The 72,089-nt window shown below is 38.4% G+C and overlaps 1 protein-coding gene across 1 annotated transcript; it reads right to left on the bottom strand.

Annotated features, from left to right (window-relative positions):
- Positions 1-3,775: 3,775 nt before the first annotated feature.
- Positions 3,776-50,917, bottom strand: LOC128636247 (mucin-2-like). The gene is made up of 6 exons (XM_053689285.1): positions 50,849-50,917; positions 40,491-40,670; positions 33,215-33,454; positions 27,627-27,783; positions 5,927-6,052; positions 3,776-3,915 (listed from the first exon to the last, which is right to left on the bottom strand). The coding sequence occupies exons 1-6, from the start codon at positions 50,915-50,917 to the stop codon at positions 3,776-3,778; spliced, it is 912 nt and encodes a 303-aa protein (XP_053545260.1).
- Between the last annotated feature and the right edge of the window lie 21,172 nt (positions 50,918-72,089).

Below are 72,089 nucleotides of genomic sequence, written 5' to 3' on the forward strand. Positions count from 1 at the left end.
TATGCTCTAGGCCTGGACAGGGGATTCCCGGGGGGAGGGGACGTGGTGTTAAAAGGGATGCTAGAGGAAAGGGGAAAGGAAAGAGGGGGCGGGGGGCTTAGGGGAAGAGGGGTCGGACGGATCAGGGCAGGGCTAATGTGTCATCTTTATTTCCAGCAGGTGATGAGGAGGAGTTGGAGGGGCAGAGGGGTTGTGGGGCAGAACACTCTGCTGAGCATGCGGGACTGGAGCTGGAAGGGGACGCACTGTGGATAGACTATTCCTACAGTGACTTGGAATCTGATGATCCTGGTGAGGGCACTTCATCTGGACCAATGGGACCACGGCGGGTAGGGGACCTGGCCGCCTTAGAGCAGTTAATTAGGTCCTTGGGGTTAGGGCGCCTTGTGTGGGATGGCAGAGGGGGGAGAATGGAAGGTAGGCAAGGGATGGGATCGAGGGAAGGAAGTATTAGGAGTGTAGGGCAAGATAGGGATTTCACTGTCTCCTCTTTGCAGATACGGCCACGGGGGGAGGACCCCCTGGCACGCCACAGCCCAAGAAGGTCGGGATCGGAACGGCGTCGGACAAATCCCGCTCGCCCAGGGAAAGGACGCAGCAGCGGAGAAGAGGGCGATCTCCTATGTGGGGGAGGCTCAACAGGTCCCAGGAAAGGAGCAGCTGGAGGAGGAGATCTCGGTCTCCATCCCAGAGGAGGAGGATGCAAAGACCCAGAGGGAGGGAGCCTAGGAGGCAGTCAGAGACTGGGACAGGGATAGCGGCAGCAACAGTGGAAGTGGCCGGAGCTGTGACGGCGCCCAGGAGTAGAGGTGAGGGTGCTATCACTAACACAGGCGTGGCTGGAGGAGAGCATGGCTTAGGTGTGCAGAGTGTGATGAGAGGTTTAAGGGACAGCAGCGGAGCGTTGCAGCAGCTTGGGGCGTGGGGTCCGGGGCACCAGTGGGGGGGGCAAGTCAGGGGGCTGGGAACACAGGCCAGGGACAAGGGGGGGCTGTACCAATGGCAGGGGGGGTAGCTAGTGCTGGTGAAGTGCTGAAGGTGCCGGAAAGGGCTATGAGAAAACCCTGCCTGTGCTCGATTGGGCCGCTAGGGATTCATCTTACTCAGGAGCTTAAGGAGAAAATATGGAAGAGAGAGTTCTTGGAAATATTTTCTTTGCTGCCGTTGGAACAGGTGCTGGAGATTAAAGAAGGCACTAAAGGTGACAAGGAGAAGAAAGAAGAAGATGAAATGAAGAAGAGGTATCGTAAATTGCCAAAAACTCTATCTAATTGGTCGAAGGCATTCTGTATTTTGGCGGCGATGGTGTCTCCATTGGGGGTGGTGCCGAAAAAAGCAGCAGGACAGTTCCGCATGATCCACCATTTATCCTATCCTAAAGGGACATCGGTTAACAATGGGATCGACCCCGCAGTAGCGGCCGTGAGGTATGCATCATTCGATAAGGTGGTGGGGTTGGTAAGGGATGCTGGCATTGGTGCGTTAATGGTTAAGGTAGATGTGGAGGCTGCATTTCGGCTGTTGCCTGTGCACCCAGTGTGTCATCATTTACTGGGTTGTTTTTTCCGAGGTTCCTTCTACGTGGACCTTTGCCTCCCGATGGGTTGCTCCATATCGTGTGTATACTTTGAGAAGTTTAGCACCTTTGTGGAGTGGGTGGTGAGGCAGCGGTCGGGGTTGGCAATCGGTCGTCCATTATTTGGACAACTTCCTATTTGTGGGGGACGCCGAAAGATCGGATTGTGTACGGCTAATGGACCAATTTTTTACGGTAGCTGAGGAATTCGGAATCCCGGTTGCCCATGAGAAAACCGAAGGTCCATCCACAACACTGAGTTCCTTGGGGATTGAAATTGATTCCATTCTTATGGAGTGCCAACTGCCGTTGGACAAGCTGGCTGACCTAAAAGGGGTCATAAAGGGAGCGCTCGGGAGACACAGGCTTCGCCTGTGCGAGGTCCAGTCATTGGTGGGCAAGCTAAACTTTGCTTGTAGAATTATCCCGGTGGGGAGGGTTTTCTGTAGGAGGCTCTCCCTGGCCACTGCGGGAGTCACGGGCCCCAAAAAGTGGATTTCCTTGGGGGCAGATCTTAAGGAGGACCTGAGAATATGGTTGTTGTTTTTGGCAGAGTTTAACAGTCGGGCTTTGGTTCACGAGAAGGTGGTGTCGAATGATGAGCTGCACCTGTTTACGAATGCAGCGGGGTCCCTAGGTTTTGGAGCTTATTGCCAAGGGAGCTGGGTGGCGGGGAAATGGTCAACACAATGGGTCAACCAAGGTCTAACGAAGAATCTGGTCTTTTTGGAACTCTTTCTGTTACTGGTAGCAGTGAGGGTGTGGAGGGACAAGCTTCAGGATAGGAAGGTGGTATTCCATTCAGACAACCTTGGGGTGGTCTTTGCGGTTAATAGATTGACGTCTTGCTCCCTGCCGGTGGTCCGCCTGTTGAGGCTGTTTGTGCTGGACTGCATGCGGATGAATGTGCTGTTTCGCGCTGTGCATGTGCCTGGTTATCAGAATACTGTAGCTGATGCTCTTTCTCGCTTTCAGTGGTCAAGATTTCGAGAGGTGGCACCAGAAGCAGAGATGGAAGGAGTCAGTTGCCCGCCAGAGTTATTGGAGCTGGAAGTTTGGAGTTAATCAGGGTGGCAAGGGGAGCGGTAGCTCCAGGTACGTGGAATGCTTATGTTATAACATGGAGGCAATGGTTGAAGGTTCTAACTACCGAAGGTATGGTAGCTTCTAGGGAAGGGTGGATTCGAGGCTTGCTGACATGGATTGGGGAATGGAAAAAAAGGGGGCTCTCTAGGTAAGGAGGAATATGGCAGCGTTAAGGTTCTTGTTTAAACTTTTGGGGTGGAAAGATTTGACGGAGTTATTTCTTATCCAGTTGGCAGTGAAGAGGTCATGTAGGAAAAAAGTGGTGAGGGATAGCCGGAGGCCAATTGCTTTCCAACTTCTGCTGCGGATCTTGGCCATCGTGCAAATGGTGTGTACCTCATGGTATGAGGTCTTGTTGTTTAGAGCGGTTTTTACGACGGCATTCTTTTGGGCTTTCTGGGTATCAGAACTGGTGGGGGTGAACAAGAAGGATGTGGGGGCCTTCAGGCCAGGGATGTGTCAATTAAGGATAAGGTAGTGTGGATTTGGCTCCGGGGTTCCAAGACGGATCAGGAGGGGCGGGGTAGGTTGATAAAGCTTGGGGAAGCGCGAGGGGCAGGGTGCCCGGTAGCCAACATGACGGCGTTTTTGGAAATTCGGCCAAAGACTTACTTGCCTTTGTTTATTCACAGAGACGGATCATGTTTATCTCGTTTTCAATTCTTGGCGGTGCTTCGGCGAGCATTAGGGGACTTAGGGTACACGGCGGAGGGATTCGGAATGCATTCGTTCCGAATTGGGGCTGCCACTGAAGCCGCTAGTTTGGGGTTGGGTGAGAGTGTGATAAAGAGGATTGGTGGTTGGAAGTCTGGATGTTTCCGTTCGTATGTTAGACCTGACCTGGTGGCTTAGGATGTTTTCTTGTTTTGTAGGTCCAGTTCAGTGTTGGATTGTGGGCCACTCCTTTATATATTGGGCCCGTAAGGCTGCAGCGGTGATGGACGAAGGTGCACAGTAGAAATTTAAGGAGGAGGCAGTGTTGTTGCGTTGGCTTGGGGTCAGAGGATTGAGGTGGGATCAGGTACTTAGGAAGGTGGTAGACCATGCCAGGTTATTCCAGCCTCCGGACATTCTGGTCGTCCATGCAGGGGGCAATGATTTGGGGGTTTTGTCTCAGAAAGACTTGGTGGATAAGATCAGGAGGGATTTGGGTAGATTGAGGGAATTATTCCCATGGCTAATAATAGTTTGGTCAGACATTGAACCACGATCGTCGTGGCGGGCAGCATGGGATTTCAGGAAATTGGAGGCCTCTAGGAAAAAGATTAACAGGACAGTGACCAGTTTTGTGGGCAGACTTGGAGGGTTTGGCATTCGCCATGTAGAATTTGAGGGGGAGACAGGTCATTGTTTTTTCCTAAGAGATGGGGTACACCTCAACGAGGTGGGCTTGCACCTCTTTAATTTTAACATCAAAGAAGGGGTGCAGAAGGCCTTAGCCCGGGTGGGGGTGGCTCGTCAGTGACACGCCGTGGCGGGGGTGCTTGTCTTTTATGTGTGATTAGGTGAATGGGTACCTCCCTAAAGAGGCGGGAGAGAGTTGGGGGGGATGTACCTGGTGGTATGCCAGTGGAAGGTACATCTCTGTTGGCAAGCATCCCAGGTTGTGAGGTTATTTTGTTAACGGTTTAAAGTAATTTGTTGAATGTATTGTTATATATTTATAAAAAATTTAATAAATGTGGGCTACGGCCTTTACACCCACTTGCATGTCTTGTTTAATTTATAAGCGGAACACATGCCTAGTATGGGGTCATAGCTCCCTGGAGGAGAGCATCGACGTAGGGGATGGTGATCCCTATCTCAGGCAGTGGAGCAGTCCTGGGGTTACTTATGCAGAGTGCGGAAGTCGCTCACAATCTTTCAGTTCCTGCAACCACAAGGTGAAGTTCCCTCCCTCCCCTTTTGATGTGTATTTGGTTTTGCAGGTGGCGGGGGTGCTTGTCTTTTATGTGGGGTTAGGTGAATGGGTACCTCCCTAAAGAGGCGGGAGAGAGTTTGGGGGGATGTACCTGGTGGTATGCCAGTGGAAGGTACATCTCTGTTGGCAAGCATCCCAGGTTGTGAGGTTATTGAGTTAACGGTTTAAAGTAATTTGTTGAATGTATTGTTATATATTTATAAAAGATTTACTAAATGCGGGCTACGGCCTTTACACCCGCTTGTGTTTCTTGTTTTATTTATAAGCGGAACGCATGCCTAGTATAGGGTCATAGCTCTAGTAGCTACAAGTCTATTTTCACTCCATTTCTACTATGTGTGCTAGAGTCAGAGACAGGTAAGCTACAGGATTAAAATAGCAGTAGCAGCCTTAAATAAGATTGGTTTTCTCTTCCCTTAATTTTTTTGGAAGTTACAAGAAATTATATATATATATATATATATATATATATATATATATATATATATATATATATACAGTTACAATTGCAATGCCATATTACTATATACATAGATAACATTTTCCTAAAAATCTTAAGAATTAACAAATGTTTGCACATATCACATAATTATTTATTTAACAAAAAGTACATTCCAAAGATTAATATTCATATATTTAAAACTATAAATTTATGTTATCAATGATCTGGTATCACTACTAACTCCATTATAATATATATTTATTGAATTATTGAATCATATCTGCTGGACCTCGCTAAATGCCAACCCCATACGCTGTCAGCATTTAACATTGCACAAGCATTTCTGGTGAAATGCTTGTGCAATGCCACCCCCTGCTCCCTGTTTGTCTCAGGACTAGTAATACATTTCTGGAGTAGAGTAGTCTTTAATTTTGTGCTTAACCCTTTTTTAGAGTCCCCAGGCAGGGAACCTGTCTACTGGCATTCACGGGAGAAGGGCAGTATGCTCTGCAGGAGGAAAACATTCTATGCCTTATGACTTCTGCTTTTTAGCTTGTTTTTGCAGGTTAGCATAAGTGAGTCTGCTCTGTAAGGTCTTCCAAACTGCATATGCAGCTTCATAAATAGAGTCCAAAGTTTTCTGCAAACAATAGTTCAATAAGATCTTCTATGGCAATAGAGCATTTTTTTATTGTAGATTGTTGTCACTTGAAAGTCTTGAAGCAGTCACAAAAAAGCTTTGTAAGCTATTAGTAAACTGAAAATATCACTGTCACTATATATTAATATAAAACTGTAATAATATTTGCTTAAATATACTGTTGCTGTGATTGGCTATTACATGTCATGCATTAATAAGAAATCTTTTTTTTTTAAAAAAAAGCATATATAAGGCAGTTACCTTCCACCCTTGGATCATCAGCCAAACATAAGCCTTCAGGATTTCTGCAGGTCTTTAAGCATGTGCCACATGCTTTGTAATGCCACACACATTCTTCTTCTTTGTTATAGTAATCACAGAACACAGCTGTAAAAGAGACACACAGTTTATATGTTGCTATGTTTTGTGATTACAAAAAAATCACTGATCATATCCTTTTCTGTAGCAGAAAGATAATGTAGAAGGATGGTAACAATGACTTTGTGTTTAATCCATTTGATGCTTAGTAAAAAAAAAAACAACTAATTTTTACACTAGAACTTTTTTGTTGATTCTCTAGTGTGTGACCGTGAGGTGGCATGTACAAAACAGCAGGCAGGCTATGCCACACAACCCCTATGACCACATAATACCACCCTGCTGCCCAAAGACTGTTTATTGGTGGATGAATTTATCCACCAATCAGCAAGAACAACCCAGGTTGTTCACCAAAAATGGGCCGGCATCTAAACGTATGTTCTTGCATTTCAAATAAAGATACCAAGAGAATGAAGTCATTTTCATAATAGGAGTAAATTAGAAAGTTTCTTAAAATTGCATGCTCTATCTGAATTACGAAAGAAAAAAATTTGGGTTCAGTGTCCCTTTAAGGGAACTATAACTCCAAGCATTCTGCAGACTAAGTGCACTGCACTTGCTTCTGCATCAATTACTTGAGTCCATCAAGTTGGGTATTGCAAAAACATAAGCATATACTATAGTGCAGAAGCTGCTGTACACCAACAACAAATCTGATATTATACAATTATAATTAAGTGGAGCATTGTGGTCTGCATTATAAAAAATATACAGTATATATCAACAATTAAGTGCTGATGAAGGTTTCATTATCCCTCCAAAAATAGATGCAAAGAATATATAATCAAACGTGCTATAAAATCTAATCATTAAAAAATTGCATGCAAAATTAATATCAGCAATTAAGTGCTACAAGAGTATTTAAAAAAGTATATGTGAAATTAATATTAGAAAGGAAGTGTTGCAAAACATCTACATCTAAATTTGTGCAAAGTATATTTCTGACTCCAACACAAAGGGGACTTTATTCATCTAAAAGTACCCACTGATACCAATCTAATCGGTTTGAATGTATTTATTTTTCTTATTTATTTATGTATTTGACACACGACAGCATAAAACAATAAATAAAATAAAATGACAACAGCAGAAATCACAGCACAGGGAAAAGCTGGCGGTAGACGTGATATGTATTGTAACACAATATGTAGTTGTGCCCACTGACATTAATGATAAATTGACTACAGTGATCTAGAAACTAAAAATTTGCCAACAAATTAAATAATGTATTATTATGTCTCTTCAGTTTAGAAGCTTTAATTAACTAGGATCAAAAGTTTCAATTGTATCTATCCTATAAGCCTTGTTTAGAATGTCAGGCCAGGGCAATTAAACAAAGAGAAAATAGGAAGGCCTATTCTAACATGGCTAGGGAAGTTTCAGAATTAGATTATTTAGTCAAAATGAACCCGGTAAATACTCAATACCAACAATTACTTGCTGAAAAAAGGAATAATTTAAACAAATTATTACTTATCGAAACACAACGAAAACAACTGTTTTTAAAACAGAAGTTCTATTGGGAAGGTAACAAATCTGGGAGACTTTTGGCAAGGGCCCTAAAAAAACAGCAGTTAAAATCTTACATTCATGCATTAAACTCCCATACAGGCAAAAAGGTAGAAGACACAGTGGGTATTGCGAAACTATTTCACGACTTTTATCACAGACTATATAACATTTACCCTGATAGATCATTTAATGCGCATAAAGAGGCATGTGATAAATATCTGCACAATATAGAGCTTCCCCACATTTCTGATGAAGAGGCGTCTGCATTAGAGGCACCTATATCAGTAGAAGAAGTTATGGCAGCTATAACAGATATTAAACCCAATAAGGCACCCGGTCCAGACGGCTTTACAGCCTTATATTACAAAACATTTAAAACTTTATTAAGCCCGCATCTAGCTGATTTGTTCTCATACATAGCCAATGAACACACATTCCCTGACACTATGCTTCAGGCACATATAACTGTACTTCCGAAACCCGGAAAACCAGCTTCTACGCCAGCAAATTTTAGGCCAATATCTTTACTAAACATAGACCTAAAAATGTATGCAAAAATCTTAGCAGAAAGATTAAATAAGTTGTTGCCTGTATTGCTAGATGGGGATCAAGTGGGTTTTGTCCAGAATAGGGAAGCGAGGGATAATATAAGTAAAGTCGTTACCCTTATAGATTATATCAAAACTACAAAGACCCCAGCTGTGTTACTGTCGACAGATGCTGAAAAAGCTTTCGATAGATTGGATTGGACCTTTTTACATACTACACTGATTAAATTCGGCCTTCCTTTCAAATTTATATCCCTAGTATTTGCTTTGTATTCTAACCCCACCGCCCGAATTAGAGTGAATGGCCATTTATCTGAAGAATTTGGAATTCGTAACGGATCGAGACAGGGCTGCCCACTGTCCCCCTTATTATTTATTTTGGCACTAGAGCCACTCGCAATTAGTTTGCGAAACAACCCCAATATTAAAGGCATAGAGGTTTCGGGTAAGTCACACAAATTGGCTATGTTTGCTGATGACGTTCTGATGACACTATCAAGCCCTGTCGAATCCCTACATTATGTCCAGAAAGAATTGCAAGTATACGGTACAGTGTCAAATTTTCTAGTTAATCCCACTAAATCAGAACTCTACCCAATCAATATCTCACCTTCCACACTAGGGGAGATCAAGGCGCAGTGTCCTTTTAAAATTAATACTAAAGCACTAAAATATCTTGGGGTATATCTAACCTCTGACAGCGAAAAGCTAAGGAGCTTAAACTATGGGAAATTATTAGAGGAGTTTCAATCTTTAACTTCCAAATGGATGCCTAAAAATAATATATCATGGCTAGGTAGGATAGCGGCAACAAAGATGACACTCCTGCCCAAGGCATTGTATATAATGCAAGCCCTACCGATATCTGGGGTATCTACATATGTCCAGAGGCTACAGAGGGTATTAAATACTTACATATGGCAAGGGAAAAAACCCAGATTATCACAAGCAACTATATACACACCTAAAGTAGATGGAGGCCTGGGTGTTCCCAATTTGAATTGGTATAAGTTGGCTATATCCTTGTGTAGGGTAGTGGATTGGGTTGGACAGGGCAAGCATGCTTTCAAAAAGGTAACAACTCTAGAATCACAATTACTAAAACTCACACACATGGGGGGGTTATGCTGGACACCCTTACAACCAAGCACAATTCTGGAAGGCAAGCCCTATACCATTTTTAATAAAACCTGGAATACCATGAAGAGCCTTAGAAACAAGTTCCCCAGACTATCCACAACATACTCACCCCTCACTACATTGTCAGACAATAGAGAGATTGGCGCAAATTGGCCCCAGAATAATTTTATAGCTGGGGAAGTGAATGAGTTTTATGATTTGATTCCTATTTGTGCATTGATGGAAGATGGGAAGATTAGTGATAGACAGAAGTTGTTGGATAAGGGATTTTGTGGTTTCTCGAATTGGTTGAATTTACATCAGGTCAGACATTACATTTTAACACATAGAGATAGAAGTAGTTTTTTGCGAAATCTTACACCTTTTGAAGACTTATGTCTAAAAGGCAAAACAACAAAAAGGGGCATCATGTCTTCAATATACCAACTCCTTTTGTCGTTGGACCTACCAGATAAACCGAAATATATTAGGAAGTGGGAGGAAGATCTAGGGATACAAATCAGTACACAACAGTGGAAAAAATGGGCTAGATTTACAGCAGGTTCCGCGCGCTCGGCGCACTACCTAGAGACGAATATGAAGATTTTAACAAGGTGGTATCTCACGCCACACAGACTAAAGTTTATGTTCCCAAAAGCAAGTAACAAGTGTTGGAGGGGATGCGGCCAGATTGGGACACTATCACACATATGGTGGGACTGCCCACGCCTCTACCCCTTTTGGAAGCATATTTTTGAAGCAGTTAAGATTACCACAGGTATGACTCTAGCTTTCGACTTCACGATTCCTCTGTTTAACGACTTCTCCAGTATCCCATGTAAGATAAGACGCTGCATTGCCCAGATTATGTTTAATGTAGCTAAGAAATTGATTCCTACTTTTTGGAAGTCAACAGAGGTTCCCAGTTTAGATAAATGGAGACAACAGGTAGATCATGTTATTGCAATGGAGAGATATTTCTACCTATCCCAGGGCAATTTAAATTTATATTATGACATAGTATTTCTATGGGAACAATACAAACATGGCAACACTGGATAAATTGGTAGATTATCAGATATCTGGAGGGAGGTGGATATGCTTTGTGTTACTTGAAAGGTGACCTTCTTGCTGAATGTGTTATGAGTAATAGAAGCATTAGGTCTTTATTCTCTTTACTGTGGATACACCCTGGAGGAAAGATTTTTGTTTTTGGTTCATTCTTGTTTTTGTTAATGTTGTTTTCTTATAAATAAGTTTCTCAAATTGTTATGTACATTATAATCTCTATTGATCAGACTCATATAGTCATACAATGTCAATTCACAAATTGATGTGATTAAACAAGAAACTTCGGTGAGCTACAATAAGCAGTCTTTACTACACGCTAACACAGGCTGTGAGTACAATACGGTCACTTCTGTTTAAATGATAAAAGACACTTGTGAACAAATCAATGGACTCTCAGACTTACAAATCCACGCTATACAGCTGGAATATATTGTTGTACTTTTATTTACATTGTTTGACAAAGATATCTTGTATATGGCTATAATGTTGTAATGTATGTTCAATATTATTTTCAATAAAAATGAATATATAAAAAAAAAAAAAAAAAAAGAATGTCAGGCCAACCTGCTATGAAACCCAATTTAATGAAGGGAGCAGCAGCGTTGATTTTCAAGAATCAGGGGTTTAAATATTTGGCGTGATCAAAAGTGGTGAAACATCTGTATGTAGTTGTAGTTGGGTTTGAAGTTTTAAAGATTATTGCTCAATATGGAAAAGCAGTATGGAGTAGAAATGTGCATTTGGCCTCGGGCGAATAGATATTTATCAAAATTTTGGACAATTCAGGCATCCAGATTCCGGACTACCTGTGTGATTAATCCAGAATTAACAACTTCAAAGCAGCCAGCAAAACAAAGCACACAAATAAAAAGCCTACTCCTGTCAGGAGCCTTACTACACATATAATTTCCCAACCCAATGATAAACTGGTCAGCTAACCTGAACCCAGTTTAGTACTTCATAGAAATAGCATAAGTAAATGCAAAACAAATCAAAACAAGTTTGTCTCACCAGTGTGTCTCTTTACAGGCAGTCAGCCATGCTAACTGGTCTTCAGCCTCTCTTTCACTCTGGAAAACAGCCTGCTCCCTGAGCAACATACTATTCCTAAATAACTGCTTATAAAGGCCTGAGCTAACTTTATAGGGAGCAGCTGTGAAACTGACCCAACCGATTTAACCCTTTAGTTGCAGCTGCCTGGGTGCCAACGATTCAAATACAGTAACAAAATAAAAACACTCTCTGGTCCTTTTAACATCCTATGAAGTTTAATAGTGTAACGTTTTGGGGACACACTCCCCTTCCTCAGACAAACACACACAGCAAACAATTGTGTCATAAGCCCCACCCCCAGTGAGTGAAAATTGTGCCAAAATAGTTGTCATGGAGATCCTCATAGTGTGTGTACACAGACTTTACTTTGTGGTATCAGTGACACAAAGATATTGTTATCCAGCACCGTTAATATATAAGCCTCATTATTTAAGGAGTACTGCTACTCATATCATATCATAGTGTGTATTACAAGAAAAATAAATATTGTGGTATATGTCTATTTGTCCTTAGTGTGTTACCAGTGTCTATTTCATATACCAGCATATATAGCTCCTAACCCTATTTTATACATAATCTCATCTCCTCTAGTTCTAAATAGACTGAATAAAGTGAGTATCTATTCATGTGCACAAGGGTAAACAGAGAAAATCATCACATCTGTTAGCACAAATATTTGCTTCCCATACTTTGGTAAATTGTCGTTATTCATTTCATCACAGTATCTAGCAGTCCCCATATGTCTGTCACGGCTTCTTTGTTGTATAGGAACATGATCAATACTTTTGAATCTTAAGTCCTGCACAGTATGTCCATTTGTCAATCAATGTTGGGCCACTGGCTGATCACTTTTGTTATTTTTTTATGGCCGCTCTAATAGATGATCTGTGGTTGGCCATACGTGTTTGTGCATCATCAAATGTTTTCCCTATATAGATCTTTCCTCAAGGGCAATTGATCAGGCAAACCACAAATGGTGTAGTGCACATTAAATAGTGGTTGATATAGAATTTCTGGTTTGTATCCGGGTGGTGGAATGTTGGGCCCAGGATCATCACATTAGAAGTGGTACATCCCGTGCACCTGTAGCATCCCTTCTTAGAACTTCCTTGCCACAATGATTTTGTATAGCAGTGTACTATCACATTTTGGTTTATTTGAAAGCCCACCCTTGGACTCTAACAATCTTTAAACGGTAATGTGGGGGTCGCTTCTTACAATGTGCCAGTGTTCTTTAATCGGATGCCTTATTTCTTTTGCATCTGGGCAATACTTAGTAAAAAATGTCACATGGTTAATGGCCTCCTCCTTTGGACATGTATTGTCTCCCTTGTTTTCTTGTTCTGATATACTGACAGTCCATCAGATATTGCCATTTGTATCCACGTACCAAGAACTTATTTGCCATTGATATTAATTATTCCATCTTATTTGTGGGATCACTGTTGTTCCTGCTAACACTGGACCTTTGTCCATGTGGAATTGCTCTCAGCAGTGATGTTTTATAGCAGCTAGTGGCATGCAATACCAAATTTTTAGCAGTTGGTTTCTGGTAAAGTGTGGTGCCCAAATGTATACACAGGTCCAGAAATTCCACCTTCTCGCTACTGTGATTCATCTTAAATTTGATTGGGTATGATAAATATTTAGTTCCTGAAACCAATCTTTTAAAGTAACTGATGTGCCTGCCATATTATGAACAGGTCATCTATATAACACAACTTCTGTTTTAGTAAAAGCACCCATGATCTCTTCCTCGTAGTGTTCCATATATACGTTTGCGAAGGAGGGTGCTACGTTTGAGCCCATGGCAGTACTGTTGATTTGTCAGTAGTATGTTTCTTTAAACCTGAAGTAATTTAGCCTATGGCTCAAATCAAGGACATTTAGTAGAAATTCTGGTGGCCCTACATACAGTCTCAGGCAACCATATTGATTTAGGGCTCTGGCAACCATATGATTCCCTCTTGTTGTGGTATAACTGTATACAAGCTATTGACATCGGCCATTACCAATAGCCAGTCCCCGTCCATTTGAAACCCCCTCAGTGTCTCAATGAGTTTTATTGAGTCTATGACATACAATCTTATGTTTTTTACCAGCGGTTGTAGGAAAACGTTCACAAATTTGGATAGTGGGGATGTTATAGCCAACACAATGGGTCTTCCCGGAGTATGGGTCTGGTTTTTATGCACTTTAGGTAGCATATACAGTATAGGGCACTTAGGGTAATCAGTGAGTAGAAATTCCCCAATGCATTCATCAATATTAGCCCTGTGATACTCCATAAGTGACCGCTGTCTCAATCTCCTTCTGGTATTCTTTCACAGGAATTTTCTGTAACTGTAGATATTTAGTTGTTTCACTTAATTGTTGCATAATAATCTCTGACCTATAGTATGTATAATTTATCACGACTGTCACCTCAGCTTTATCCGCCGAGCTGATTACTATTGTGGGATCTGTTGCTAGCAACTTAATGGCCGTGTTTTCCTCTTTGGTCAGGTTACTCTGAAATGTTCTTGTAGTGTCTTTGGTAGTGGTTTTATTAAATGTGAGTACGTTTTGATGTTGGGGTTATAGCTTACTGGGTCAAACTGTTTTTTATTTATGAAACAGTCTATCCATATCCCTGATGCCACTAATGTTAAAGTGCTCTTTCAGTCTTAGTGATCTTTAAATTTTTTGTATATCTATCCACATGTCAAATGTGTCACTTCTTTGAGTGGGTACAAAGTTTAATCCTTTGTTCAAGACCCTTTCTTTTGAGTCTGATAACTGTTGGTCACTGATGTTAATGACCAGACTGTTGTTTGACTGCTCTTCTATAGTGGGGGAATCAGTGGTCTGCCTCTGACCACCCCTTCTCAGATGTAAGCATATACTCTATAGATAGCATTTTCAAATTATGTGAACTGTGTGAAGCGCTAATCCTGTAATACTGCAATCTTGCATAGCCCTTATAGGATATAGATAAAACAGATTGAAACAAAACCAAGTTTTAAAGCAGAGAATATGGACAAGTATATGTATATCTAGATCCCATTAAACTTATTATTATCAGAACATGAACATATATAGATATAGGTATAGGGCCAATCCAAACAGTATTAAGACATTTTTTAGATGATTTTAAGTAACATTTATGATAAAAAATAAAATATTATTACAATCTGATACAATCAATTATCAATAAAAAAATGAATGTCACATTCTCTATTTATGCCTGATCGATACAGTGTATGCAATTTTTAAATCCAATTCAGTTTTTTTCTCTCTAATATCTTGGATTTATTACCTCCTCTAAGGGGGTTTTTATATCACCATACCCTTTATAACCCTGATATCCAAACTTGGCATACAGTTAGGTACATCACATGAAACCCAAATCAAGACACACATGCATAGGTTAGAATAGGTAGTAGTGTACATATATAGTAATCTTCGATTTATATAAGGTGGAGCTAGGACTTTGTGACCAATGGTTAATTGATGGGTAGGCTAAGTAGCAACAAAGTATCCATTTTTCCCCATTCCTAACATACCATTTGACTCGTAGCTTTAGAGTGGTAAAAACGCTACAAGGATGTATTCATATGGTAGACCAGAGCTTTCCAAACTTTTCTTGTTGGTGACACACTTGTTAGACCTACATCCTTTTGTGACACAGTTATTCAGTTGTACTAGCAAACAGGAGGTTAAACTAACTTGTTTTCTGAGATACGGACCCATACATAAATTATATAATAATAAAATATATTTACAAGTAACAGTATGTATGTGTAAGAATTAAAAAAAAAATAATAACACCAATAGCTACTTACTATTTTAATGGGATGTATGAGGTTGATGGGATGAAAACAGTTTCTGAATATTTGGTGGAATATTAGATAAAGACACTCGCATTTTATCATCAAGCATTTTTAAGCTTCCACTTCCTATCCATATATCAAGAGCAGGAGCAGCAATGCACTAGCTAGCTGCAAAAAAAACACTTCGACTTCTGCTCAACGTTTATTTATTTATAAAATATTTTACCAGGAAGGATACATTGAGATTTCTCTCATTTAAGTTGCTGCCCTCAGAGCTCTGCGAGTCCGACTAGCTACTGCCCGCTCTGAAAACACACTGTTGTCCCACTCGCTGACTACACATGCAGTCAGGAGCCAATTAAGGAGACTACACAGGCAGTCAGGAGCCAATGTGCCGACAATTGTAATAGTGTCAGTTCCCACTGAGCTGCGCCAATAGGTTAAGATGATTTGTGACCCACTAGGTATCTATCACGTGTTAGCCATGTGATATGCGTAGCAGGCAGGCGGAAAAGTTGGAAAAAAAAAAAAAAAATTATTGCTGAAGCAGGGACACACCTACATACTGCTGGGAAGTGACGTCACCGGATGGGGGCGTGGTTTAGGGGATTGACTGTCTATGTCACAATTACCAAGTTAGATGTGTTGTACAAGCTGCATACTTCTATGCTCTGCAATAAAATAGCATTGTACCTTCTATGCTGTGCCCTGCATCTCATGACATGGTGTCAGAAGTACTTGCCTGCGCTTCTGTTTCCTGATTAATGACGATGTCGAAGTTTACCCCACCTGAGCCTTTTGATTTCTCTCAGCCTGCAGCTTGGCCCACATTGCATCAGAGGTTTCAACGCTTCAGGATTGCTTCCAAGCTGGATAAGGAGAGTGGTGAAGTACAAGTTAATTCTATTTTATACTCTATGGGGAAAGATGTGTAGCCAGTGTTCAATGCATTTACTTTCCAAGAAGGGGAAGAATTTGACTTTGAAATAGTTATGAACAAACTCAGTACTCACTTTGTGCCCAAATAAATGTGATTCATGAGAGGGCTTATTTTCACAAACATGCTCAGCTTGTGGGAGATTCTGTGGAGTCATATGTGCGCACCCTGTATGAACTAGCTGAATTCTGTTTGGTGTTGCTAAAGAGGAGCAAACCAGAGACAGAATAGTCATAAGAATCGCAGATGCTGAATTCTCACTGAAGCTACAGTTGGAGGCTGATTTAACATTGGATGGGGCTATTAGGATGACCCGCCGAAGTGAACTGGTGAAAAAGCAAAGTGCTGATCTGAGGTCCAAAAGTATTGTGAATGAAGTGCAGCAGTTCAGGAGAGCTGCTAGTGAAAGGCACAGTATGAGCGGTAGACCAAGGGCAACAGATAGGCCCAGAAGCGGATGGGCGCAGCATGCTCGCTGCACACGGTGTAACTGCACCCATGATCAGAGTGTCGTATGCCCTCCTAAAGAGAAAAGATGTAGAAAATTTAAACGAATGGACCATTTTGAAGTGGCGTGTAAAACTGAATACATTAAGGAGATGCAGGTGGATAGTGACCAGGAGGGTCAAGAAGTGTCCTTTGTAGGGTCCTGTAGGGTCCGTTGTTGAAGGTCTGGTTCAGATAAAGATTGGCGGGTTACTCTTACTGTAATGGGAGCCAAAGTTGCCTTTAAGATTGACATAGGAGCAGACATCACTGTTATGTCCCTTGCAGCATTCATAAAACTGCCTCGACAGCCTCAGCTGGCAAAAGTTACAACAAAAGTTCATAGTCCTGGTGGCCGCATCAATTGTGTGGGGAAATTTCTTGCCAGCTGCGAGTACAAGCAGAGGAAAGTCACCATGTGGGTACATGTTATTAGAGGTCAGTGTGTTAAACTATTGAGCAGAAAAGAAGCCTTTGGTTTGGGCCTGGTCACCAGAGTGAATGAGATTTTAGAAGACATGTTTAGTGAATTGGGCCTACTGAATTGCAACCCAGTGCGAATATCACTTAAAGGTGATGCAGTCCCATACAGAATTCCATTCCCGCTCATGCCTCAAGTGGAGAAGGAACTTCTGCGTATGAAGAATATGGGAGTCATTGAAGAGGTTGTTGAAGCAACTGACTGGTGTGTCCCAATTGTGCCTGTTGAAAAGAAAAACAGGAAGGTACGCATCTGCGTAGACTTGAAAAGGCTGAATGAGGCGGTGAAGAGAGAGAGATATGTGCTGCCGACACTTGAAGACAGCTCCGAAATTGGCTGGAGCAAAGTTCTTCTCTACACTGGATGGTTCCAGCGACTTCTGGCAGATACCTCTAGACCCAAACTGCCGCAAACTGACTACCTACATTACTCCGGTAGGTCGGTTTTGCTTCTGCAGACTCCCCTTCAGGATATCCTCTGCTTCTGAAATCTTTCAAAGAGAGATCAGTTCTCTCCTAAGGGACCACGAGGGCATGGCAGTCAACATGGATGACATTTTGGTGTATGGGTCTACTTTGGAAGAACATGATCAGCGATTGAGCTGTGTGCTGCAGACAATTAGAGAGTCTGGGCTGAAATGAAATAAGGAGAAATGCCATTTTAGGAAGGCTGAGTTATGTTACTTTGGGCATATTATCAATGGGGATGGCATCAAGCCGGACCCTGATAAAATCCTTGCTATTGAACAGATGAAAATACCTTCTTATGTACATGAGGTAAAACAAATATTGGGCCTTGTGAATTATGTGGGAGGGTTCCTTCCAGATTTATCCACAACACTATACCCTCTCAGAGTTGTTAAAGAAAGATGTGTCCTGGGTCTGGGGACCTTCACAGGAAGAATCTCTTGTGCAGGTCCCTGCTGGGGTCTGCCCCAGTGTTGGGGTTCTACGATCCTTCTAAAAAGACTGTGGTTAGTGCTGATGCAAGCAGTTATGGGTTAGGGGCCTCCCTCCTGCAGTTGAATGATAACAAACTAAAGCCTATCGCCTACTGTTCCCGTACACTGACGGCTGCTGAGTCAAAATACGCCCAAATTGAGAAAGAGTGCCTGGCTGCAGTTTGGGCCTGTGAGCGCTTCCAGCATTACCTAGTGGGTTTAGAGAAATTTAGTCTGGAGACTGACCATAAACTTCTAGTACCTCTAATCAACTCCTATGATATTGACAAAACACCCCTAAGATGCCAGAGACTTCTGATGAGGCTGCTCAGGTTCAACGTTCAGGCAGTGCATGTGCCGGGGAAACAACTGGTAGTGGCAGATACACTTTCCAGGCTCCCACTGGCTGCTGCTGAAGAATCTTCAATGGAATCAGATGTGAAAGTGTATGTAGATTCAGTTCTGCAGCCAAATCCATTTTGTCAGGAAAGCTAGAGCAAATAATAAAGGAGACATCTTTAGATACTGACCTTCAAGAAGTTATTAAGTACATAAAAGAAGGTTGGCCTGAGAGCCGGGTAGCCTGGATGTCTTTAAGTTCTTACCAATCAGAAAGGTTGCAGCTCACATAACTGGATGGGTTGGTGCTGTTCCAGGACCGCATTGATATTCCTGTTAGCAATCAGCAGGAGATGTTAAGCAGGATTCATGATGGCCACTTGGGCATTACAAAGTGCAGAGAAAGGGCAGCTGCGGCAGTATGGTGGCCTGGGATCAGTTCCGACATCTCAAGCCATGTGTAAAAATGTGCCTTTTGTCAGGAATGCCGGTCTATTCAGAGGAGGGAGCTCTTAATTTCTACTCCGCTGCCTGCAGGCCCGTGAAAGAAAATAGCTGCTGATTTGTGCGAACTGCACGGGAAAAAGTACCTAGTTGTGATTCACTACTATTCCAGGTATTTGGAGATTGCACCCTTGAATGAGATCACAAGTCAAGCCGTTATCACTCGTCTCAAGAGCTTGTTCACCCGGTGGGGCATACCAATGGAGTTAGTGAGTGATAACGGAATGCAGTTTGCTTCCAACGAGTTTAGTTCTTTCAGCAGTGAATATCATTTTGTCCATTCTACGTCGAGTCCACATTACCCGCAGGCCAATGGAATGGCTGAAAAGGCAGTTCAAACAACAAAGATCATTTTGAAGCAATCTGAGCCGTACCAAGCCCTCTTGTCCTATAGGGCGACTCACATTCAAGCCACGGGTTTTAGCCCGGCACAGCTAATGCTAGGATGTCAGATTTGCAAAACTTTACCCTCTGTCTGTGTCTTGCAGCCAACTAGCTCTGTTCCTCCGGAGAGTAAAAGGGGAAACACTCCGTGAGGCCCTTGCAGGAGCTGAATGTGGGGCAAAGTGTCAGAGTTAAACTGAAAATGGAAGACGCCTGCTACGGTAATTGGACGCTCTCCAGAACCAAGGTCTTATGTAGTCCTTACTGATGGAGGGACAGTCACACGTCGAAATCAAAGACATCTTTAACCAGTACCGGAGAGTTTGGGACTGGATGCCTCAGTACCACTGCCGGTGGGATCCCCTGTTTTAAGAGGGGTGCCTTCCCCTCAGCAAGATCACAGCTGGGATATTTATTTGCTTCCAGCAGACTCTCAATCACCTTCTTCTGTATCAGAGGACAGTTCATGTAAAATGACATCAAGTGGAAGGGTGGTGAAACTTCCAGCCCGATATCGGGATTAGCACTAGTTAGAGCAGTGACCAGAAGAATGGGCAGAATAATCCCATGGTCACTGTGGACTAGGGTAGTCTACTCCGATGTTCAAGTCAGGATTGTATTTCATGTTGTTTATGTATATCCTCTTTAACTTGTTATTTGTTGTATACTAAACAAAACTATTTCTGTATGTTTCTTGTATACCTTGTTATTTGATGTATTCAAAAAGAAAAAAAAAAATTATGCTTTGTCCTTTGAAAAGGGGGAATATGTGATGAGTGTGGGAAGTGACGTAACCGGATGGGGGCGTTGTTTAGGGGATTGATTGTCTATGTTAGATGTGTTGTACAGTTACCAAGTTAGATGTGTTGTACAAGCTGCATACTTCTATGCTCTGCAATAAAATAGGGTTGTACCTTCTATGCTGTGTCCTGCTTCTCATGACAGTAACTATTGCAAACGTTTGCAAACACCACAGTAGGTCTACAGATGATGACGTAGGAGGTGCAACAACATGCGGCAGCAAACTCTTGTGTGATTTGTGTATAACATGCCCTTTCCTTCAGATTAGCGTGCAATACATCTGATTATTGTACAAGGTATGTGGGTACGTTTAGGACATAAGACATGACTCCTGAAGGAATATTTGTGCTCCAGAAACACGCAGGAAAATACATAACAAGCAGATATGGGGATGCTAGATGCTGTGCTGAAATGAATAATGACAATTTACCAAAGTATGGGAAGCAAATATTTGTGCTAACAGATGTGATGTTTCTCTCTCTTTACCCCTGTGAACAAGACACATAAACATTTACCACAAAATGTATTTTTCTTGTAATACACACTATGATATTATATGAGTTGTAGTACTCCTTAAATAATGATGTTTATATATTAATGGCACTGGATCACATTAACTTTATGTCACTGCTACAACAAAGTAAAGTCTGTGTACACACACTATGAGGATCTCCATGACAACTGTTTTGGCACAAATTTCACTCACCGAGGGTGGGGCTTATGATATTTAAACACAATTGTTTGCTGTGTTTGTTTGTCTGAGGAAGGGTAGTGCCCCCCCCCAAAATGTTACACTATTAAACTCTATATTATTATAAAAAGACCATAGAGTGCTTACATTGTGTTACTATATAATATACAGTATATAGATAGATAGATAGATAGATAGATAGATAGATATAGATATATATAGATATATAAACACAATCCAAGATGTGAATCCGCCCTCCTGGGGTCAACCACCCGGTCCCTCTGTGAACATACAGCAAGTTTCAACAAAGTCAGAGGCAAACCAGGTTTTCTTCAAAGCAATTAGTCAAATTTATTAAATTTGACGATCTTGCTTTGAAGAAAACCTGGTTTGCCTCTGACTTTGTTGAAGCTTGCTACATGTATAGGCTGGAATTTATATATTCTGTGATATCTTGCACATGTTCAGTAGTTGCAGGTGCCTCAGAAAAAGTGCTCATAAAAAGACTATACACAATTGTATTATGGAAGTAAATTAAGTTTATTTTAAAATTGCATACTCTATCTGAATCATGTCATTATTATAACATTAATATAAGGAATGTGTGTGAGGCAAAATGAATTAATTATAACATAAATAGAGAAAAGTTGCACCATGAGGAGCACTCTCTTATAACAAATACAATTATTAGGTAGAAAAAATACACAGAGAATGTTAAACACTGATACAAATGAATTTTTAATATAACATGTTAAAAATATCAGAGGTAATACTCCAAAACAAATGCACATAAAATTTAAAAGAACTAAATGTAGAACCCTTGTATATTGTACATATAGGGTATGCCAACCTTTCAATAAACAATACTAAATGCAAACCTGGGCAGATAATCCCAAAACCATAAGAATGTGTAAAAACTGAGAGGGAAAAAGCGTCTATATTAAGAAGCAGGGACACACAATCCCAAGTGTATACACAATACCGTCCCCTCAGTCATTAGAGGATCAATTATATTAATGCATTAGTTTATAAAGTATAAGTGAAACATTTTTCTCACATATGTCAGTACAATATACATCAGGTAGCAGATGCCTGATGCGCATTTCACCTCAGTTTCCTCAAAAGGCAAACCTGGATGTCATTTCTCCTACCCTTAAAAAGAATAAATTAGCCAATCCCAAGGCAGTGTAGTGTAAAAGCCTTCATTATAGTCTATCGGACTATATAGTCTGTGAATGGATGAGACAGGTCATGTGATCACATCACTTGATCTCGTTTGTTATGACAGGATCACAACTACACACCTCCTGTGTCTGATTGGACTGGTACATATATTTGATAAACCATAGTTTCAATTACCCTAATATGAATTTCCAGGTAAAATAGATAGTTGCGATATGCCGTGCACATCGATGCACACATGTTAACCCCTATTGCTCTGTAGACGATCTCTTATTGAGTACAATATATATGTTTTAGCCTGATATATGGAATGCACCAGTATCCATAAATAGTATCCACAATAAGTTATAGCCATGTAATTGCAGGACCATAAAATAATATAATGATCGTTAAGTGCAGAATAACATTTGTTTAATTAATTATAATCCCCTGCTGAGGTGATGTTTATTACACATTGGCTGCCTGAGACTGGTACTCAACCTGAATACCTACTGATTGTACATATCACCCTTGATTATAACAAACGGTCCATAATGTGAGACAATCTGTATCAATCATCTTATCATATGTATAGATCCCAAATACACTAAGGGGTGAAGCACTGTCCAATACACTCCACATGTCAATTCACAGACTGATTATTGCCCTGTATGGTTCGTAGTAAACCAATTTCATAAAGCCATTATCAGATTTATCTACGTTCAACCAACATGTACATATTTGAACAATTCTCAACCTATTTTTGAATCTTACTTCTGTACCATGTCAATAAATAGTATCCAAAAAGAAAACATTATTGACATTCACAATCTAACCATATCTTACTGACTAAGGGTTAGTACAATTTAATCACAGAAAAGAGTCATAGCCTGCATTTTTGTTTATGTCATTAGGTGTCATAGAATTTAACCAAAAGATCCATTTATTTTCAGACTGTAACAATGTGCGTTCTATGTTACCCCTCCATATGCCATTTCTTATTGCTTGTAAGACTGACAATTTAACATCAGCTTTGGCTTTATAATGGTGCAGAAAATGTCTCGACACTAATGTCAGGGTCTTACCCTTTCTATTGTCTTCTATGCTGTTTTTGATTTTTTTTTTAAGTGTTCACCCAAACAGGTGCATACTTCCTTGGTTGTTATACCCACATAAATCTTGGGACATTCGCATTGTAGACAATACACTACATTTTTTGCCCTACAGTTTGCATAGTTCACTAATTTCTTAGTTGTACCCTTTGGAAATATTTAAATTTCCTTCATATTGAACATATTTTTTAGAAAGAAAATGAATCACATCCATATGTACCAGCTGTGGTTTTATGTATTTGTTTGTTTACAAAGTGAATTCTGACCAGTTTATTACTTATTACTGATACCTGGTCACCCACCACTTCTTTCAGATCATTGTCATCTCTTAAAATGTCACAATGTTTATTCAGTATTGTCATGATCTCTCTGTGTCTTTCATTATAAGTTGTTACATATCTCAATTTGTTGTCTCCAGAACCAGTTCTTATTTTGGGTACCAGTAGGTTTTTTCTGTTAGTGTGTAGTGCTCGGTGATAAGCTCTTTTAATGACTTTACAAGTGTATCTTTTTGACTTAAGTCTTTGCTTAAGTTCTTTAGATCTCACAAAAAAATGTCTGTGGGTCGGAAAAATTTCTCCTTAGATGCAAAAATTCCCCAACTGGAATAGCTTTTTTTAGTTGGTCATGAATGACAGCTATTAAATTTCAAAATGGAGTTTGTAGATTTTCTGAATAAGTCAGTATTTAGATGTAATGTGTGGTCCTTGTAGATCTTAATATCCAAAAATTCCACTACCTTTGCACTTATATTATAAGTCAGTTTCAATGTTAGCTCATTATTGTTCAGCTTATTCAGGAATTCTTTAAAGCGGTTCTCTCCCCATTTCCATAGGATCAACAGATCGTCTATGTATCTGACCCATAGTATAACTTTGTCTGTATACTCTGTTAGTAAGTCCCCAAATACTTTTTCCCTTTCCCACCAACCAAGATAGATGTTGGAGTATGTTGGTGCACATGAATAACCCATAGCTGTACCTAGCTGTGTTCCAAAACAAATTTGGGCAGATTTAAAATGAATGTTTTTCTTTCCTGTTTGTCATTAGCCTCCATGTTGAGGAAATATTGAGTTGCATAACACCCCTTGGTGTGCCTAATAGATGTGTATAGGGACTCCCCATCACAGGTAATTAAAAGTGTGTTTTCTTCCACTACTATAGCATATATTTCTCCCAATACATCCAAAGTATCCCTGACATAGGAGGGTAATATTGTTACAATCCTTCTGAGGCATAAGTCTAGAAATTGACTTGCAGGTTCACATAGACTATCTATGCTAGACACGATCGGTCATCATGGTGGTTTGTCCTTGTTTTTGTGCACCTTGGGAAGTAAATAAAAGGTAGAGATCTTAGGGGATATTATGTTTAGAAAGTACCACTCCTTTTCTGTGATAGAACCTTGAAATTTTGCACTCCCTATCAGGGCATGCTATTTGATAAAAAAAATCCTCTCTGGAATTAGAGAATAACAGTTTGTAACATTTCTTATCATTAAGTGGCCTCACGACTTCTTTAATGTATAGTTCCTTATCTCATATTAAAATATAACCACCTTTATCCGATGGTTCTATGAGAACCTCCTCCCATCCCTGTACCTCTATCAGTGAAGTTATCTCATTATTGGTTAAATTATTAGTACATACCTCATCAACTATAAGTAATTATTTTGTAACTAATTTTAAGAATGCCTCAATCACAGAGTACTTTGTAAGCTGCGGCATAAATTTTGACTTATTTTTTAGTTGTTTATCAAGATTGTCATAGCTATCTGTTATTAGACCAGTGTCACTTTCCTCCAAAAGGTCAGTAAGAGTGTCTAATGTTTGTGAAAATCTATAGTCTGTATCTTCATGTTTGCAGTACATTTTTTTAAGTGTTAGTTTATGACAAAAAAGGTGCAGATATTTAATCAATGGGAATTTATCTAAGGTGGGTGCGGGAGAGAAGGATAGACCTCTAGACAGAACCTGAATATGAGATTTGGTTTAATTTCTATTAGATGGATTAATTATTTGTACATCTCTTGCCTCTGGAGTTACCACCGTGGTCTCCTGGACCAATGCTCCCAACTCTGTTGTTGATTGTCCGGTCTGTATCCCAATCTCATTCTGTCCCGGAGTGCCCTTTCACCGTCTTCTCCCCCTCCTTGTCTCTCTCTTGCTTGTCTGCTTATTGTCGGTTTGCTTCCTCTCTCTAAAAAAGGAGCCTGTGGTTGGGTCTCAGTCACAGTTGGAGCCTCATTGTCACTGTCTTCTACTGCAGAGGATTCGGAATCGTTATCTGACATGGTATTGGGTTTTATGGGTAGTAGTGAATTAGTTTGTCTCCACCTTGGTAGTCTATCATCAAAAGTAAATACCCTGCCTTTCTCAAAATATTTAAGATCTCTCAGTTTCTACACATTCTTATGGTTTTGGAATCATCTGCCCAGATTTGCATTTAGTATTGTTTATTGAAAGGTTGGCATACCCTATATGTACAAATACAAGGACTATACATTTATTTCTTTTAAGTTTTATGTGTGTTTGTTTTGGGGTATTACCTCTAATATTTTTAACATGTTATATTAAAAGTTAATTTGTATCAGTGTTTAACATTCTCTATGTATTTTTTTCTACCTAATAATTGTATTTGTTATAAGCAAGTGCTCTTCATTATTATAACATGCCTTGATTTATTTTAAGGTCTTTTAATTTTAAAACAATAAATAAACATAAACATGAAAATTTTTATGTTCTTTCCTTCACTCCTCACATTCAGTCCTTGGCTACAGCCTGCTGCTTCCACCTTAAAAACATCTCTAAAATTAGACACTTCCTTACACAAGACACAACTAAAATTTTAATCCACTCTCTCATTCTTTCCCGCCTTGATTACTGCAACTCTGTCCTCTCTGGTCTCCCCACCTGCCACCTAGCTCCTTTACAATCCATAATAAATGCCTCTGCCAGACTCATCTTCCTTACACGTCGCTCTTCATCTGCTGCTCCTCTCTGCCAATCCTTTCACTGGCTTCCTCTTGCCTCTAGGATCAAACACAAAACTCTCACTCTGACATACAAAGCCCTCAACTGCACTGCTCCCCCCTACATCTCAGACTTTGTCTCCAGATACTCTCCCTCCCGTCCCCTTCACTCTGCTCATGACCTCCTTCTCTCCTCCTCTCTTGTCACCTCATCACACTCCCGTTTACAGGACTTCTCCAGACTGGCTCCCATCTTGTGGAACTCTCTGCCTCGCTCCACAAGACTCTCTTCTAGTTTTAAAAGCTTCAAGTGCTCCCTAAAGACTCTACTGTTCAGGGACGCATACAACCTACGCTAACCTTTCCTAATACCAGTTCCTCTCCTCCACTGCAATCCCCTGATCCCTCTTAGCATGTAAGCCTAAAAGTCCAGCTGTTTGTAGATCACCTTCTTAAGAGCTGACTACAGCAGTGCAACTCTTGGCAGGGCCCTCTACCCTATAATTGTTTTGTTGTACTCCCCCTTTGTTTATAGCGCTGCGGAATCCGTTGGCGCTCTACAAATAACCGATAATAATAATAATAATAATAATAACATTGCTCTTCTATTTTATTAAAATAAAAGTAATAAATAGCATTAATAAAGAAATAAGTATAAATATATGGTATTCAAATGTTTAAATTAACCTAGGTATCTAAGAAAATTGTCATCAAATTTACTGATAATTTGGGCACATTTTCTCAAAAGGGTTTGCCAACTTTGCATTAGAATGACCCTTTACAGGGACATAAGCTCTAAAAAATTCTTCATAATTCAAAAAGAACATATAATTTTAAACAACTTTCCAGTTGACTTCTATTATGTAATTTGCTTTGTTCTTTTGGTATCGTTTGCTTAAAAGCATACCAAGGTAGGCTCAGGAGCAGTAATGCACTACTGGGAGATAGTTGCTGATTGTATCCCTCTTGTGTTTGGCTCACCTGATGTGTTCATCTAGCTCTCAGCATAGCATCCCTGCACCTCAAAAAAAGATATCAAGAGAATGAAGCACATTTGATAATAGAAGTAAATTGGAAAGTTGCTTAAAACTGCATGCTCTATCTGAATCATGAAAGAAAAATGTTTGGGTGTAATGTCCCTTTAAAGCTCTCTATTTTGGTTTTGAAACTAACAGGAAGAGCACAACTGACCCCTCAGAATAAAAAAAAAATGCTAACTCATAAGTAAAAACTCTTATATGGCTCTATTGATGGACAATGACACTTTAATAACCTCAGGTTAAGACGTTTACTATGAAATCTCATTAGATGGTGAAACTGCACAAGATCACAATAAAGGAAAGTGTGAACTCAGCTCACAAGATGCTGATTGGATTATTTTATTTTTTTGCTTTTATTTACTATGCAGATAATAGTAAAATCAGTAGTTAGAAGATAACTGCCTGCAGAGCACTTATTCTGGTAAACTCAAAACATTTGTAGGTAAATTATCTTCCATTTTCATATTTTTTTTTTGGCATATCAGTATGAGTTAGCATATCAGTAAGAGTTAGCATATAAGTAAGATATAATTTTTCTATCACATAACCATTCATTTTTTTTTTGGGGGGGGAAACCCTATTATACATATTAAAATGACGTTTAGTAGTTTCTAATACTTACGGCAAATTTCCTGTGTTCTCCACTCAACACACACACAAGCTGCGTTGCACGCCTGGGCATACATTGCTACTGCTGTACAAAAGCAATCACAATCTCCTCCTTCATCACAACCACATGAATCCTTTACACAGGTCTCATAATATGTATATGGGTCCACCTGTGATCAGAGAAAATATTGTATCTATGATTGCAATTCTCTTCCCTCTCCCCCAGTTTTTGTACAAAAATATTGAATATATATTGTTTAAAAAAAATAAAACAGATTAAAGCCCAAAATCATTAAAAGCAACATAATAAATTATTGTAATTATATGTATTAATGTATGTGAATGCATGTTTATTAATAATAATAATAATAATAATAATAATATTACACAAATGCTTGATTTGAAACTGTTTGTTAAACCCCCTCCAAGGTGTTGAAAACATAGTTAATCTCATACTACGGAACAAACCAGTAAGCAAATTAAGAACAACATATGCATGCATCCATTAGTTACTGATCATAGGTTTCCTAGCTGACCTCCACAAAAATACTGGATGATGAGTGGTTGTTTGGGGGATGGTGGTAGATGATCATGATTGGGCTTGAATCTCATGTCATCGTCAATTATGTTCCCATATTGGACCTCACATATGACCCCTTTGTCTGCTATGTTGGCCAGTTATACCCACATAACACCTCAGAACAGACCCATGGCTCTAAAGATTGTCATCCAAATATCCAAATCAGATCATAAATCTTACCTAATTCAGGGCTAGTTTACATTTAAACCTATAAACTGTTAGTAGCAACAAATATCTCCTTAAAGTTAATGGTGAATTATTATATTTCTACAAGTTTTCAACTGGAATGTAAACTAGCCCTAACTGTCCAGTTTTTGTGCATATATTTTACTGGGCAAACCATTTGTAAACCGGACTGTCCAGTTAAATACTAAAAACCTGGTGCTCTTAGCCTCTCAGGACTATTTTTGGAGCACTTCTATTGAACTTAATCTGTGTGTCTAATCCCTTTGTGGAGGTTAAACATATGCAGGGATATCTGTGCACTAATAAAATGTTTTAGTGAATTAGAATGTTTTATTATTTCATTTGTGTAAGTCATATTTCTTCAAAGTGCAGTGTGGAAAGCCCAAAATATAGTTTGGGATTTAAGCTAGGTAATGTTTTTAAATACATACGCCTAGATTTAGAGTTCTGCGTTAGCCGTCAAAACCAGCGTTAAGGGCTCCTAACGCTGCTTTTTACCGCCCGCTGGTATTTAGAGTCAGCCAGGAAAGGGTCTAACGCTCACTTTCCAGCCGCGACTTTTCCATACCGCAGATCCCCTTACGCCAATTGCGTATCCTATCTTTTCAATGGGATCTTCCTAACGCTGGTATTTAGAGTCTTGGCTGAAGTGAGCGTTAGAACTCTAACGTCAAAACTCCAGCCGCAGAATAAAGTCAGGAGTTAAGAGCTTTATGGACTAACGCCGGTTCATAAAGCTCTTAACTACTGTGCTCTAAAGTACACTAACACCCATAAACTACCTATGTACCCCTAAACCGAGGTCCCCCCACATCGCCGCCACTATAATAAAAATTTTTAACCCCTAACCTGCCGACCGCACACCGCCGCCACCTACATTATCCCTATGAACCCCTAATCTGCTGCCCCTAACATCGCCGACACCTATATTATATTTATTAACCCCTAATCTACCCCCCCAACATAGCCGCTACCTTACCTACACTTATTAACCCCTAATCTGCCGACCGGACCTCACCGCCACTATAATAAATGTATTAACCCCTAAACCGCCACTCTCCCGCCTCTCAAACCCTATAATAAATAGTATTAGCCCCTAATCTGCCCACCCTAACATCTTTAACACCTAACTTCAAGTATTAATCCCTAATCTGCCGACCGGACCTCGCCGCTACCCGAATAAATGTATTAACCCCTAAAGCTAAGTCTAACCCTAACACTAACACCCCCCTAAGTTAAATATAATTTTTATCTAACGAAATAAATTAACTCTTATTAAATAAATTAATTCTATTTAAAGCTAAATACTTACCTGTAAAATAAACCCTAATATAGCTACAATATAATGAATAATTATATTGTAGCTGTTTTAGGATTTATATTTATTTTACAGGCAACTTTGTATTTATTTTAACTAGGTACAATAGCTATTAAATAGTTAATAACTAATAGCTACCTAGTTAAAATAATTACAAAATTACCTATAAAATAAATCCTAACCTAAGTTACAATTAAACCTAACACTACACTATCAATAAATAAATTAACTAAAATACCTACAATTACCTACAATTAAATCAACTAAACTAAATTACAAAAACAAACAAACACTAAATTACAAAAAATAAAAAAAGATTACAAGAATTTTAAACTAATTACACCTACTCTAAGCCCCCTAAAAAAATAACAAAGCCCCCAAAATAAAAAAATGCCCTACCCTATTCTAAAAAGTTAACAGCTCTATTACCTTACCAGCCCTTAAAAGGGCCTTTTGCGGGGCATGCCCCAAACAAAACAGCTATTTTGCCTGTAAAAAAAACATACAATACCCCCCCCCAACATTACAACCCACCACCCACATACCCCTAATCTAACCCACCCAAACCCCCCTAAGCCCCTGAAGATCTTCCTACCTTATCTTCACCCAGCCGGGTATCACCGATCCGTCCAGAAGAGGGTCCGAAGTCTTCATCCTATCCGGGGAGAAGAGCTCCTCCAGAGGGTCCGAAGTCTTCATCCTATCAGAGCAGAAGAGGACATTCGGACCGGCAGACATCTTCATCCAGGCGGCATCTTCTATCTTCTTCCATCCGACGTGGAGCGGGAACATCTTGAAGCAGCCGACACGGAGCCATCCTTCTTCACCGACGGACTAATGACGAATAAAGGTTCCTTTAAATGACGTCATCCAAGATGGCGTCCCTCGAATTCCGATTGGCTGATAGGATTCTATCAGCCAATCGGAATTAAGGTAGGAAAAATCTGATTGGCTGATTGAATCAGCCAATCAGATTCAAGTTCAATCCTATTGGCTGATTGGATCAGCCAATCAGATTCAGCTTGCATTCTATTGGCTGTTCCGATCAGCCAATAGAATGCGAGCTCAATCTGATTGGCTGATCCAATCAGCCAATCGGATTGAACTTGAATCTGATTGGCTGATTCAATCAGCCAATCAGATTTTTCCTACATTAATTCCGATAGGCTGATAGAATCCTATCAGCCAATCGGAATTTGAGGGACGCCATCTTGGATGACGTCATTTAAAGGAACCTTCATTCGTCGTTAGTCCATCGGTGAAGAAGGATGGCTCCATGTCGGCTGCTTCAAGATGGTCCCGCCCCGAGCCGGATGGAAGAAGATATAAGATGCCGTCTGGATGAAGATATCTGCCGGTCCGGATGTCCTCTTCTGGCCGGATAGGTGAAGACTTCGGACCCTCTGGAGGAGCTCTTCTGCCCAGATAGGATGAAGACTTCGGACGCTCTTCTGGACGGATTGGTGATACCCGGCTGGGTGAAGATAAGGTAGGAAGATCTTCAGGGGCTTAGTGTTAGGTTTTTTAAGGGGGGTTTGGGTAGGTCAGATTAGGGGGTGGTGGGTTGTAATGTTGGGGGGGTATTGTATGTTTTTTTTACAGGCAAAAGAGCTGTTTTCTCTGGGGCATGCCCCGCAAAATGCCCTTTTAAGGGCTGGTAAGGTAATAGAGCTGTTAACTTTTTATTTTAGAATAGGGTAGGGCATTTTTTTTATTTTGGGGGCTTTGCTATTTTTTTAGGGGGCTTAGAGTAGGTGAAATTAGTTTAAAATTCTTGTAATCATTTTTTATTTTTTGTAATTTAGTGTTTGTTTTTTTTCTGTAATTTAGTTTAGTTGATTTAATTGTAGGTAATTGTAGGTAGTTTAGTTAATTTATTTATTGATAGTGTAGTGTTAGGTTTAATTGTAACTTAGGTTAGGATTTATTTTACAGGTAATTTTGTAATTATTTTAACTAGGTAGCTATTAAATAGTTATTAACTATTTAATAGCTGTTAGTTAAAATAAATACAAAGTTGCCTGTAAAATAAATATAAATTCTAAAATAGCTACAATATAATTATTTGTTATATTGTAGCTATAGTAGGGTTTATTTTACAGGTAAGTATTTAGCTTTAAATAGAATTAATTTATTTAATAAGAGTTAATTTATTTTGTTAGATAAAAATTATATTTAACTTATGGGGGTGTTAGTGTTAGGGTTAGACTTAGCTTTAGGGGTTAATACATTTATTAGAGTAGCGGTGAGGTCCGGTCGGCAGATTAGGGGTTAATACTTGAAGTTAGGTGTCAAAGATGTTAGGGAGGGCAGATTAGGGGTCAATACTATTTATTATAGTGTTTGTGAGATGGGAGTGCGGCGGTTTAGGGGTTAATACATTTATTATAGTGGCGGGGAGGTCCGGTTGGCAGATTAGTGGTTAATAAGTGTAGGTAGGTAGCGGCGACGTTGGGGGGCAGATTAGGGGTTAATAATTATAATGTAGGTGTTGGCGACGTTGGGGGCAACAAATTAGGGGTTCATAGGGATAACATAGGTTGCGGCGGTGTCCAGAGCAGCAGATTAGGGGTAAATAATATAATGCAGGGGTCAGCGATAGCGGGGGCAGCAGATTAGGGGTTAATAAGTGTAAGGTTAGGGGTGTTTAGACTAGGGGTTCATGTTAGGGTGTTAGGTGCAGACTTAGGAAGTGTTTCCCCATAGGAAACAATGGGGCGGCGTTAGGAGCTGAACGCTGCTTTTTTGCAGGTGTTAGGTTTTTTTCCAGCTCAAACTGCCCCATTGTTTCCTATGGGGAAATCGTGCATGAGCACGTTTTTCAAGCTGGCCGCTACCGTAAGTAGGTATTGAGAGTTGAAGTGGCGGTAAATTATGCTCTACGCTCCCTTTTTGGAGCCTAACGCAGCCCTTCAGAGAACTCTAAATACCAGCGGTATTTAAAAGGTGCGGGGGGAAAAAAACACACGTAGCTAACGCTCCCCTTTGGCCGCAAAACTCTAAATCTAGCCGATATTTAGAGAATCTTTTTTTATCCAAATTGTGATATGCAACCAGTTAAAGTGCCCCAGTAGCCTAATATAATCACTACCACATCCCTGACACAGGATGTCACTTTTTCTTATTTTAAGTTAAAATTCTTAATCATTATTTTATATATCATATAAATACATTATTGATTTATTTATTCAACCATTTTTTCTTATAATTGGTTTCCTGAGTTATATTTTAAATATGTTTTAAGAAACATAACTGTCAATAGTATGCTGTGGCCTCAATTTCAAATGACCTTGTTTTTAAGATTGGAATCACATGCATGCACTTAGTTTCAATCTCAGAACTTAAATGGGTGCTGATTAACTTGAGTAACCATTTAGCAGCTCTCTGTAGGCATATGGATGACTTTTAGAGGTACTGATCTACTACAAAAATTTAAAGCAGATTTTTTTCAACATAGTTTGCCTTGAAAAGTACCTTGTCATGGCCAACTGTAGATTTTAATATCTACTGGACTTACCTGAGTGTGGCAGAGTTTGAAGACTGAACTGAGAATGATATTACAATGTCTTTGTGCCCAGGGCTTCCTTAATGGATTTTTTGTACAAGGATCCAATACAGAAGTTACCTCTGCGCATTTTGGAGATAGTTTCCAGCTATTAGCAAATTCTAGGACATCTTCTACATTCAAATTACCTCTTGTGTTAAAATCATTATTTGAATTGCCATCAAAGTTACCACAGAGTCCACAGACTTTATTCTATTAAAAGAAAGAGGTTGATCAGGACAGTGAATAATATAAAGTAAAATTATGCCAAAGAATCATTACCTTTTAACCAATCAGAAGAGTGGGACTCAATTTTTATAGTGTGCCAACCCATCCACAGTCCCAATTGGTTAATTTGAATAACTATTCGGGATTGATAATGTATTTATTAAGTACAGGAAGTGATGCTTAAGAAAGTGTTGAGGATAAAGAATAAAATATGTGGCATTTAAGTAGAAGAGGATAACGGCCTCTTGGTGGAGGTTATTTACGGTGTGGGAGGTAATTTGTAAAGGGTGTTTTAGAGATAGGTAATATTTTGCAAATGCAGTCTTTTTCAGTGGGTACATCATGTAAAAGGAAATATTTGAAATAAGGGGGTCATGTGGGGCTGTCTGTTGTGGGAAAGGATTATTACAGTAAGCACCATGTTGATAATATGATTAATAGAACTGGGGCAGAGTCAGAGTTAAAAGAACAGTCTAGTTAAAAGAACAGTCTAGTTAAAATGAAACTGTCATAATTCAGATAGGGCATGCGATTTGAAACAACTTTCTAATTTACTTTTATCATCAAATGTGCTTTGTTCCCTTGGTGGTATTTTTGAAAAGCTAAACCTAGCTAGGCTTAAACTGATTCCTAAACCGTTGAAAACCGCCTCTTAGCTCAGAGCATTTTGAAAGTTTTTCACAGTTAGAAAGTGTTAGTTCATAAGCGTCATATTGATAAACATTGTGCTCACTCCTGTGGAGTTATTTAGGAGTCTGCAATGATTGGCTAAACTGCATGTCTGTCAAAAGTACTGAAATAAGGGGGCAGTCTGCAGACGCGTAGATACAAGGTTATCACAGAGGTAAAACGTATATTAATGTAACTGTGTTGGTTATACAAAACTGGAGAATGGGTAATAAAGGTATTATCTTTTTAAACAATATGCTGGTGTAGACTGTCCCTTTAAGGTTAAATATTTGAAGTGGCAATTACCTATAACTGCTTTAGACCAGGGTTATGGCTAAGCAAGATAGTAGTTGATAGGTTTAAGAGTTAGGGCACAATGATCTAAAGGTCTCTGGGCTGGCAAGATTTTTTTAAGAATGTTCCCCAGTACTTCTATTTCCCTGGTGGAATTGTGTAAAGCTACTTTTTACCCTAATAATAGGGTGTCTCAAAAAGAAGCGTATACTGCATTTTTGTATGGGAAGGAGATGGATACATTAAAAAAAAAGCACAATTAAAATCATAAATTAAAAATCATATAAAACAATTGAACCATTCACACAAAAATGTACAGGAAAAAATTGTATTGCTAACGAGCCTCAAACATCGTAACAAAACTGTTCACCAAAAATCATATTTTATCAAAAACATAAAATGTGTATGTAAACTACACAGGAATAAATCAAATAAAAAATGCACATTGTAAATCATATTTTAAGTACTTAAAAGTACGGAATACAAAGCATAATTGTTTTATTTCCGCCCTACAGATCTCACAGTATTTTCTCCCAAATTAAAAGGAGGCGGGCTTTAATTAAATTACTCAAAACACTAATTACTCTGAGATGAAAACCTCTGCATACGGAAATAACAGATATTTTAAGATATAGTGCATTGAAAACAGCATATTTTGATAAGTATTACCAGTAATGTTAAAGTTTAAACATACGCCGGGTTCTACCTGTGTACTTTGTACTCTGCATATGAGAATTTACGATTCTTAAGGTGTGTTATTGAAATACTACATATAAAATATTAATAAACATTCATATAAATTATTAAAAATTAATAAACATACTGTAAAATATTCTAAATAATACATAGAATATATCTTTATATGTGACAGTATGTTTATTCATTTTTTATAATTTATATTATTTTTTATTAAAATGCTATATGTATTATTTCAATAAGTTTTCATTGCACTACATTGTCCACGTTAAGATCTAGGTTCTTCAATAAAGGGATTATCTGTCTTTTTATCTATCTATCTATCTATCTATCTATCTAAGGCCAAGCTAGTAGTTTGGATTTTAACTTAAAGGGACAGTCAAGTATAAATTAAACTTTCATTATTCAGATAGGACTTTTAATTTTAATTGACTTTCCAATTTACTTTTATCATCAAATTTGCTTTTTTCTCTTGGTATTCTTAGTTGAAACTAAACATAGGTAGGCTCATATGCTAATTTCTAAGCCTTTGAGGGCTGCCTCTTATCACATGCTTTTTAAATCTCTTTTCAACACAAAGAGACAGAAAGTACACATGGGCTATATAGATAACTCTGTGTTCAGGCACAGAAAGTTATTTAAAGGGACAGTATACTGTAAAATTGTTTTTCTCTTAATGTGTTTACAATTGCTTTTTTTACCAACTGCAGAGTACAAAATGTATGAAAATTAGCTTTTTAAGGTTTATTTGTGTAGATTAAAGCTCTGATTTTGTGTTTTGAAGTTACAACCTAATATAATGGTTTGAGCTTGAAGGTATAATCAGATCTCATTACTTTATTACATTGTCTACATATACCTGCTTCTTTATCTTATATCTGTCCATAAACCAATCACCAGTACTTGGAGAGAACAATGGAAAATCAAAATTGTATTACCTTTTCTCTGCTATATCCCACTGGGAGTGTAATTTATTCTGCTGGCTGTGTTTACAAAGCTTATCTATAGCTTGGACCTGCGGCCACAAACTTTCAGAATAGGTGGGGATACCACATGCTAAATCAACTATTTCAAATGCCAATATAAGGGTAAAGGAGCTACTTGTAAACAATTTAATATACTCCAAAAGGTAAAGTGGATTATTGGGAACAAATTAAAGGGGAGAAAACTTTTGAGTAAACTGTCCCTTTAAGATCTAGCACAATACATTGCTAAATTTAAGACAATAGATAATAAACAGTCACAGTCATGTGATCAGGGGGCTGGAAGAAGGTTCCTAGATACAAGGTAACCACTAAGGAAAAAAGTACATTAATATAACTGTGTTGGTTATGCAAAACTGGGGAAAGAGTAATAAAGGGATTATCTATCTTTTAAAACAATAACAATTCTATGGTTGACTGTCCCTTTAAATTTAAAACATTCCTAGGGCATTTTCGGACCTAAGATTTACAGCAGGATAGTAACTAAACTAAAAATTTAAATAATTAAAGGGATAGTCAAAATTAAACTTTCGTGATTAAGATAGAGAAGGCAATTTTAAGCAACTTTTGAATTTACTTCTATTATCAATTTTTCTTTGTTCTCTTGGGGGTCGATCCGATAAAAATCGTCGCCCGCAAAAGCTGGTGACGCCAATATTTGCGCGGGTTTGGTATCCTATATACGGCGTAACCTAGAAGTTACGCGCGTATATTTCTGCCGTCGCCCGTAGTTTTTTGGGCCATAGGCAGGTATACCAAACCCGCGCAGTTTGGTATCCAATATACAGCGTAAGGACTTACGTGGCGAAAATGGAGAAATCTTACTCCATTTTCACCTCGCCACAAAAAGCAGCCGTAAGAAGCCTTACGCTGACTATTGGAGCCCCGCAACTCCCTAAACTGGCTGCTAAAATAAACCTAACACGCATGCACAATGTCTATCTCCCTGTCAACTGCGATCTGCTAAAATAAAACTAACGCATGCACAATGTCTATCTCCCTGTCAACCGCGATCTGCTAAATAAAACCTAACACCTAACGCATGCGCAATGTCTATCTCCCTGTCAACCGCGATCCCCCGCCGCAATCCCTAATAAAGTATTTAACCCCTAAACCGTCGCCATCTACATAAACTAACCACCTACTGTGAGCCCCTAAAACCGCCACCATCTAACTGATCTATCCCCTAATGTGAACCCCTAAAACCGCCACCATCTAACTGATCTATCCCCTAATGTGAACCCCTTACACCGCCGCCATCTATATTAAAATTATTAACCCCTAATTTAATCTACCTACCCCGCCACCAGCTATATTATCTATATTAACCCTAAGTATATTATAGTTAATATAGTTATTACATTATATATATTAACTATATTAACCCTAATTATATTAGGGTTAATATAGTTAATATAGTTACTATAGTATTTATATAAACTATATTAACTCTATCTAACCCTAACACCCCTAACTAAATTCTTATTAAATAAATATAATTCATATTATAAACTAAAATATTCCTATTTAAATCTAAATACTTACCTATAAAATAAACCCTAAGATAGCTACAATGTAATTAATAATTACATTATAGCTATGTTAGGGTTTATATTTATTTTACAGGTAAATTGTTAATTATTTTAACTAGGTATAATAGCTATTAAATAGTTATTACCTATTTAATAGCTACCTAGTTAAAATAATTACCCAGTTACCTGTAAAATAAATCCTAACCTAAGTTACAAATACACCTACACTATCAATAAATTAAATAAACTACAAATATCTATCTAAAAATACAATTAAATAAACTAAACTACAAAAAAAAAAAAAAACACTAAATTACAAAAAATAAAAAAAAGATTACAAGATTGTTAAGCTAATTACACCTATTCTAAGCCCCCTAATAAAATAATAAACCCCCAAAATAAAAAAAAATTCCCTACCTAAGTTCAATCCGATTGGCTGATTGGTTCAGCCAATCGGATTGAACTTGAATCTGATTGGCTGATTGAATCAGCCAATCAGATTTTTCTACCTTAATTCCGATTGGCTGATAGAATCCTATCAGCCAATCGGAATTCGGCGGACGCCATCTTGGATGACGTCATTTAAAGGAACCTCATTCGTTGGGAAGTCGTCGTGCCGGAAGGATGCTCCGTGGTGGAGGAGCGAAGTAAGAAGATTGAAGATGCCGATTTGCTTGAAGACATCGCCGATGGAAGAAGACTCTCTGCCGCTTGCTTTAAGACATCACCCGGATGGAAGAAGACTTCACTGCCGCTTGCTGGAACACATCGCCCGAATCGGATGAGGAGTTCTGCCCGGCGTGGTGAATACAAGGTAGGGAGATCTTCAGGGGGGGTAGTGTTAAGTTTATTTAAGGGGGGTTTGGGTTAGATTAGGGGTATGTGGGTGGTGGCTTGTAATGTTGGGGGGTGGTATTGTGTTTTTTTTTGCAGGCAAAAGAGCAGTTTTCTTTGGGGCATGCCCCCACAAAAGGCCCTTTTAAGGGCTGGTAAGGTAAAAGAGCTTTGAACTTTTTTAATTTAGAATAGGGTAGGGACATTTTTTTAATTTTGGGGGGCTTTATTATTTTATTAGGGGGCTTAGAATAGGTGTAATTAGCTTAAATCTTGTAATCTTTTTTTTATTTTTTGTAATTTAGTGTTTTTTTTTGTAATTTAGTTTATTTAATTGTATTTTTAGATAGATATTTGTAGTTTATTTAATTTATTGATAGTGTAGGTGTATTTGTAACTTAGGTTAGGATTTATTTTACAGGTAATTGGGTAATTATTTTAACTAGGTAGATATTAAATAGTTAATAACTATTTAATAGCTATTATACCTAGTTAAAATAATTAACAATTTACCTGTAAAATAAATATAAACCCTAACATAGCTATAATGTAATTATTAATTATATTGTAGCTATCTTAGGGTTTATTTTATAGGTAAGTATTTAGATTTAAATAGGAATATTTTAATTAATAATATTAATATTAGATTTATTTTAATAAGAGTTTAGTTAGGATGTTAGAGTTAGATAGGGTTATTATACTTAATATATATATATATATATATATATATATATATATATATATATATATATATATATATAATAACGGTATTAACTATATGAACCCTAATATAATTAGGGTTAATATAGTTAATATATATAATATAATAACTATATTAACTATATTAACCCTAATATAATTAGGGTTAATATAGTTAATATAGCTGGCGGCGGTGTAGGGGGATTAGATTAGGGGTTAATACATTTATTGTAGGGGGATGTAGATTGTAGGCAAAAGAGCAGTTTACTTTGTGACAAAGCCCCGCCAAAAGCCCTTTTAAGGGCTGGCAAAAGAGCTGTTACTTTGGGGCAATGCCACGCAAAAAGCCCTTTTCAGGGCTATTTGTAGGGTTAGACTTAGGTTTAGTGGTAGGGATAGTTTAGTATTTTAGGGGTTAAATAATTTAATATAGATGGCGGCGGGGTAGGGGGATTAGATTAGGGGTTAATAATTTTAAAATAGATAGCGGCGGGGTAGGGGCTCACTTTAGGGGGTAGGTAAGGTAGATAGCGGCGGTGTTAGGGGCTCACTTTAGGAGGTTATAGATTTAATATAGCTGGCGGCGGTTTAGGGGTTAATAACTTTATTAGGTAGCGGCGGGCTCCGAGAGCGGCGGTTTAGGGGTTAATACATATTTTATTGTTAGGCTAGTGAGGGGGGATAGCGGATAGAGGGTTAGACGTGTCGGGCTATGTTAGGGAGGCGTGTTAGACTTGTCGGGCTATGTTAGGGAGGCGTGTTAGACAGTGCGGGTGATTTAGACTTTAGTCAGGTTTTGTAGGCGCCGGCAGTTTCTAACGTGCCGCAAGTCACTGGCGACGCCAGAAATTTGTACTTGCGCAGATTTCTGGACATCGCTGGTTTGTCAGACTTACGGCACGTTAGCATCTGACGGCAACATATATGGGATAGCTCGAGTTGCGAGCTGAAACTGCGGGCGACGCGGGTTCCCTCGCTTGCGCCGCAAACTACGATCTATATCGGATCGCGCCCTTGGTATTTTTATTGTAAAAAGCAAAAATGTAAACTTAGGAGCCGGTCCATTTTTGGTCCAGCACCTGGGTAGCGCTTGCTGATTGGTGGCTACATTTAGCCGAGATAACGATGGAAAATTGATAATACGATTAAATTAGAAAGTTGCTTAAAATTGCATGCTTTATCTGAATCATGATAGTTTAATGTTGACTAGGCTATCCAGTCAGATCCCACTATATTATTGAAAATGTGCATTTGGTTCATAGGAAAGAAAGATGTTGGTCTATGCATAGATTAAATTAAGGGTTAAATACTCACTTGAAAGCTTGTTGTGGCCTTAATGATGATACTTGTCATTTTGTCCCATATCAGCACAAGTCCATTCACAGCTTTAATGATTATATAGATGCTAGAATAGTGAATCTGGAAAGGTGAATTCACTACATTTCCTTCTTTAGTCACCTTCACTTCACCATCACTGAGATGCATTTTGTAGCCCTAAAGCAGAAGTGTAAAATCAACAGAGGACAGGTTTGTTATGACAGACAGGTGAAACTGATTAAAAGGAAATTAATATCATGTTTATAAATTGTTTTGCACTCCAGGGACAAGCCACTTGAAAAGCTTTTGAGCATGTTTATCTTTTCTCCTTGGCTATAACCATTTAGGGACAGATATATGAGCTCCTTAACTGATCAAGGAACATTGTGTAGAATGTTAACATTGTTAGGGTTCTGTCTCCTGCAACTTGAACTCTGACCTCTCTATGGAAGTGGATAAACTGTAACGTCCAGATTTACATTACAAAAAATATGGGCAAACTAAATGATGAAAGTACAATACAAAGTTTATTTAAATTTTTATTATGCACAGATAAACATTTAGGGCTAGATTAGAAGTTGAGCTCAATTTAGCGCTCCCGCTCGGACATAAACTACGCTAGACAGAGGCTTTTTGCTTGCGTTGAGTATCACTCATATTAGAAGTTTAAATTAAAAAGTATATATATTTATATTCTATATAGTTTATATATATATATTTTACAATATGAACACTGGAATGTTAAATATGTACAGTAAATATACAGTAAAACACATACATATTTAAATACATATGTACACATACACACACACACATATATATATACATATTTAGTCATATATATTTACGTATATTTACGAGCCCTTATAACCTTTTAATGCCATTTTTTTTATTTTATTACGCTCAAGCAAACGCATTTATTTTCAACTCGTAATAGGTGCGCTAATTCTGATGTGTGCACAGACCCGCAATATTCCCCTTATCACTTGTACGCTAGACTTAGAGCGCCGTGGAAATCTATCCCTTAATAGGAAATTCAAATTTGAGATAGAAGTTCCTGAAGGATGGAAATTAAATTAACTGAAATATACCAAGGAAGCTTGTGCATTTGTTTTGTTTTGAATGTAAATTCATGACGAAAACGCAGATATTTGTTTGATTTTCATAAAACAAATATCCGAACAAATTCACCAACTAAATTTAAAGAAAACAAAGAAATACTGATAAATTTAGTCAGTATTTGTTTGTTTCCTTTAAATCACCCTAGCACACTGGAGAGCTGCACTAATTGTAAATATGTAAATATTTACATTTGTTTAACAAAAACAAATGTGAATGGTCCATAAAAATTCAGTATTTGTTTCATTTAGAACTAAACAAATACTGAATAGTTTTTCCAGACTATTCATTTAAAACCAAATTGGTCACTGCTGCACAAGTCTAATCCCAAAAATTAATAAATAATCTAACCAAATATGTGTTAGAATATAGAAACTAACTGTACAAAAAATATTCAGATATAAATAGAAATATATATTTAAAAATAATAAGAATACTTCCTTCTGTTTTAAAGGGACATGAGACCCACATTTTTTTCTTTCATGATTTAGAAAGAGAATGCAATTCTAAACATCTTTCTAATTTACTTCTATTATCTAATTTGTTTTATTCTCTTGATATTCTTTGCCGAAAAGCATATCTAGATATGCGCAGTAGCTGCTGATTGGTTGCTGCACATAGAAGCCTTGTGTGATTGGCTCCTCATGTGCATTGCTTTTTCTTCAACTAAGGATATCTAAAAAAATGAAGCAAAATAAATAATAGAAGTAAATTGTAATGTTGTTTAAATTTCTATTCTCTAACTGAATCATGAAAGAAAGATTTTGGCTTTAGTGGCCCTTTAACAACATAAGGATGTAAAGTATTTAAAACTAATTTTGGGTTTAGAGCAGTTGGTTTAACACATGTTGGGTTAGCAAATGAGCAGTATCTTTTAGTTGTTTTTTTTTTAATAGTGCGCACCATAGAAGTCTATGAGGAGAAGAAGTTAGCATGGTTGCAGTATCAAAAGAACTAAAGTTAGTGCACATCAGACTTTCACTCTCACGCTAACTTTTTACTTTCAACTTGTAAACTAGCCACACTAACTTTTCACTTTGAGCACAGTCAACAATTGAGCGAAATAGTTATTTAGCTTGCTACTTGTAATCTGGAAACAAAAATCGTTCCAGCTGGTGCAACAAAAGACTTTTATTGTGCAAACAGGGATAAAGAAGCGACGTTTCAGGCCCATACTTGGCCTTTTCTCAAGCTTAACCAAACATTAGTGAACAAACATTTAAATAGCCCAAATGGCGCCAAATATTGTGATCGAAAAGTGATAAAATGTTGCCCTCTAGTGGAGAATCATCATTTAGCATACAAATATATATCAAAGTGCACATAATTGGCCTCAATCTTGCCACCTAGTGAATCAACATCATATTATTAAACAGTTATATCTCTCATATCATATGTGAAAAAATTCCTATTCTATATTAAAAATTAATCAGCATTACAAAATTGCATATTAAAAAATATAATAAAATACATTGAGAATTTCATAAATGTTTTAATAACCACAATATATTGAACTAAAAAATATATATCAAGTGTATCCTAGATGAATCAATCGTATTTGATATAGTTGTTTCAATCGATTAACTTCATCTCTATTTTAATTCATCACTATATGGATACACTCATATAATTGGTCAATATTAGCCATTCAACATAGTGTATCTGTTTAAATTTAAAGAGACATCAATCTCATACTAATGTCATATTAATATTTACTTTTAGAATGCACATTAATTTATATAGTATAATATTACAACAAAAGTCCTATATTTATTCCATATTATTAAATTAAATTTTATTGGATTCTATATTAAAATGAATTTTATCCATTCACCAAAAGGCAGTCCAATTACATTCCCTATTTACTTGTAATCTGGCCCAAGGGTGTGTTACATTGACTCTCACCATCATGAAACAAATTAATTTATCAGGGAGCTAAACCGAAGTGTAATAATAGAAATAATGGATGGAGTGGTCAATAATCAAATACAATTTGACACTACTTCAAAAACAAGAAAGAGCAAAGTCAGGCTAATTTTTTAGAAAACATAATTTATGTAAGAACTTACCTGATAAATTCAAATCTTTAATATTGGCAAGAGTCCATGAGCTAGTGACGTATGGGATATACAATCCTTCCAGGAGGGGCAAAGTTTCCCAAGCCTCAAAATGCCTATAAATTCACCCCTCACCACACCCACAATTCAGTTTAATGAATAGCCAAGTAATGGGGTGATAAAGAAAGGAATAAAAAGCATCAACAAAGGAATCTGGAAATAATTGTGCTTTATACAAAAAAATCATAACCACCATAAGAAAAGGGTGGACTTCATGGACTCTTGCCAATATGAAAGAAATTAATTTATCAGGTAAGTTCTTACATAAATTATGTTTTCTTTCATGTAATTGGCAAGAGTCCATAAGCTAGTGACATATGGGATATCAAATACCCAAGATGTGGAACTCCACGCAAGAGTCACTAGAGAGGGAGGGATAAAAATAAACAACAGCCATATGCTGAAAAATGAATCCACAACCCAAAATATAAGTTATTCTCATGAAGAAAAGAAAAACTTAAAACATCAGCAGAAGAATCAAATTGAAACAGCTGCCTGAAGAACTTTTCTACCAAAAACTGCTTCTGAAGAAGCAAATACATCAAAATGGTAGAATTTAGTAAATGTATGCAAAGAGGACCAAGTTGCTGCTTTGCAAATCTGATAAACTGAAGCTTCATTCTTAAAAGCCCACAAAGTGGGGACTGATCTAGTAGAATGAGCTGTAATTCTCTGAGGCAGGGCCTGACCCGACTTTAAATAAGCTTGATGAATCAAAAGCTTTAACCAAGAAGCCAAGGAAATAGAAGAAGCCTTCTGACCTTTCCTATAATCAGAGAATATAACAAATAGACTAGAAGTCTTTCTGAAATCTTTAGTAGCTTCAACATAATATTTCAAAGCTCTCACCACATCCAAAGAATGTAAGGATTTTTCCAAATAATTCTTATGATTAGGACACAAGGAAGGGACAACAATTTCTCTACTAATGTTGTTAGAATTCACAACCTTAGGTAAGAACTTTAATGAAGTCCGCAAAACCGCCTTATTGTGATGAAAAATCAGAAAAGGAGATTCACAAGAAAGAGCAGAAAGCTCAGAAACTCTTTTAGCAGAATAGATGGCCAAAAGGAACAACACTTTCCAAGAAAGTAGTTTAATGTCCAAAGAGTGCATTTGCTCAAATGGAGGAGCCTGTAACACCCTCAAAACCAAATTAAGACTCCAAGGAGGAGAAATTGATTTAATGACAGGCTTAATACGAACTAAAGCCTGAACAAAACAGTGAATATCAGGAAGAGTAGCAATATTTCTGTTAAATAAAACAGAAAGAGCAGAAATTCAAAGTACTTGCAGACAAACCTTTATCCAAACCATCCTGAAGAAACTGTAAATTTCTAGGAATTCTAAAAGAATGCCAAGAGAATTTATGAGAAGAACACCATGAAATGTAAGTCTTCCAAACTCGATTATAAAGATTTACGAGCTTGTAACATAGTATTAATTACTGAATCAGAGAAACCTCTATGAATGAGCACTAAGCGTTCAATTCAAATTTAATGATTTGAGATCCTGATGGAAAAACGGACCTTGAGACAGTAGGTCCGGCCTTAACGGAAGTGGCCAAGGTTGGCAACTGGACATCCAAACAAGATCCACATACCAAAACCTGTTGGGCCATGCTGGAGCCACCAGCAACACAAATTATTGTTTCATGATGATTTTGGAGATAACTCTTGGAAGAAGAACTAGAGGCGGGAAGATATAAGCAGGTTGATAACATCAAGGAAGTGTTAGCGCATCCACTGCTTCCGCCTGAGAATCCCTGGACCTGAACAGGTATCTGGGAAGTTAATTGTTTAGATGAGAAGCCATCAGATCGATTTCTGGAAGACCCCACATCCGGATGGAGAGACCACTGCCCTGGATGTAAAGTCTGATGGCTGAGATAATCCGCCTCCCAATCGTCTACACCTGGGATATGAACCACAGAAATTAGACAGGAGCTGGATTCTGCCCAAACAAGTATCCAAGCTACGTCTTTCATAGCTTGGGGACTGTGAGTCCCGCCCTGATGATTGACATATGCCTCTGTTGTAATATTGTCTGTCTGAAAACAAATGAACGGTTCTCTCTTCAACTGAGGCCAAAACTAAAGAGCTCTGAGAATTGCACAGAGTTCTAAAATATTGATTGGTAATCTCGCCTCTTGAGATTTCCAAACCCCTTGTGCTGTCAGAGATCCCCAGACAGCTCCCCAACCTGAAAGACTTGAATCTGTTGTGATCACAGTCCAGGTCGGCTGAAAAAAAGAAGCCCCTTGAACTAAACGCTGGTGATTTAACCACCACGTCAGAGAGTGTCGAACATTGGGATTTAAGGATATTAATTGTGATATCTTTGTATAATCCCGGCACCATTGATTCAGCATACAAAGCTGGAGAGGTCTCATGTGAAAACGAGCAAAAGGAATCACGTCCGATGCTGCAGTCATGAGGCCTAAAACTTCCATGCACATAGCCACTGAAGAGAATGACTGAGACTGAAGGTGCCGACATGCTGCAACCAATTTCAAACGTCTCTTTTCTGTTAGAGACAGAGTCATGGACACTGAATCTATCTGGAAACCTAAAAAGGTGACCCTTGTCTGAGGAATCAAGAAACTTTTTGGTAAATTGATCCTCCAACCATGTTTTCGAAGAAACAACACTAGTTGATTTGTGTGAGATTCTGCAGAACATAAACACTGAGCTAGTACCAAGATATCGTCCAAATAAGGAAGCAACGCAATACCCTGCTCTCTGATTACAGAGAGTAGGGCACCCAGAACCTTTGAAAAGATAATTGGAGCTGTTGCTAGGCCAAATGGAAGAGCAACAAATTGGTAATGCTTGTCTAGAAAAGAGAATCTTAGGAACTGATAAATGTTCTGGATGAATCGGAATATGAAGGTAAGCATCCTGCAAGTCTATTGTAGACATATAATGTCCTTGCTGAACAAAAGACAGAATAGTCCTTATAGTCACCATCTTGAAAGTTGGTATGCTTACATAACAATTCAAAATTTTCAGATCCAGAACTGGTCTGAATGAATTTTCTTTCTTTGGGACAATGAATAGATTTGAATAAAACCCCAGACCTTGTTCCTGAAAAGGAACCGGCATGATTACCCCTGAAACCTCCAGGTCTGAAACACACTTCAGGAAAGCCTGAGCTTTAACTGGATTTACTGGGTTGTGTGAGAGAAAAATTCTTCTCACAGGAGGTCTTACTCTGAATCCTATTTGGTACCCCTGAGAGACAATGCTCTGAATCCATTGATTTTGGACATAATTTGCCCAAACATCCTTGAAAAACCTTAATCTGCCCCCTACCAGCTGAGCTGGAATGAGGGCCGCACCTTCATGCGGACTTAGGGGCTGAGTTTGGTTTCTTAAAATGCTTGGATTTATTCCAATTTGAGGAAGGCTTCCAATTGGAAACAGTTTCCTTGGGGGAAGGATTAGGTTTTTGTTCTTTATTTTGACGAAAGGAACGAAAATGATAAGAAGCCTTAGATTTACCCTTAGGTTTTTTTATCCTCAGGCAAAAAAACTCCCTTCCCCCCAGTAACAGTTGAAATAGTAGATTCCAACTGAGAGCCACATAAATTATTACCTTGGAAAGAAAGAGAGAGTAATCTAGACTTAGATGTTATATCAGCATTCCAAGATTTAAGCCACAAAGCTATTCTAGCTAAAATAGCTAAAGGCATGGATCTAACATCAATTTTGATAATATAAAAAATTGCATCACAAATAAAATGATTAGCATGTTGTAGTAAATGAACAATGCTATATAAGTCAGAATCCAATTCTTGTTGCGCTAAATTCTCCAACCAAAAAGTTGAAGCAGCTGCAACATCACCCAAAAAAATTGCAGGCCTAAGAAGATGACCTGAATATAAATAGGCTTTCCTTAGATAAGATTCAATCTTCCTATCTAAAGGATCTTTAAAGGAAGTACTATCTTCCATAGGAATAGTGGTTCGTTTAACAAGAGTAGAAATAGCCCCATCAACTTTGGGGATCTTTTCCCAAAACTCTATTGAAATTGCTGGTAAAGGATACAATTTTTTAAACCTTGCAGAAGGATTAAAAGGAGTACCCGGCTTATTCCATTACTTAGAAATCATATCAGAAATAGCATCAGGAATAGGAAAAACCTCTGGAGTAACCACAGGAGGTTTAAAAACAGAATTTAAACGTTTACTGGTTTTAATGTCAAGAGGACTAGCTTCCTCAATATCCAAAGTAATTAACACTTCTTTTAACAAAGAACGCATAGATTCCATTTTAAATCAATAAGTAGATTTGTCAGTGTCAATATCTGAGGAAGGATCTTCTGAATCAGATAGATCCTCATCAGAGGTGGATAATTCATTATGTTGTCGGTCATTTGAAATTTCATCAACTTTATGAGAAGTTTTAAAAGACCTCTTATGCTTATTAGAAGGCGGAAATGCAGACAAAGCCTTCTGAATAGAATCAGAATCAAATTATTTAAAATTCATAGGTATATCATTTACATTAGAAGTTGAAGGAACTGCAACCGGCAATGTACTATTTCTGATGGACACACCATCTGCATGTAAAAGTTTATCATGGCAACTAATACAAATGACATTAGGAGATATAATCTCCACAATTTTACAACAAATGCACTTAGATTTGGTAGAACCGATGTCAGGCAGCAAAGTTCCAACAGATACTTCTGAGGCAGGATCAGATTGAGACATCTTGCAGAATGTAAAAGAAAAAACAACATATAAAGCAAAATTATCAATTTCCTTATATGACAGTTTCAGGAATGGGAAAAAATGCAAATAGCATAGTCCTCTGACATAGAAAAAGGCAAGAGGCAAACAGCAATGGGGCAAATAAATAATGAATAAAAAGTTTGTTGCCATGTATGACGCACAACGTAACTTAAACTTTTTTGGCGCCAACCATGTCCGGAAATGACACACTCGCATCACTAACGATGCAACTCTGTGTGAAACCTCTGCGTCAATTACGACGCTGGAAATGACGAACTTGCTTCAACGGATGTGCCTTTTGTGCCAAAAAATTCTCGCACCAAGAATGACACAATAAAGTGTAGCATTTGGAGCACCCACAAGCCTAAGTCAGCCCGCAATTTGAAACAAAGTAGTCAATTGAAAAAAAGACTAAACCCCATGTAAGAAAAAAAATATTTCTTAATATTAACTTTCCCCAAATATGAAACTGAACATCTGCAAAAGGAAATACATGAACCTGACTCATGGCAAATATAAGAACAATACATATATTTAGAACTTTATATAAATGCATAAAGTGCCAAACCATAGCTGAGGTATCTTAAGTAATAAAAACATACTTACCCAAAGACACCCATCCACATATAGCAGATAGCCAAACCAGTACTGAAACAGTTATCAGTAGAGGTAATGGTATATGAGAGTATATCGTCGATCTGAAAAGGGAGGTAGGAGATGAATCTCTACGACCGATACTGTCCACGTCCCTCTGACATTCGCTGTACTCTGAGAGGAATCAGGCTTCAAAATGCTGAGAAGTGCATGTCAACGTAGAAATCTTTCTGATTTACTTAAATTATCTGAGACTATGTTGGTGTTACCAATCCCGCATATATCTTTTTCCACACAAACTTACTTCACCACCTCCATAGGAGGCAAAGTTTGTAAAAACTGAATTGTGGGTGTGGTGAGGGGTGTATTTAGAGGCATTTTGAGGTTTGGGAAACATTTCCCCTCCTGGTAGGATTGTATATCTCATACGTCACTAGCTCATGGACACTTGCCAAACAGTGTCCCCCTACACCATCGCCAGCTACATTACATACCCCCTAATGTGAGCCTCTTACACCGCCGCCATCTACCTTACCTACCCCCTAAAGTGAGCCCCTACCCCGCCGCCATCTACCTTACCTACCCCCTAAAGTGAGCTCCTACCCCGCCGCCATCTATTTTAAAAATATTAACCCCTAATTGAATCCCCCTACACCGCCGCCACCTATATTAAACACATTAACCCCTAATTTAATCCCCCTACACCGCCGCCACCTATATTAAACACATTAACCCCTAATCTAATCCCCCTACACCGCCACCAGCTATATTAACTATATTAACCCTAATTATATTAGGGTTAATATAGTTAATATAGTTATTATATTATATATATATTAACTATATTAACCCAAATTATATTAGGGTTAGATTATATCAGCCAATCGGAATTAAGGTAGAAAAATCTGATTGGCTGATTGAATCAGCCAATCAGATTCTAGCTCAATCCGATTGGCTGATTGGTTCAGCCAATCGGATTGAACTTAAATCTGATTGGCTGATTGAATCCTTGAAGACCTATTGTATCAGGAATAGGCTCCCTCACTACTAAACTATCAGAATATGTTGATACTTTATTGAAACCAATGGTTCAATAATCCTATGTGAGGGATACTACTGATATAATAAACAATCTCTCTGCTGACAAAAAAGCTTCCCATCAAAGGTGAAAATATTATTTTAAAGAACAAATTTCAATAACCTGATAACAAACAAAGTGTGTTTTTCATAGCTTGCTTCTCAGAAGACTAAAAAATGCCTAGTGGCCTTAAGAACAGCCCAGTAGGCCTATGAACAGGTAAACTTGTTTGCTGAAGATCCTGCTTTTGAAAAATTAAACAAAGATATTCAAAAAAGTATAGATAAATTGCATAGCAAAATTAAGTTCAGGAAGAGGAGGAAACTGATGAGAGATCAGGTTGATTTCAAGAAAGGAAAAATATAATATACACCATCAGTAAGAGGTACATATGATTCTGGAACAGACAACTCAGATTGTGAGTTGGATAGGAATACACAGAATGTAAGGGCAGTTATAAATACAGGGGCCCCTTTAGACAATACTCGTAATGGAAGGGGAGAAGAGGGAGGAACAGGAGGTTCAGAGGCAACAGGAAGAGGCTAGATCAATTTTAGGGGAATCTCCATTAGGGAATCAACTCACTGGAGTAAATTTTTCATCCTTACTGTGGTAAATTTGAGGTTACTAAAGACAAAAAACCTACTTGCTCGAAAATTAGTTTTTAAAAAACTTTGGAGCGAAAATCAAAGAAACAAAGGCTTTGTACTAGAGGGTAAAGCTGACGAGGAAACTTTGGCAACACTGGTTTCCATTTTGTCTGAGCAAGAATAATCATTGGTAGAAAGGGTTGACAAATTCTCAGGGAAATCTAATTTGTATAACAAATCTAGTCATATGCCGGCCCTATCCCTGGTCCCCAGCATTCAAAGCATTGTTAAATGTGTGGAAAAAGATATATGCGGGATTGGTAACACCAACATAGTCTCAGATAATTTAAGTAAATCAGAAAGAACAGCTCTAAATGAGCTAAAGAATCATGACAACATAATCATTAAACCTTCTGATAAAGGTGGAAATGTTGTGATCATGGATAAAACATTGCACTTAGAAGAGGCTATGAGGCAACTAAGGGATCCTCAACAGTATATCCAGATAGAGAGGGCAGACTATAAAAAATCCTGCAATTAACTCCTATTTATCCTTAATGATGGCCTAAGAGAAGGGCTGATATCTTCCAACGAACATCAATTTATGTATCAGAAATTCCCTATCCTCCCCAAATTCTACTGCCTATCTAAATTGCATAAAAAAGCTGGAGAAACCTCCAGAGTGACCTTTTATCTCTGGCATAGGTGGCCCCACTGAAAATGTTAGCAAATATCTGGATTTCTATTTTAAACCATTTTAATGTCTATGCCATCCTATGTCAGAGATACTAGCAAAGTTCAAAAAAAGGTTATAAAGCATGAGAAAACCCTTTTGGTGACCCTGGACGTTAAGTCCTTATATTCCTCTATCCCACACTGGGCTGGTCTTAAGGCCGCTAGGCATTTTTTAGACACCAGAGAAGCAAGCTATGCAAAACACACTTAATTTGTTATCAGGTTATTGGCATTTGTTCTTAAAAATAATATGTTCACCTTTGATGGGAAGCGTTTTTGTCAGCAGAGAGGTACATCCATGGCTGCCACATGTGCCCCCAACCTATGCATGCCTACACCTGGACCTTTGGGAACAGCAAGAAGTTTTTGGCAGATTAAGTGAGTGGGTGGAGGCATATGTCTTAGATATGTTGACAATGTCTTCATATTATGGGAGGGCAGTGTCGAAGAAGTCAATATGTTTTTTGATCTTCTGAATAATTCTCTTAATACTTTTCTAACGTATGAGGTTAACAAATTAGAAACCTCTTTTTTGGATCTATTGATTAACCCTTTGAGTGCTAAGCACTTTCCCACCTGGGTGCTAAGGTTTTCTTAAAGGGCTTTTTATTTTTAATATTTTTAAAAATATTTTTTTTACTTTTTTTTTATTTATTTCAGATCCCCAAGACTTACACCGTTGGAAAGGTTAGGCGATTACCTTTCCAACGGTGGGTTTTGGGGGTCTGTAGCTGCTTAGATGCCTGAGATACAGGCTTCTAAGCAGCATGCCCCCTGCTCCTATATTTAACAATGTTAATGTTAAATAAAGTTGCGCGGTGACGTCATCACGTTTATTGCGTGTGATGTCACCATGCAAAATGGAAGCCCCGGCGATGCCTTTCATTATGCAGCACCGATCGCCAGGGTAGAAGCGGGTGGGAGCCCCCAGATCTCCTTCAAGTTGGGAGAGTGCTAGTGATGGCTCTGAACCATCATTAGCACCTGAGTGGGAAACTCTGTGACGGCTCAGAGCCGTCATTAGCACTCAAGGGGTTAAAAAGCATAAAAATGGCCTAAGTACAGAGGTATACAGGAAAGCCACGGCAACAAATTATTTACTGCATGCTAAAAGCCATCATCCACAAGTGTTAAAGGATGGCAATCCTATAGGACAGTTCCTGAGTCTCAAAAGGAACTGTTCCATGGAGGAATCCTTTGAAGGGCAAGCTGAGGAGATGGTATCTATATTTAAGGCGAAAATGTATTTGAATAGGCAGATTAAACGAGCATGGATAAGGGCCAGGAAAAGCTTTAGGCACGATCATCTGTTCAAAGAAAAACAAAAGGTAGAAGATAGTCCAGTAAGGATCATTACAAAATTTAACAGCCACTGGGGAAAGATTAGATCAATCCTCCAGAAAAATTGGCAGAATAGCTCTCTTTATGGAATCACCTCAGACTACTCACTCCTAACAGCAAAAAGGGCATTAAGCCTAAGGGATAGCCTGGTTCATAGTGAATATGAAAAGGGAACCCCTGCAAAAAAATGGTTAACAGCTCCACAGCCTAGAGTGGGAAGCCACCCCAGTGGGAAATATGTGTATTGCAGTAGTCAGATTAAAACTAAAATTTTTTTCATGGATGTGAATCACGTATTTAAAATTAAACAGGGGATCACTAGCAATACCACAGGGGTGATCTATTTCCTTTACTGCGCATGCCCCCGTTTCTACACGGGAAAAACCACAAGAGATAAAATAGAGAATCAGGGAACACAAAAATTATATAAAAATGTGAACATTGATAGTCCCATAGGGAGACATTTTTTTTAAGGAAAAACATGGATCAAGCATTGATGATTTGTCAGTGATTGGTATTGAACATGTCAAAAGTAGGAGGAGAGGAGGTAATACTGACAGGGTGTTGCTTCAGAAAGAAGCATAGTGTATATATGTTTTAAACATATTGACACTTGGAGGTTTAAAAGAAAAATTGAATTTGCAAGTTTTCTCTAGCATCTCATCTTTAGAAATAAAGATAAACCTCTACCGCCACTGTGTGAATAACAGATTGATGGTCTAATTTTAAAAGCAGTCCATTAAGAGGAAGATTTAGATCAACCACTAAACTATCTATCTCCATTTTATTTGTTTCACTTTCTGTAAATAATTTGTAAATATGTCTAGTATTTGCTGAGTTGAATGTCATGTTCAATTTAAGGCAACAGTAATGCTATAATTGAAACCGTGTATTCTAAGTTGCAACAATATATGTTTGCCTTTAAGAAAGTGGGTTGTAATATACCCTGTGATACGCTACTTAAGCAATGAGTATCAATGCAAGCGGTATCTAATGAAGCCCTCTGCCAGCCCACATGGGGAGGGGCAAAATGCGTCATCAGTCCGCAGTGGAGAGCTCTCCTATGTTAGTGAAAGTTGGTTCTCTGTGTACCATGTTCCCCAGCACCTTTGGGAAGTTGTTGACAGCCTGGATCTGCTAACATGAGAAGTTGGAAGCGAGCCTAAACACAGTTCAGAAAGTACCTCAATCCTGTGGAAACTATCAGCATTGTGCGGCCAGCACTCTATTATATAGTTTGGATCAGTAGCTTAAGTTTGGCAGCTTAAACCAGCAACAAGGGTTAACTCCAAAGTAGCCGGCCTTTCCGTTGAATAACTCTGGATCCATAAGTGAATCCTTCCTGGGTTTACTACTGCGGGACTGTTACTTTTCATCTAACCTGGCTAAGTGATTTGAGCGTGCACCTGCACTAAGTGCTCATACAACCGCAGGAACTTTCTGTTGCTTCGTGGATCTCTGGAAAGCACAATAAGTAGGGCATCTGAAAGCACTAAGTGTCCTCTCCTTATCAGAGACTTAGTGTTGCTTTTCTTTAGAAGAGTAAACATAGGCATGTGAAATTTTCCATTTTGGTATTAGATGTTTTAACTGTTTATGCTGATAGATTTGATTGTGGTTTACTCTGCCTTATATTTACACTGCACATTGTGAGTTATCTCTAGTTGATATTTTCACCACACTTGTCTTCTGCTGTTTTAAACACTTAATAAACTGTTTTTTTTGTGCAGCCTGGGTCACGCTTTGTCTTCTTGTGTGAATAACATGAGCCCTTCTTTATATGGTATATTTTTTATTCTGTTTGTGACTGATAGCACTTTATCTGTTTCATAATTACATATAGTCTCATTGTGACTGCTGCCATCATTTTATTATATATATATATATATTATATATATATATATATATATATATATATATATATATATATAAAACAGTCCCAGAGCTCCACACTCACTGTAACTGATGAGCAACAAGTGCCCGGGTTGCATCTAAAGAGAACATGTACATAAAGAAGGAGACGCACTCGCTGGGTCTTAGTAAATAGTGTGTTTAATACACCATATCCAATAGTGACGTTTTGGGGTAATTAGCCCCGTCCTCAGACCATAACAAATATATACATTAACAGCAAGTATATATAGCCTTACCCTCCACCAAGATTCCATACCGGAAGTGTCCACAGCGTTCCCCCTACGCCACTGCGCAGGACCGGGGGTGGTCATGGCAACTTGTAAACAATACTCACAGAATGACAGTGAACTCCGGATCGTACAGACATGCCCATCTGCACTGACAGTGCCAAAGGTAGCCGTAAGAGCCGGATAACTTTTACTATGCTAGTAAAAAATCTGCAAGAAAGAAAATGGAAAAATACATAATAAAGTATTTACAATCATGTCTAGCAATTCAATTCAGGGGACATTATAAATCGCAGTAAGATATCAGGCTAATCACCAAATATATATGTACTGTGTAAAGCACTAATGCCTACAGACTTAAGCAAACAGACCATATAGTATAAGTTAAATGGTTATTAAGTAAGCTGCAAATACATAAGATGACAAACCATTAACTAAGTAGGGGACAATTATCATAGGAAGCAGTGCCAATCTAAATTTACATTTAGCCCATTCAGCATTAGAGTATTAAGAGTATAAATCCATCTGGATTATTTTTGTAGAAGTAGTTTGGCCCTGTCTCCCCCTCTGCTAGGTCTAGGAACATGATCAATTATGACATATCGTAGGTTAGACACCGCATGGCCAGCCAACGCAAAATGTCTAGCAACAGGTACGATGGTTGGCCATGCGGGTCCGCAAATCATCAATGGTTTTGCCCACGTAGTATAATCCATAGGGGCAATGAATCAAATAGACAACATATTCAGTGGTACATGTTACACGATGTCTAATAAAGAATTTTTTGTTTGTGTGGGGGTGTACAAAAAACTTTGTGGCACTGAGGCCATTACATGTGGTACATCCCAGACATTTAAAACAGCCTGGTTTTGGTTGATTTAACCATGTCTGTTTCTTGTAACAGTCAATAGGATCCACCTTGACTAGAGTATCCCGAATGGATCTAGATCTTCTGTAACTGACTCTTGGTGGTCCCATGTTGATAAAGGGTAAGGTCTGGTCAGACTGCACAATATCCCAGTCCTTCCTTAGTACCGCTGGGAGATTCTGTTTGTCTACTGTATATGTTGTCACATATGTCATCCTATCAATATCAGGTTTCCTAGTACTCGCCCGTAGTGCTTCCTCCTGTGGCAAATCCCATAATTGTTCCATGCATTTATTTAGGTGCTGCTCAGTGTACCCCCGTTGTAGAAATCTTGTCTTCATTTCTAGCAGTTGTTTTTTTGTTTGTACAGGGTCGCTGTTGTTTCTAACGACCCTTTTGAATTGAGAAATTGGCAACGCCTTCTTTAAAGCAGGAGGGTGACAGCTGGTAGCCTGGAGCAAGGAATTTCTATCTGTGGCTTTGCGGAATAGTGTGGTTAAGAGATGATTCTGATTCTTCTGTATGCGCAGATCTAAGAAATCTACAGATGTTTCGCTGTACTCCATCTTGAATTGAAGATTGGGACGTAATTCATTCAGCTTGTTGAACCATTTTTGAAGATCATGTACCGATCCATCCCAAATTAAAAACAGGTCATCTATGAAGCGACGGAACACTCTAATATTGGGATGGGAAAATAGATCAGTCTGGTACTGTTCAAACTCTGCCATGTATAAATTGGCAAATGATGGGGCCACACTCGACCCCATCGCCGTACCTAGAAGCTGTAAATAAAACAGGTTCTCAAAGCGGAAGTAATTCATAGTGAGGCAGCAGTTTAGCATTTCCATAATCCACTCAGTATTTGGTCCTACAAAGGGATATCTTCTCAGGTGGTTACGGACTGCCTCCATCCCCTGGCTATGTGGTATAATGGTATAGAGACTAACCACATCCAGGGTAACGAGAAGTTCCATCCCTTTCAGATTATTATGTTGCTTGAGTTCTTGAATAAGGGCCATGTTGCTAGACATTTTGCGTTGGCTGGCCATGTGGTGTCTAACCTACGATATGTCATAATTGATCATGTTCCTAGACCTAGCAGAGGGGGAGACAGAGCCAAACTACTTCTACAAAAAGAATCCAGATGGATTTATACTCTTAATACTCTAATGCCGAATGGGCTAAATGTAAATTTAGATTGGCACTGCTTCCTATGATAATTGTCCCCTATTTAGTTAATGGTTTGTCATCTTAGGTATTTGCAGGTTACTTAATAACCATTTAACTTATACTATATGGTCTGTTTGCTTAAGTCTGTAGGCATTAGTGCTTTACACAGTACATATATATTTGGTGATTAGCCTGATATCTTAATGCGATTTATAATGTCCCCTGAATTGAATTGCTAGACATGATTGTAAATATTTTATTATGTATTGTTCCATTTTCTTTATTGCAGATTTTTTACTAGCATAGTAAAAGTTATCCAGCTCTTACGGCTACCTTTGGCACTGTCAGTGCAGATGGGCATGTCCGTACGATCCGGAGTTCACTGTCATTCTGTGAGTATTGTTTACAGGTTGCCATGACCACCCCCGGTCCTGCGCAGTGGCATAGTGGGAACGCTGTGGACACTTCCGGCATGGAATCTTGGTGCAGGGTAAGGCTATATATACTTGCTGTTAATGTATATATTTGTTATGGTCTGAGGACGGGGCTAATTACCCTGAAACGTCACTATTGGATATGGTGTATTAAACACACTATTTACTAAGACCCAGTGAGTGCGTCTCCTTCTTTATGTGTATATATATATATATATATATATATATATATATATATATATATATATATATAATAAAAAGTTAGAGAACGAGCAAGAAATCCTGGAGGTTAGATAAAGTCTACTTTATTAGAAACAAGGTAAAATATGAAATGGCACACAAAGCATCATAGCAGCCGGGTGTGGCACTAGTGGCTTACGCATTTCGGCTGATAGCCATAATCATAGCCTGTAGTGCTACGTGTCACACTTCTATACATAGTCATTACCTAAAATCCTATTGGTTAAAATATATTGACACACCTAATAGATAAAGCTAAGCACATTTAGTAGAATTAACCCTGCAGCCTGCACAGTCAGATTTTTGGATGCAAACACAATAACAATTGAATACATAATGAAGTAAAAGGAGTACGAAGAGAGGGGCATGCCTGAACATATAAATATCAAATGCATTTACATTAAAGAGGAGAAAAAGGCTCATGGAGGGGGGTGTTAAATAAACAAGTCATGAAAACATACAGGAACACAACTTAGGCAAAATTAAATAAATGTCAAAGCATACCTGAGTATTAGTAGTAGATCCTAAGCCTCCAAAATAGAGGAATAAATGTCAGCCTCAATTTATGTGACCAAAAATAATGAGAATTAGTCTCAAACAGATATAAATCTAGATATAAGTAAAGGAAGGTAATGCAAAATGTTGCTATATGAATATCCAGGTAAATATGAAAATATAGGTCACAATTAAGCACACATAAAGCGGTCTCTGGATAAAAGAACATAAAAATGCAGAAATGATGTAACACCAGATTACCAAAAGTTCATAATGTCGTATTTGGAGTTGAGGCCACTGGGAATCCTTGTTCCCAATGTAAAGATCCAATAAGCCTCCCTCAACTCCAACATATGATCAATTGAACCGCCCCTTTTAGGTTTGTGAACCTTCTCGATAGCACACCATGAGAAGCTGGCAAGGTTGCCACCATGGTATCCTCCAAAATGCTGTACTACCGGAGTGCTTGATTTAGCTGTGTTAAATGAGCAGAGGTGCTCCGTAATTCTAGTGTTAACGTCCATTGAGGCAAGTCCTATGTATTGGATTTTGCACTGAGAGCAATTTCATACATATATGACATATTTACAGGTGCAATTAAGGTATGATTTGATGTTGTAAGTCTTGCCCGTGACAAAGCTAGAGAAAGTGTTACCAATTCTGACATAGTCACAGGGTTTACACCTATTATGTCCACACTTGTACATGCCCTGATGTTTCATCCAAGCACTTGGATCTTTGATATTCATGGGCAGCATAGTGGGTGATAAGAGGGAACCCAAGGTGGGACCTTTTCTGTATGAGCACCTGACTCCATTCTTCACAGTGTCCACCAATTTGTCGTCTGCCTGGAGAATTTTGAAATGTTGACGTACAATTGAACAGATATCTTCATATTGGCCACTATGTGTAGTAACAAAAGTGACCCTGTTAGATTTTTGGGCAGTATTATCTTTCTTTTTTTCTCTGTTGTGTTGAAGGAGACTTTCTCTAGTTTTAGTTGTCACAGACTGTTTGGCCCTACAAATTGCATTTTTAGAATATTTCCTCTGATGTATACGGCATCAAGGAATAAAAGATCTGATTGGAAGGTTGCATAGGCGAATGTGCCATTTCCTCCATAATGCTGTGGGGGGTTAAACTCTCTTCAGATGTTTTATTCCTTGATGCCGTATACAGCTAGACAAGAAGGGACTGTCAATTGTGATGTTATATTCTCAGAAGATAAGAGTGTTTTGGCACTCAGTACACTTTTTGATATGATGGAGAATTTGTTGGTTAAAGAATCAAAGATTCAGTGGGACATTTGGACTTTAGAGAAATATAGATCCCTGAAGATGATTCCAAGGGGTCTGCGTATTTTCAAATTCCCCACTTTTGATGTGGACTGTAATGAGAAAGACTTTATAGATGAATGGAATCAAGTTTTGTCCAATTGTTCATTGAATTTGATGCTGCTTATGTTACAGTTCAAGACCAGACAATTAGATAAAATTAAAATAGAGATTGCGGAAATGCAGGCAGAACTGAATTTACGTAGTGCAGCAACTGAGTTTGCAAAATTTGACAATATACTTAGGGGTATTTTAGCCATAATTAGGTCCACTATCATGGAGAGGAAACATACAAAATTTCTTAGAGATACACATGACTACATGACCAATACTGTATACATTTGGAGTAAAAAACAAAGGGGCTCACAAAGGCAAATCCAACCTACATTTGGAAGGAGAAGAGGGGGACAAAGGAACCGACAGAGACAGAACACCAATACCAAGAATGTGACTTTTACTGGTAGTGAGAGTATAGTACTGACGGTAGTGATGAGGCACTTAATCCCAATGGGAGTAATAAAGTATGTTCAGCAAGAAATTCTATCCAAGCTGTAGAGTTACAAGGTGCTTTAGATCATTTTAATATGACTAGTACAAATACCATTCCCATGTCACATCCTGTGGAATCACAACAGACAGTGATACCTAAATACAACTCCAATTATTCTATGAATCATGCACAGACATCAGTTAGTGTACCACAGTATTCTGCTGCACAACACTCAGGTAATCAGGGTCTTATGGAGCAGGTTTTTCCCCAGGACCAGATTACTCACAAAGGAGGGGGCACTTCAGCCAAAACACAAGATCACAACAATCTGCATGGACAACAGAGGTACCAACAAGTGAAGCCCATAGCAAAGTACAAATATATGCCACACATAATAATGTGATTAATCTTTTGTCCACTTCTCTCACTGCAGATCAGCTGAGAGCCCTTAGTTTGGGTTTGAACTTTTCCCCAACTAATGATTTTGATGTCTTCAAAACTCTCTTAGATTTGAACAAATTCATAAGAAACATAACTCTCAAGAGATTTTTTGCTAACTCCATAGAGTCGATTCAGACTACACATACAGATGCTCCAGAAACTACAGAGCTTTTAACCTTTTCCCAATCCTGTGATGTTGTTTCTCTGCAACAACTTCAGATTGAATCTAAGAACGACACACATGGCTCATATAACAGGGGTCCTTCAATGAAAAACAAGTCTTCATTTTACCCTATACATATTCGGGGGAATATTATAGAAACATTCTATAATAGGGTCGAGCAAGACATCATTGCCCTAAAAAGTACAAATAAACGGCCAAGAAGCAACCTGAGTTTCGGGGAGAGAACAGCAGTCAGAGAGTTAAAAGATAATACACGTATTACAATACGCAAAGCCGACAAAGGCAGTATGACCGTTGTGCTGGACCGTGAAGCTTATGTTGCAGAGGCCGTCAGACAATTAAGCAATGGTGAGGATTATTCTATTTTGAAGGGGGACCCCACTTCAATCTTCAGGAGGGAACTTGTGGGCATTCTGGAGGAGGGAGTTGAACAGGGGTTCATTGATTCAGCTACTTTTTCATACTTGGTACCGGATTTTCCAAAGATTCTCCTGTTCCACCACTTCCCGAAGGTCCACAAGTCCCTCACTGAAGTTAGGGGACGCCCCATCGTCAGTGGAGTCGACTCATTATTATGTAATTTATCTGAGTGGATAGACTGCATTCTACAGCCACTCGTGACCTCTCTACCATCCTATTTGTGTGACACCAAGCATTTGCTACAGCTTGCTGAAGAGGTGGTTTGGACACCCCAATCTAAATAGTTGACTGTACATGCAGTCTCTCTATACTCTTGCATCCCGCATAGTAAAGGCTTAGAGGCCATTTGCTTTTTTTCTTGAGAACTTCACTGATTACTCTGAACCCTTTAAGATTTTCATTGTCAAGGTTGTGGGCTCCTTACCCACAATTACTTCATGTTCGAGGGGGTGTACTATCTCCAAAGGTGAGGAACGGCGATTGGGGACAGATTTGCCCCCTCGTATGCAAACGTATTCCTTGGTTTTTGGGAATTCTTCCACATCTTTGGAGATAGTAACCCCTTCCGTGTCTATGTGTCTCTTTATAAGAGATACATAGATGATCTCATTCTCATATGGACAGGTACCCAGTCACAAGTGGAGGAATTCTGCTCACACCTTAATTGCAATGACATGAATCTTAAATTCACTTTTGAATTTAATGAGACAACTATCAATTATTTAGATGTGACTTTGATGGGGCTCCCTAATGGCAGAGTGAAGACTGTGTCCTATAGGAAACCCATTTCAGGTAACTCAGTCCTTTTCGGCACTAGCTGCCACCCTAAGCATGTACCTGAAGCTATTGCAAAAGGGGAAATGATTCGACTTAAAAGAAATTGCTCCGACGATAATGACTTTAGGGTATTAGCAAGTGACTTAGAAACTAGACTCCATCAGAGGAAATATTCTTAAAATGCGATTTGTAGGGCCAAACCGTCTGTGACAACTAAAACTAGAGAAAGTCTCCTTCAACACAACAGAGAAAAAAAGATAATACTACACAACAATCTAACAGGGTCACTTTTGTTACTACACATAGTGGCCAATATGAAGATATCTGTTCAATTGTACATAAACATTTCAAAATTCTCCAGGCAGACGAAAAATTGGTGGACACTGTGAAGAATGGAGTCAGGTGCTCATACAGAAAAGGTCCCACCTTGGGTTCCCTCTTATCACCCACTATGCTGCCAATGAATATCAAAGATCCAAGTGCTTGGATGAAACATCAGGGCATGTACAAGTGTGGTCATAATAGGTGTAAACCCTGTGACTATGTCAGAATTGGTAACACTTTCTCTAGCTTTGTCATGGGCAAGACTTACAACATCAAATCATGCCTTAATTGCACCTGTTAATATGTCATATATGTATGAAATTGCTCTCAGTGCAAAATCCAATACATAGGACTTACCTCAAGGGACGTTAACACTAGAATTAGGGAGCACCTCTCCTCATTTAACACAGCTAAATCAAGCACTCCGGTAGTACAGCATTTTGGAGGATACCATGGTGGCAACCTTGCCAGCTTATCATGGTGTGCTATCGAGAAGGTTCACAAACCTAAAAGCGGTGGTTCAATTGATCGTATGTTGGAGTTGAGGGAGGCTTATTGGATCTTTACATTGGGAACAAGGATTCCCAGTGGCCTCAACTCCAAATACGACATTATGAACTTTTGGTGATCTGGTGTTACATAATTTCTGCATTTTTATGTTCTTTTATCCAGAGACCGCTTTATGTGTGCTTAATTGTGACCTATATTTTCATATTTGCCTAGATATTCATATAGCAACATTTTGCATTACCTTCCTTTACTTATATCTAGATTTATATCTGTTTGAGACTAATTCTCATTATTTTTGGTCACATAAATTGAGGCTGACATTTATTCCTCTATTTAGGAGGCTTAGGGGCATATGTATCAAGCTCCGAATGGAGCTTGATGCCCCGTGTTTCTGATGAGCCTGCAGGCTCACTAGAAACAGCAGTTATGAAGCAGCGGTCACAAAGGCTGCTGCTCCATAACCTGTCCGCCTGCTCTGAGCAGGCGGACACACAACGCCGGAAATCAGCCCGATCGAGTACGATCGGGTTGATGGACACCCCCCTGCTGGCCGCCAATTGGCCGCGAGTCTGCAGGGGGCGGCGTTGCACCAGCAGCTCTTTATTCAGCGAGGACTGGCGAATCTGATCCACAGTGTTGGATCAAGTCTGCCAGACCTTGATAAATATGCCCCTTAGGATCTACTACTAATACTCAGGTATGCTTTGACATTTATTTAAGTTTACCTAAGTTGTGTTCCTGTATGTTTTCATGACTTGTTTATTTAACACCCCCCTCCATGAGCCTTTTTTCCTCTTTAATGTAAATACATTTGATATTTATATGTTCAGGCATGCCACTCTCTCTGTACTCCTTTTACTTCATTATGTATTCAATTGTTATTGTGTTTGCATCCAAAAATCTGACTGTGCCGGCTGCAGGGTTAATTCTACTTAATGTGCTTAGCTTTAGCTATCAGGTGTGTCAATATATTTTAACCAATAGGATTTTAGGTAATGACTATGTATAGAGGTGTGACACGTAGCACTACAGGCTATGATTACAGCTATCAGCCGAAACGCTTAAGCCACTAGTGCCACACCTGGCTGCTATGTTGCTTTGTGTGCCATTTCATATTTAAACTTGTTTCTAATAAAGTAGACTTTTATCTAACCTCCAGGATTTCTTGCTCGTTCTCTAACTTTTCATTGATTGCCAGTCTTATCCTGTATTTGTAACTGCGGGGAGATGTGTGATGAACACTGCAGCTATTGGAGGATTTTGAGGCTGATTCACGCAGCTGATTGGCCGTGGGTGAGTGACAGAAGAAAGCCGCCTATAGGAGGTCACACGCTGACTGAGGCAGGCGGAAGGAACGTCGGGAGTAAGTAGCAAGTATACCCACCAGGACGCCATGCGAGTAGAAACGGACAAGACGAGCACTCGGAGAGGTAAAGCCAGATGATGATCCGGTAAGGAGTATACGCTATGGCAGCAGTGGTTTAAATATACGCTACATTTTCCAAGTCACACTTATCACCCACCCACCAACTATCTATACATGTATGGATGTTCACTATCTACAGTGCTGTTAGTGAATATATTGCAAAACCACTTTTTGCTAATTGCTTTTCCCTGAACTGTGTAACAGATTTTTCCTCTTGAATTTCTTTATATATATATAATAAAACATAAAAAAAAATTCTATGTGAAGAGAATAGGAATGTAAAACGTACTCTTGGCGCATCACGTTTCTCAATTTAGATCTTAACGCAGTTGGGTTAGCACAATGAAAACTTAGTATTCTTAAAGTGCATTATTGAAATTTTACATATAAAATATTTTTAAAAAAAATGTATGTAAATGATTGAAAATTAACATTCTGTAAAATATATAGATATATTCTCTGGATTATCTTGAATATTTTACATTATGTTTATTAATTTTTAATAATTTATATCTTTTTTAATATTTTATATGAAAATTTGTAATAACGTGCATTAAGAATACTACGCTTTAATGTGTGATTACCCAAACGCGTTGAGATCTAAATTGAGAAACACAATGAGCAAAACGCATATTTTACATTCCTATGTTTTTCTACATAGAAAATAGTGTACTTTTTTATTATTTATTATTAAATACATATTTCTATACATATCTTCTATTGTTCATATAAAATACATATCTATAATATTTATAGGAATAGATATGCAGGTATAGCTATACACACACACATGAAGAACTTTGGAATGTAAAATCTTAATATTTCATGTCAGGTAAGTGCACTTGAGAAAAATTTTTCATGCTCCATTGAAGTCTATGGGGGAATGCATTAACATGATTGCAATATTGTAAGTTTAGTTTTCCCGATGTGTGCAAGCATAAACTGTTTACTTTAGACTTGACATTTGTGCAGTATCCGATGTGCGCATTAAGCTTACTTCTAGAGTTAATGCTCGAGCAGTAGCAATAAATAGTGCTCTACTCATAATCTGGCCCTAATTTTTTTTATGTTGTTCAATTGTCTATTGTAACTAAGGTAGGATCTGTATAGGTTGAACTCAATGGACTTGTGTCTTCTTTCAACCTCATCTATTATTCAACTGTGTTACCACATTACTTCTATCTGGACTTGGACGTGTATGACATTTGCGACACTGAAGAGGAGGATCTTTATGTCTTAGACTGATGAAAGGAGGGAAAATGTCCAGTGGACTTAATCCTGCCCTTAGTTTTTTTGTCCTGCAGCAGGAAAGCTTTTTTGGACCTGGACTGGATACTATTAGTGCAATAGTCACAGAATGTGAACAAAAACAAAATAGTTCCCACGGAAAAAAGGGAAAGAAGTCTGCTCTTAGGTAATGCAACTTGAGTCTTAATGCTCTTCTATTCAGAACAGACAAAGCAGCACTCTTTGCATTATTGCATGTTATTTAGATAGCTTCTTCAATGAAAGCTTCTTGGGAAATAAGGTAAAAATAAAAGTTGTCAAACTAGATATGTATGCTGCCCTGAAAGTTGGAGAGAACATATCTCCTGACAGCTCAAAGGGTGGTCTGTGAAATTTCTCAAGCTTTCTGTCCTTAGGACTGTCAGGACAATTGTCAGTGAAAATTCACTATTTTGATATTGCATATTCATCACGTGTCTGTGCTATATTATGTAGGCATAAAATTGATCATGTATATTTACTTATATATTCAGGTACACATATATATTACTAATCAGTATTAATATATAACTATTAACTAGTGTTGCTTGTCAGTATATAATTGGTTATGGTGAAGTTTTTGTAGTTTAGCAAAATAATTCAAAGTTAGTTATGATATTCAAGGTTCCCAACATAGCTGCATGATTCCTATCATTATATTTTTGGCATAAATATCCACAAATATCCCCATGTTATTCATAAATGGTTCCAGTAAGTCTCTTAGTCTATAAACATTAGTGGGGTTCAACCTTGGTTAAAGGTCAAATAGAGATAATGAGGCCTATTTGACAACGGATCAGGTCCGACAGACTTCGCTGAATGTGGAGAGCAATACGTTCTACGTATTCAGCATTGCACCAACAGCTCTTATGAGCTGCTGGTGCAACGCTGCCCCCTGCAGATTCGTGACCTATCGGCCGCCAGCAAGGAAGTGTCAATCAACCCGATCGTACTCAATCAGGTTGATTTGTAGTGATGTCCGTCCGCCTGCTCAGAGCAGTTGAACAGGGTTATGGAGCAGCGGTCTTTAGACTGCTGCTTCACAACTGCTGTTTCTGGCGAGCCTTTGGGCTCGTCAGAAACACGGGGCATCAAGCTCCATATGGAGCTTGATAGATAGGCCCCTATCACTTGTTTTTCAGAACATATTTACAAAATACATATTTATCTATTATAGCTTAGAGACGAGCGACCATCTTCCAAGGAAAAAATATACTGATGCTAAATCTTAGCTCATTAACAAAAATGTTAATTAATCTGTAATTAGCGCTAGCTAATCACATATATGAACCTAATGTTATTATTTGTGGTGGAGTTTTCCATAAAATACACATTCACCCACAAAAGGGGGGCACAAGCAAGTGATACAAGAGGGGCCACACAGGGCATGCATGATTACCACACTCTGTCTAAAGGAGATGGGAGGCTAAGCTGACCAAACAGACAAATCAAGATAATGGCAAGAGAGGGTCCAGGGGTTACTTAGAGGTTCTTTTTACACTGAACCCCAGTGTAGAATCCCACAATATTGTATGAAATAAACCCACATGAAACATTTTTGTTAATATGAATTAATCAATTCTGGTTTGCCCTTTATAGTCACAAATGTTTGTGTTGGGTAGGTCATGGTAACCTGATCAACAACATCTGGTAATGAATGATATAATTATCTAATAGTTTTGCATGATTATTAAGTTGCCTGATTGTTGCCAGCTTTGCTGATAATTTAAATAACAAATATTTTTGTTTCTCTATTACACACACAACCTACTGCAAATTCAATAATTTAGTGACTGTTTTCATTTGTTCTAACCTTATCATCATTAAATCATTGTAATAATGTATGTTTATTGATTTGATTTATTCAAATATTGCTTATTATTTCTAATAATTATTTTAATAAACTTTGTTTGCTTATTGTTTTGGTCTCAGTTTAATGTCATTGGTTTCTGAATAATTGTCCTCAGCAGAGGAGGAGGATTCTGATTCATTTGTACTCCTGGAAGGTACTGGGTACCTAGACAGGTCACTACTAGTCCTTAGGGATGTAACATATAAGTCTAGGCTTCTCTTCTGCTTTTGAGCTTATCAGGTCGAGGCATAACAGCCATGATTTGTGTAAATATATTGTTTTAACCCCTTCACCTGAATAGACGTATATATATATATATATATATATATATATATATATGTAGGTAGATAGCACTCTCACTTTCAAATCTTGATGCCAGGGTGCCAGCAGATAGATATACACGGTAAAGGAAGGCACTCACTGGTCTTTTCTTCAAAAAACTTATTAAAGTTTTTTTTGAAGAAAAGACCAGTGAGTGCCTTCCTTTACCGTGTATATATATATGTTGTGCGGTACTTTTGCTACACTACAGAAAAATAAATAATAAAAAAATAATTGTGGGAAAAGGAATTTATAGGAACTGGCAGTTGTCTAATGGCTGATAATAGTTAGAGGGAGAAAGGTTATAGAGCTGTTTAGGAGGGATCAGGGAGGTTGGAGGTTAAGAGGGGATCCCACACTGCAGCAAATAAAAATAAATAAATAAAATAATTGAAAAAATGCCTTAAATCTTACTGGCAGACTGTCTACCAGTACCTAAGATAATGGTGACCAATGGGATCGAGGAAGAGAAGAGAGCTGTTTGGAGGGATCAGGGGGTGGGAAGTGTCAGGTGGGAGGGTGATCTCTAGACTAAAGCTAAAATTAACCTTACAAGCTACCTAATTAACCAGTTACTGCCAGAAATAATAGAAGTGTAGTGCTCAGCTGCAATTAGATGTAATTACCAAAAAGCAATGTCAAAACCACATATATCTGCTACTTCTGAACAAAGTTGATCCCAGGGAAGCTTTTACAACCATTTGTGCAATGATTGCACAAGCAGTATGTAAATAATTTTAATAAAATACCCAAAGTTTGTGAAAAAGTTAAAACATTTTTTTTTTATTTGATTGCATTTGGCAGTGAAATTGTGGCATGAAATATACCAAAATGGGCCTAGATCAATACCTTGGGTTGTCTACTTAAAAATCTATATATAGTGCTGAACTCTGCCTGTCTCAAGAACACTCTGTTGTTTAACCCCTGTATTGCTGGTATTCTGGATTGCCTTATTGTTGCCGAACTCTGCTTGCCTGACTACTCTCCAGTTATCCTCTGTAGTGCTGTGAAGGATTGTCCTCTCTACTGTGAGTACTGCTTACCCCATTTACTTACCTGTTCTCTTGTTCTGGAATATTTCCTTATCCTTACATTTGACACCGGGATAAGAAGACTTCTGGCCAAGTTTGGTCTGATAGGGAAATATCCTACAAGCATTACAGTTCTCTGAGGAATACAAGATGCCCCATTTGCCAATTGCTGGTGGGACAAGGTTTGCCTGCTCATGCACTTCTATCAATCATCCCAATCAGATTGGGTAGATTTAAATATGCAACACTTGATGGCGGAGAGGTTAAGTAGTTTGTTTGAGGCAAAGCTGAATCATTGAGGCCCTGAAGTTGCATCTGCAGCTTAACAAATGGGGCCCAATCGGTCTCAGGTTGGTTACAGAACTTCTTTTAAATGGTGTGTAGATCATAATGTAAATTTTCACCATCACTCCTTGCTGGAGGCAAAAAAAATGACTAAAGGATCATGGGAAAGTAGGAGGGATTAAAAGCTCTATTATGTCAGGTGTTTTGCCTCTTCCTATTAGACTGCACTTTAATCCCACATATGATGGCTTGTGGGCTCTCATTTTGTAAAATAAATACACTTTCTCGCGACAATATTTGGCAAAAATCTGCAATTATCAATTCCTTAACCCCTTAACGACATGCGTCGTACAGGGTACGTCGCACACAACCTGGTCTTTAAAGACCAGCAACGTACTCTGTACGACGTTGAGGTTGAAAGCGGATGGAAGTGATCCTGATCGCTTCCAGCCGCTTTCCAGTTATTGCAGTGATGCCTCGATATCGAGGCATCACTGCAATAACATTTTACCCCATCCGATGCAGAGAGAGCCACTCTGTGGCCCTCTCTGCATCGGACATCGATGGCCGCAATTGTTGGTGGATGGGAGCCGACTTGGGGGGCGGGTGGATGGTCATCGGTGGATTACGTAGTGCAGAGGTGGACGGGATCGTTGGCGGGATCGCTGGGGGCGCGCACGGACGCACGCGCGTGCACGAAGGAGGTGGGCAGACAGCTGCCAGTACCCAAGATGGCTCCCAATAATGTAGAGGGGGAGGGTTAGAGAGCTGTTTGGGGTGGATTAGGGAGGTTTGGGGCTAAGGGGGATCCTACACAGCAGCATATGTAAATATGCTAAAAAAATAATAATAATAAAAAAAAAAAAGATACATTTAATTTTAGTACTGGCAGACTTTCTGCCAGTACTTAAGATGGTGGGGACAATTGTGGGGTGGGGGAGGGAAGAGAGCTTTTTGGGAGGGATCAGGGGGTCTGATGTGTTAGGTGGGAGGCTGATCTCTACACTAAAGCTAACATTAACCCTGCCAGTTCCCTACAAGATCCCTAATTAACCCCTTCACTGCTAGACAAAATACACATGTGATGTGCAGCAGCATTTAGCAGCCTTCTAATTACCAAAAAGCATCACCAAAACCATATATGTCTGCTATTTCTGAACAAAGGGGATCCCAGAGAAGCATTTACAACCATTTGTGCCATAATTGCACAAGCTGTTTGTAAATAATTTCAGTGAGAAACCTAAAATTGCGAAACAATTTAAGTTTTTTAAAAATTTGATCGCATTTGGCGGTGAAATGGTGGCATTAAATATACCAAAATGGGCCTAGATCAATACTTTGGGTTGTCTACTACACTACACTAAAGCTAAAATTAACTCTACAAGCTCCCTACATGCTCCATAATTAACCCCTTCACTGCTGGGCATAAAACACGTGTGGTGCGCAGTGGCAGCAGCCTTCTAATTACCAAAAAGCAACACCAAAGCCACCATAAGTCTGCTATTTCTGAACAAAGGGGATCCCAGAGAAGCATTAATAACCATTTATGCCATAATTGCACAAGTGGTTTGTAAATAATTTCTGTGAGAAACCTAAAGTTTGTGAAAAATTTAACATTTTTTTTTATTTGATTGCATTTGCCGGTGAAATGGTGGCATGAAATATACCAAAATGGGCCTAGATCAATACTTTGGAATGTCTTCTAAAAAAATATATACATGTTAAGGGATATTCAGGTATTCCTGACAGATATCAGGGTTCCAATGTAACTAGCGCTCATTTTGAAAAAAAAGTGGTTTTGAAATAGCAAAGTGCCACTTGTATTTATTGCCCTATAACTTGCAAAAAAAAGCAAAGAACATGTTGTGGTTGTAGATGTGTAACAGATTTTGGGGGCCAAAGTTAGAAAAAGTGTGGTTTTTTTCCATTTTTTCCTCATATTTTATAATTTTTTTTAATAATACATTTTAAGATATGATGAAAATAATGGTATCTTTAGAAAGTCCATTTAGTGGCGAGAAAAACGGTATATAATATGTTTGGGTACAGTAAATGAGTAAGAGGAAAATTACAGCTAAACACAAACACTGCAGAAATGTAAAAATAGCCCTGGTCTTTAACGGAAAGAAATTGAAAAATGGCCTTGGTCCTTAAGGGGTTAACTACAGCTTATATATTACCTCATACTTTTTCATCTATACATAGCTAGGGACTATGTTTACTTGCTTATCATTGGTATCCAGGCAGAATTTAATGTTTGTGAAATTAATTTATTTACATAGAACCATACAACACAGTTAATGATTAGATAAGTTGTGTTCATCACAAGCTGTCAGCAATTTTTGTCCAAAGTGTCCGGTGCATTTTTCAAGTGATCACAGTAAAAAAATAATTCTGCTGCTCATAGCCCACAGCTGCAAATGTGTTTTAAAGAAACAATTTCCCAAAAAACGCTGTAAGCACTTATTATCAAAATAGAAACTGTAATCTACCTAACACTAACTTATACAATAGCCATTTCACATTTTTTTTATGGTTATATTAAAGTTCTTTTGAATTAACTCATTTGTTCTGTGTTTTGCATGTGCGACATTAACCTATTTTAATCCAAATCAATTCTGATCACTGCTAAACACTCTGAATGTAATTTCTATCCAGACATAATGGGCATACTGGGCATGTTTGCTCAGTAACAATATTAACACTTTTAATATTTTTAAAGTATTTTTCCCCAATATTTACATTTATTTATTTTAAAAGTACTGTTTCCAAGTTTGGCTTGAGATACATCTAAAACTAAGAAAAAGACTATGGGTTCAATTAAAAATATTTCTCTCACCTTCTAAACCTTGATTTTAACAATTCTGAAATTGTAAACAGTAAAACTGTCCCACTGCAATATTGTAGCCACAAAATTGATGTTCATATAAGACCATGCCTTTATGACTGGGCTTTTAAAAGGAAACAATTCTTTGTGACAGAGCTTTCAAAGGGGATCACACCATTGTAGGAAAATGTGCCAGTTCTTGCACCTACATTATTGAACTCTCAAACAGGATCCCCTTAGCTGTTAAGGATATCACATATTTAGAGCATATACATAGTAAATGTGTGTCCTGCAATCTGCAGACTGACTATACCATAGGCATAAATAGAGCTTTAACGAATCAACACCATGAATGCAAATATACCTCTAAAATGTCTCCTAGTGCCATTTCAGAAGGTCTTGAACACAACCAAATTTTTCTGAGATACTTGCAAAAATGTGAAAA

The sequence above is a fragment of the Bombina bombina genome, chromosome 7 (genome assembly GCF_027579735.1).
Source record: "Bombina bombina isolate aBomBom1 chromosome 7, aBomBom1.pri, whole genome shotgun sequence".
Classification (NCBI taxonomy): Eukaryota; Metazoa; Chordata; class Amphibia; order Anura; family Bombinatoridae; genus Bombina; species Bombina bombina.

What these genes read in the sequence shown, in the direction of transcription:
- LOC128636247 (XM_053689285.1), bottom strand. Translation starts at nt 50,917, where the DNA reads ATGATTATTCTTGCTCAGACAAAATGGAAACCAGTGTTGCCAAAGTTT. An exon ending in AGGCCACAACAAGCTTTCAA is followed by an intron (nt 33,455 to 40,490) that starts GTGAGTATTTAA and finishes TTCTTTTAATAG; the next exon opens with AATAAAGTCTGTGGACTCTG. An exon ending in TGATGATCCAAGGGTGGAAG is followed by an intron (nt 3,916 to 5,926) that starts GTAACTGCCTTA and finishes TCTTTTTCCTAG; the next exon opens with AGGCCTCCAATTTCCTGAAA.